We start from the raw sequence: 69,544 nt of genomic DNA on the forward strand, positions 1-69,544 counted from the left end.
CACAAAGAATTTCCTAATTAGATTGTAAATCAAAATAAGATAAATATAGAAAAGTAAGTAAATGAGGGATTTAAAACAAAATCATATTAAAAAAATAAATACAAAAATACAAAATACAAAATCATATTTAAAAAAAAATACAATTAGAACAGGATGCACAATTAATCACACTATAAAAGGTGTGAATTCATTTCACAACAAGAATAGAGTATAAAGCAAAGCTCATCAAATACATTCTTATAAGCAGTAACATGTTACATCCTTATGAGTACGCCAGAGATGTTCACAAGTCTTTTTTATTTTAAATGCGACTTTGCTTTAACACCAGTTGATCTCTACTCTCCAACATAACCTGCTCCTGACCAGGTTAGGTGTTCAGCGTAAGATCCCACGGCGACTGAACCCGGTAACAAGTGATCCACCGCCGTGATACACCAAACCCCTGGGTTGAACCTGAAGTTACCTCGTTGACGCCAAACCTTGCGCCGTAGTACAGGCCTCTGGTCACAGTGACGCGGTATACGCAGACCGCGAGTGTGCGTCGTTACAACAACAGAACCACAAAAAGCCAGTTTGAGTCGTGTATTTCACTCCCAGTTACCCCCAGCTGGTGGAGGAGAGCCCTCCGATACAGAGACAAACTCGTTGTCTTTGGTCTTCCATCGTGGGTCGGTTAAAGGTCCAGTTAAAGGTCCGGTGAAACACAGCGGCCGTCATCTCCCGACTGAACGTTGGCCCAGACCAAGTAGTGAAGGTAGTGCTGGTGCTTTCTCTTAAACGTCCAAGTCGTCCTGACTTACAGTTTGGTGTTGACCCCTTAGTTTGAGTGAATATGCGCTGACTCATGATGATCAGTAAGACGCAGCCAAACACACCGAAGATAGATACGCTCAGGAAGAGACGGCCACCTGATGGAAAAAAACAAACAAACATAAGCTACAGTAGCTGGAATACCACATACATACGTATATATATATATACACATATAAGCATATGTTAACAACTTTATTAAATAGATTTATTTCCCCCAGAATCGATAAGATTAACCTAAATATTTTCTATTTATACGGTAGCGCTGACGGCGACTTCATCGTATGGAATGGACCGGGGGGCAGCCGTGTTTCCAAATGTCTGCGTTTCAGCGGCTCGGAAAGGGCGGAGAAGCGCGGACGTTGTTAGTTTTACCTAAATATTTTCTGTTTCTACGGTAACATCGACAGCGACTACGTCATATCTGTTTCCAGCTAAACCGAGCAAAAGCAGAAAAAGCAGAAGATCCACGTTATGTTCTTCTTCACGAATGAAATAAATGTCAGACTGACTGCCTTGTGATGTTCATTCTTCTTAGAAGACTATGTAGAAATGTCTCGTGATAAATATATTTTAATGATCTAGGCGCACGGCGTGAAGTGCTTGGCGCTGGTGCATTTAGGGCGTGTCCAAATCCACTTTTGCTAGTTTGACGGCGGGAAAAAAGGCTCCGTGCGCCGGGCACATGGTTCAAAACGGTTGTACGTAGGCCAGTTACACACTGGATGCGTCACGCGAGCGTGGCGTTTCTGTTGCGTCTCAGAAGCGTGGCGGCTGCGTGGATTTTTCTGTGTCCTACACACCAGAAGCGTGTCTGACGCGGCGCTGCTCCTGCTGCTAGGTACAGGGAGGGCTGATCTCGGGACATAGCACCGACACATTCAAAGTCTGAAAAATGGGTAAGTGGGCTGTCTGTTTATAACAACTTAGTGTAGCTGTAAAGAGCCTATATAGCCTATCTGATGTTGGACCATCACTCAGAACACACACTACGTTGTTATTGTAGCCTATCCTACCCTTTATATATAGGCTTGTTCGACGTATGGGGAGAGAGTTGTTAAACATAAATATATAGCCTACTGATTTGATTGAAGCAAGACAACGTCGGCAGTACTGACTGCAAAATATGTTACAGAACATTTCGTTCTGTATGACAGGTGCTATATTTGAAAATCTTCTCTGAAATTTTTTATTACATTTATATCTACATTGATGTCAAAACCTCGAGACTTTCAAACAACAAGATGTCATTTATTAATATGCATTCGTGTCTAAATGACAAACATATTTTCCTATTCTATTTTGCCTGGAAACGCTTCCAACACGCTCGCGTCTTGTGTGAAAAATAGGCGTCGGTTCTATTTCTAGCAGGCACGCGTCTGACGTGCGTCTCATGCGGGAAGTGTGTAAGCTCTAACCTGTTAACATGGGAGCCGAAATATAAACGGACACGCCACGCGGCTGAAACGCTCGCGCGATGCATCCAGTGTGTAACCAGCCTTAGTGTCTTCATTAATCAGAGGTGTGTTTTGGGCGTAACATGCAATCAACCAATCAGAGATCATCTCCCGTTCCCTTTAAAAGCCAGGCGCGTTTGGACCTTGGAACATTGCTATTATGATGGAGGATTTGCACCGTAATATTTTTATTTGTAATCTTCTGCATGTTTGTGTGCTGCTGTGCGTCCCTGTGTGTGTAACGAGCATAGTGTGCGCGCTGTACACAAGCCTAGGAGCATTTTACTAATTTGCTGTTAAAATAACAATGAAATGCTGCGTTATTGACTTTAGACCAGGTTTTTGTTGGTCAATGGTGCCATCACTTCCTGCTGCCTCAAGATAGCAATACGCCCAGAATGCACCTGAACACACCACCCTGTAAGACCAGCACGCCCAGAATGCACCTGAACACACCTCCCTGTAAGACCAGCACGCCCGGAATGCACCTGAACACACCTCCCTGTAAGACCAGCACGCCCAGCATGCCCATGGGTGCACAGACGGGCGCAGGTGCACTTGCTAGTTAAACGACGCTGGATGGGAAATTGACAACTGCGCCGGTCTTAAAATAGCAAAGACACTTGAGTCGGGCTTTGCGCCCCGCTGCAAGACAGGGCCCTAGAAGTGTTTTATTCAAATTTGGTTTTTGTTAAAGAAGGAAAAGAAATACACAATACGTCTAGAATCGCAATAAATGAAAATCCAATCGCCGCCTGTGTATGGTGAAAGAATCGAATCGGGACAAAAGCATATGGTCTAGTAAGCATGACTCAGCGTCTTCTGATAATGTTTTCCTTCCGTCTTCCCGGAGTCGGTCCGTGTTCTCACCTTTAACAGCCGACTCACCGTTTGGATCTGGAGTCTGGAGGATTTTGGGATACCACGGCGTCTCCGTCGTCCAGGCTTTAAAAAAAAAAAAAAAAAGATTTGTGATGATTTAAAAACACATTATAGGACAAACAGTTGTTGACAAAACTATCCTTAAAGTTTTAAAGCTGTCGAATTCTGATCACAGGGCAGAAAAATCTACAAAAATGTTCTGTTATTGTCCGTTTAGACCGGCAGCGTCAGAACTCAACCTCACCGAGGGCACCAAATACCAACCATATCATACGTATAGTTTGTCGACGGCAAACACAACGGCAAATAGGAAAACACGACGGCAAATATGAAAACACGACGGCAAATAGGAAAACATGACGGCAAATATGAAAACATGACGGCAAATATGAAAACACGACGGCAAATATGAAAACACGACGGCAAATAGAATAACACGACGGCAAATAGGAAAACACGACGGCAAATAGAATAACACGACGGCAAATAGGAAAACACAACGGCAAATAGGAAAACACGACGGCAAATAGGAAAACACGACGGCAAATAGGAAAACACGACGGCAAATAGGAAAACACGACGGCAAATAGAAAAACACGACAGCAAATAGAAAAACACGACAGCAAATAGGAAAACATGACGGCAAATATGAAAACATGACGGCAAATATGAAAACACGACGGCAAATATGAAAACACGACGGCAAATAGAATAACACGACGGCAAATAGGAAAACACGACGGCAAATAGAATAACACGACGGCAAATAGGAAAACACAACGGCAAATAGGAAAACACGACGGCAAATAGGAAAACACGACGGCAAATAGGAAAACACGACGGCAAATAGGAAAACACGACGGCAAATAGAAAAACACGACAGCAAATAGAAAAACACGACAGCAAATAGGAAAACACTTCAACAAATCACAAAACACAACGGCATTAACTTCTATCAGAAAAGGTAGGGCCTATCTAGCAGTGGACGGACCCTCCTGATTGGACAGTCTTTTGACAGGAAGGAGAGGTAAAAAAATAAAAGTGCCTCACTGTCTATGCATTTAACAGACAGACTAGCCGTTTCTCATTTCAAAACACTGGACGAAATGGATGTGGAACTATGAACTGTGCTGTTGGTGAATAGGCGTCAGTCTACTTGCAGGAGGAGAATATTCTGTCAGGAACTTTGCTCGCAACGTGCAAAGGTAGGTAACGTTACCGACACCGATAGGCTTTAATGTAAGCAATAGTCATTTCGTCTTATTTATCCCATGTCAATAAATTAAAAACTCGTGGGAGTTCATGTTTGTACAGTAGTCATAACACTTACCGGTAAGGAGAATTGCAGTAGCTAACCGTTTACATTAGCTTGTAGTTTACTGCATGTATGCAACATTAGCTCATTGTTCAGTAGCTTCTAGCTTTCAGACAAATGCAGTGCAAAATATGATCAGCAACTACAAGGTAAACGCTACCAGCTAATGAGCTACCACAGGCAGTATGATATGCATTAAACTGCAAGTGAGAAAGGGTAAATAGTACTGTAAACACACAAGCTACAAGGCTACAACCAACATATGAAAAGTCATAATACCTCCATTGATAAACACCCACTAATATAGTAAAGGTAGGTGTAAGTGTGTTAAATGGTCAACAGTTGTCAGTTAAGACCATGATGAAGAAACTACACCACTACACAGTTACATGAAGTACCTTCATGTTTCAGTATGCTTAAATATACTTATGATACAATTCTAATCTTACCAGGACAGGTTGGATAACTACTGGACTAACCTAATCTTACCAGGACAGGTTGGATAACTACTGGACTAACCTAATCTTACCAGGACAGGTAGGATAACTACTGGACTAACCTAATCTTACCAGGACAGGTTGGATAACTACTGGACTAACCTAATCTTACCAGGACACGTTGGATAACTACTGGACTAACCTAATCCTACCAGGACAGGTTGGATAACTACTGGACTAACCTAAACTTACCAGGACAGGTTGGATAACTACTGGACTAACCTAATCTTACCAGGACACGTTGGATAACTACTGGACTAACCTAATCCTACCAGGACAGGTTGGATAACTACTGGACTAACCTAATCTTACCAGGACAGGTTGGATAACTACTGGACTAACCTAATCTTACCAGGACAGGTTGGATAACTACTGGACTAACCTAATCTTACCAGGACAGGTTGGATAACTACTGGACTAACCTAATCTTACCAGGACACGTTGGATAACTACTGGACTAACCTAATCCTACCAGGACAGGTTGGATAACTACTGGACTAACCTAAACTTACCAGGACAGGTTGGATAACTACTGGACTAACCTAATCTTACCAGGACAGGTTGGATAACTACTGGACTAACCTAATCTTACCAGGACAGGTTGGATAACTACTGGACTAACCTAATCTTACCAGGACAGGTTGGATAACTACTGGACTAACCTAATCCTACCAGGACAGGTTGGATAACTACTGGACTAACCTAATGTTACCAGGACAGGTTGGATAACTACTGGACTAACCTAATGTTACCAGGACAGGTTGGATAACTACTGGACTAACCTAATCTTACCAGGACAGGTTGGATAACTACTGGACTAACCTAATCTTACCAGGACAGGTTGGATAACTACTGGACTAACCTAATGTTACCAGGACAGGTTGGATAACTACTGGACTAACCTAATGTTACCAGGACAGGTTGGATAACTACTGGACTAACCTAATCTTACCAGGACAGGTAGGATAACTACTGGACTAACCTAATCTTACCAGGACAGGTTGGATAACTACTGGACTAACCTAATCTTACCAGGACAGGTTGGATAACTACTGGACTAACCTAATCTTACCAGGACAGGTTGGATAACTACTGGACTAACCTAATCTTACCAGGACAGGTAGGATAACTACTGGACTAACCTAATCTTACCAGGACAGGTAGGATAACTACTGGACTAACCTAATCTTACCAGGACAGGTAGGATAACTACTGGACTAACCTAATCTTACCAGGACAGGTAGGATAACTACTGGACTAACCTAATCTTACCAGGACAGGTAGGATAACTACTGGACTAACCTAATCTTTCTCCTTCTGTCTGCAGTCCGGAAGCAACACCATCATTGGGAGCTGAGTCTGATCGCCGCTTCATGTTGAATATACTTGTGTACAGTATATAGTAATGTTTGAATAAATGTTATAATAAAGATACACATTTCATTAATGTCTTTTTAGAACTTGTATACCTAACTAGTTATTAAAACAGGTAGCATCTGAATATAATTACTCAGAAGTTTCCTGTGTCCAGGTCATAATTTGATGGAAAAAATAAACATTGAAAAACAGTTTATATTATATACACACCCAAAAACTTAAAAAAACACAGACAAACTAGTTAATTTAATGCATTTATTTTTTGAATGGCAATCTCTAATATAGCAAATAATCTATTCAACATCTCTTTTTGGCCTCTGTCTCCCTGCTTGTCTTTTGCTTTCCCTCTCCTCCTCATCTCTCCCTTCTGGTGACGCTAGTGCAGCCACGACGCTGAAGTTGGCATCCGATTTGCAGCTTCTGATTTGGCAGTTAAGGGGAACTTAAAACTGTTTTTTTAACCTCTTACTGTATTGAATGAGTGTTAGTCATTAAGGTAAATTTATTTATGTCTAAAACACACTTTTAGATTTGTGAAAGCTTTATTGTCTTTATGAGAACACAATAAGTTTTTCACATATAAACCACATTAGACTAGGTCTAGATCCACCTAGACTTGTCAAATCTGGACTACGTTATCCCAGAGAGGCTAAGGAGTCTTAAAAACACAGTTTGGGATTTGTGAAAGCTTTATTCTATTTGTGAAAATGCCATAAAGGGAGATTTTACTGTTTTTTTTGCATATGTAGACCACATTGGACCAAGTCCACATCCAAAACCACAATACCTAGACTTGTCAAAACTGGACAAGAATTAACTCACTCTCTCCATGTCATTTATTATATCCATGAGCAGGTCTTCCCCTGTACTTGTGTAAACACGGTAACGCAAACTTGGTAATCTACAGTGGGCAATACAGCACCGTAAAGAAAAGACCTTTATGACAGCAGGTGTGGTGAAAATACTACCACTTTTGTCCAAAGTGGCCGCTAGAATCAACACAAACTGAAAGTTACATATAGCCACTTTAAGTCATAGAAAAAAATGTCTTCATGAATATAATGTGGAACTGCTGTGGACCTATCTCTGACAGCAACACATTTAGGATGTATTTGATCCTGTCAGAAGACACCATGGTGCACACTTTATCAGAGAGTGTGTCACAGCTGTCGAGGAAGTTTGACAGGTATTTCACAATCCTGTCCAGCTGGGTTTCATCATCAAAGAAGATTGGGACCCAGCGTTCCCCAGAAGTGGGGTTGCTCCTCACCTGAGACAATGGCCTATGAAGTATGAATTAAAAAAAATCTTAATAAATACTCAGTCCTGCCTCTTTTTCTGAGGAAAGGTGAGAAAACAACACTTATGTTGAAGGAGAAGGATTTGAAGAGTACATTAAACCACTGGCAAATCTATGACGATATTTGGATTGATTTCCAAAAGGTAAAAATAACTTTTTCTACTTTTCTTTTGAAGTGAGAAGGAAGACCTGCTCATGGATATAAGAAATGACATGGAGAGACGTGGACTTGTACATTGAATGTCAATTAGCAAAGGCCATGCTGTGGCAATAAAATAAAACAGTTTATTTAGCCTCTCTGGGATAATTTAGTCCTGATTTGACAAGTCTTAAGTATTGTGGTTTTGGATCTGGACCTGGTCCAATGTAGTCTATATGTGAAAAATACAGTAAAATCTCCCTTTATTGCATTTTCACAAATAGAATAAAGCTTTCACAAATCTCAAACTGTGTTTTTAAGACTCCTTAGCCTCTCTGGGATAATTTAGTCCTGATTTGACAAGTTTAGAAAAACGGTGAAATCTCCCTTTATTGTGTTCTCATAAAGACAATAAAGCTTTCACAAATCTAAAAGTGTGTTTTAGACATAATTAATAATTTACCTTAATGACTAACACTCATTCAATACAGTAAGAGGTTCAAAAAACGGAGGATCAGTCACTTAGCGATGTAAATTATGTTTCCCTGCTGAATCGGACAGTTTTAAGTTCCCCTTAAATTACCCCTTAACTGCCGAATCGGAAGCTGCGAATCGGATGCCAACTTCAGCGTTGTAGTGCAGCCTCCATTTGTTCCTTAGTCCCTGTTAAAAGACAGCAAACACAAGAAAAAGATCTTTACCATTATAAATGCTATAACGGAATGTTATACTTGTTACATGGGAAACTACTCATACATTTTAGCTTTCATTTAACGTTGCTAGTGAAGTTAACAAGGTGCAGCTTTACCTCCAATCCTGCAGCTACAACTGATAAACACACCAATTTCTAAATCTCTGCTAACATTACGCATATACAGTAACGGCTTACAAAAAGAGATGAAAATGCCACCGGACATTAAACTTTACGAACACAAATGGCATAAAAGACAGCAACACAGCTAGCTAGCTAACAGCCTAATGTTAAATGATAGGTTCAGTTAGCTTAACGTTAGCTCGGGGTGTATCTACCTAATTATAATAGCAATTTGTACCAGCATTAATGCGTAACACTTGACATTGATGTAACACATTAACGGTGATAACAAATGTACGGTAAACACTAAATATACTTACATTTAAATGTTAATTGTGCCATCAGCGATGCCGCTCCAACTCCCACTTAGGTCCGCCATTGTTGTTGTTTTTTTTAACAAGCCGGCAAAGCCGCGTGCATAGGATTGTGGGTGATTTGGGAGCGCGAAAGACAGACAGTGCGTCTGTCCAATCAGGAGGGTCCGTCCACTGCTAGATAGGCCCTACCTTTTCCGGTAGAAGTTAATGCCGTTGTGTTTTGTGATTTATTGAAGTGTTTTCCTATTTGCTGTCGTGTTTTCCTATTTGCTGTCGTGTTTTCCTATTTGCCGTCGTGTTTTTCTATTTGCCGTCGTGTTTTCATATTTGCCGTCGTGTTTTCATATTTGCTGTTGTGTTTTTCTATTTGCTGTCGTGTTTTCCTATTCGCCGTCGTGTTTTCATATTTGCCGTCGCGTTTTTCTTATTGCTGTTGTGATTTTCACTTCAGGGCCACCGTACAGATGTGCCAAATTGATATTTATAGGACTGTTGAGATAAAGCTGTCACTTGTCACCCGTACATTTTACGTCTTTGTGGGTTTTTGTGTCTCTTTGTAGTCGTGTTGTGTCTCTATTTGGTCATTTGTGTTTTCTTTGGGGTTGTTTCGGCTCTCTGTGATCATTTGGCGTCTCTTTGTAGTCGGTTTGTGTCTAGGGTGACCAGAGAGGGGGGGTCAGACGTCAGGCTGCATGTTAGCACCAAACTACATATAACTAACTGTACAGATCCATATGTCCGACACGACTGAAGCGCGGTGTCGCGACGTCATAGATCAGTGGTTGATGCTCCACCCCCCTGACCGTCAGCTGATTGGACGAACACATTTCGTGGGTTTGGCTGCTCGAGAAGAGTGTCGTGGCGGCTCGTTGAGAATACGATCTAGTAGTTTACACAAACAATTCACCGAAACGTGTTTCTGAAAACATTTTAAGCGTGAAATAGGCCGTGCAGTTGTTGAATCTGTCTTCATTTCAGATCGACAAAGGTCAGTTTGAAAGATTTTCGTCTACTTCTACTGGATAGTCACGTCCAACGGACTCATTTGCATAAAGACGGGGAGTGATACTTAATGTGCAAAGGAGTCCGATTATAGCCGTTGTATGTGGTTATAATGAATCAACTTACCAGTAACATTGAGCCAACATTTACCAGAGCTCCTCCCATAACTTGTGAGCACATCACATTTGTACAGTCCCGAGTCTTCAGTCCTGAGTCTGGACACATGAAGTCTGAGTCGTCCTTCTCTGAGGACGTCTTTGTCCCACTGGACTCGTCCTGCAAACTGGTCATGCTGAGACTCTGGGACCTCAACTCCTTCATGGAGATGAAACAGGCCTGGATTCTTGAGGACAGTTATCAGTTCACAGAAGATATTCAGAGAGTTGGAGGAACTGTGAGGGTTGGTTGTGAAGGTCCACTCCAGTGTGATGTTGTGGTTCTCCTCTGCCTGATAGGAGGTCTGGGTCACATTCACTACAAATCTTCCTGTTGAGGAGACAGAGAGGGAAAGTGAGGAGCAGCATAGGCGGCGCCAGGGAGGGGCTAGGGGGTGCTGTAGCTACCCCTAGGATTGTCATAGCACCCCCTTAGTACCCCCAAGAAATTGCTGTGGTTGATTTATAAATAAATAAAAAATCGTTAATGTGTAAATAGTATAATTTATATTTGAAAAATGAATAAATACATTAATAAAACAAACCGATTATTTAAATGCTAAAAAACTAAGGTGATCGTATTCGGCCTAAGGGTGCAGCACACATTGAGCTGTTGACCTTACTTCCGCAGTAACGTATTCATAAAGAAGAAGAAGAGCTCAATATTTAGAGCTGTTAGGATTAGAGAAGTCAGTCTAACGCTAGCAATGGATAGTTGTTTACTCCCTAAACGTCAAGGTGTGGAGACTTTATCAAAACCTGTAAATGAGACTGAGAGATATGGTGAACTTGTCACCAACTGGGACGAAGAAAAGCGGCCGGAGGAAGGTGATCTGACCACGGCTGTGATTGCTGCTGAGGATGCTTAACGTCACCCTGCTGTACATGACATTAGACCAGACGTCACCCTGCTGTACATGACATTAGACCAGGGGATCACACAGCCAGGCCACAGTGGGTGAGTCAGCTGATAGGGATCCATACAAGAACTTTACTCTTATCTCTGTCTCGTAGAAGAGCATTACAGTGAACATGTGTTTTACAGAAACGTGAATAAATAGATCACCGAAAAATATAAAGTTATACAGCCCATTGGACATTGGTTTATTTTTAGCCCTGAGAACATGTTCTCCCTCTGTGGCTTATTTAGATATATTATTATAGATATATGTCCTGGGTCTAGTCACCGCCACCCATGTGGCAGCGCACCCGACCCCAGCAGTTCCTCCCACAGGTGGTGGGCCCATGGGATGGAGAGAGAGGTGCCACGTAGCTTTTTCGGGCTGTGCCCGGCCGGGCTCCGTGGCAAACCCGGCCACCAGGCGCTCGCTGACGAGCCCTCCATATGGGCCTGGCTCCAGACGGGGGCCCCGGGCTTCCTCCGGGCAGGGTCACTCTCTCTTCCTTGTTTATTCATAGGGTTTTTGAACCATTCTTTGTCTGGCCCCTCCCCTGAGACCACTTTGCCTTGGGAGACCCTACCAGGAGCACAAAGCTCCAGACAACACAGCCCTCAGGTTCATAGGGACACACAAACCTCTCCACCACGATAAGGTGATGGTTCCCGGAGAGGTTTAGTGTTAGTGGATAATGACGTGAAGCTGTGAACTAACCAGAGACACAGGAGGTCAGGATGATGAGCAGCAGGATGATGAGCAGGATCATCTTCTCCCTGTGAGAGGAGACAGAGGTGAAGAGTCACAAACACATGAGCTCAGAGATCACTTATTACAGGACAGAGAGAGGACATATACAGTCTGTTTATACTTCTTCCTCTGTGTTACTTACACATGACTGATCAGAGGACTGACAATAAGCAGGTACAGTGATGTATTTCTGTCACAAGATGGCGCCAGTTAGTAGAGTTTTTCAACTGAGGAAGAACAAGGAAGTATGAGTCTACTACAGTATAATGATCTGAGATGGACTGTGAGATAAAGCAGAGGGCGGTGACTAAAAGCTGTAGTTAAACCAGTTTCCAACTTTCTTCAACAGGATCCTTGTTATCATTCCAAACTATAATGTGCTGGTTCTCCAAAGATTGTTGTTGTAATTAGGCCTTTACAGTGCAGCCTGTTAAAATGATGTATAGGCTATATATCTGTGATACATCTTTCAGTCGTCTTTTGAAAACTATTATACTAGTATAAGTCTAAATATATAATATGTAGGCTATAACAGCAGCAGATGAATCAGTGTCATAAATCAGTTATTATTATTATTATTATTATTATTATCTGATACAAGAATAACTCGTTTTGATGAAAAGGAGTTTGTAGCTCGTTGTTTACCTTACTACGGTAGGAAAGATGGGTCGTTTGTGATTTCATAACGTTTTGCTCAGAAGTTATTGATCCCGGAAGTGAATCTGTGAATGTCTTTCCAACTTTACCGAAGTTATATTTAAACAGAACTTTAAGCAGAACTTTCATGCATTTCTTTCACATCTACTGCAGTCAGATTCACTGTGTTCACTCGGAAGGAATCGCTGCACATTGGTAGGCTCTTTTAATGACATTTTGAACATGTTAAGAGGCTAAACACAAGTTTAAAACTTGCCCTGTGCTAACGCTAGCAGGAGTATAACTCGGTGTAGGCAGCACCGATTGTTTTCGTTTTTCTTGCTACTGACAGCACTCCAAATTTACAAACAACGGAGCTACGTGTTGAAATCCACCGGAATTCTCCTTTAACGTTATCGTTGAGCTCGGCCCGGTGAAATTTGAATTGAAAGAAGAAATAAGTTAGCTAACAGCCTGAAAGTATAGCTAGCGAAAACACATGAGCTTACCTTTAACGTCCGTCTGTACTGCCGTGCTAAAAGGCACAAAGACCGGCCAGAGTGTAAAGGTGAAGCAAAAAACGAAGACCTCGAAGCGAACCATGAAGTGACCCGGTAGAAAGACTATCTAAAAACTACCGGTTGTAGTGAGCTCAGCTGGCACTGAATGAATGAATGAATGACTGGCTGGATGGAGGTGGTTCCTTATGAAGCTGCGTCCGCGTGTTCTCTCTCCCACGTATCCATGGTTACATGACAAACGACAAAAGCGTCGAAAAAGACGACCAATAAACGTTGACCAAAAAGATTTAATTTTAAATGTTGACCCAGAAAAACTAAAAGTAGCTTGTTGGTCGACGGGAAGACAACACAAGGGCTAATTGAGAGCAAAAAACACTAAATAAATTCAAAAATGCATGCAGGCTGGTAAACTCAGATAGACCTATATCGTTCGCAGATAATTTTTTTTAGTTTAGATTAATGTAAGTGGACTTTAATCCAAAGCTAATATAGCTTTCCACTTCTTTTTCGCATGATCACTATCAAAATCATGATATTATTGTAGCGTATGACTCAGCATCTCTTTTAAAAACTCTAAAAATACATAATTAAATGGTTAACTGTGATTTTCTAAATGTTTTTATAAGTTGTAGTGATGCGGATTTACCTTAAAGGTACAATATGTAACATTTCTGCATTAAAATGTCTAAAAATGACCATACCTATGTTATATATTTTTTTTTGAGTTGTGTAGTTACACTATCCCAAATGTTTCCACCGTATGTATATTTAGGATGCATACACACTCGGACACTAAACAACAGGAAGCTAAAGAAACATTTGTAACACTAGAGCAGGGGTCTTCAACGTCTTTTAAGTCAGGGACCCCTTGACTGAGAGAGAGAGAGATGGAGCAGGGACCCCCTACTACATATACTGTATTTTATAAAATTAAGTTACATAAACTGGGCCTACAACAACGTGTAGGGCGGCCTAAAGCCTTTATACATAACATTCTTGCATAGAAAACTAAGCTATTAATGTTTTTATTGTTTATGAATCATGTTTTAATGTTAAACATACATGTGGCACAGTGAGTCTTTAGGATGAACTGTATCTGTGGATCTTATTGACTACCTTACCTATAGGCCAGTAACCTTACCAATCAATGGGGATTTATAATTGCTAATATGTTGGATTTATGTTAAGACTTTTACATTTTTGAAAAAAAATAAAATTAACAATAATTTGGAGGCCCCCCTGCAGTAACTCTGAGGACCCCCTGTTGAAGATCCCTGCTCTAGAGGAAGCCACACAAGAACTGGGACTTGAGGAAAGTGAGTTTTTGGGTCACACTTCAGACATTCAGAAACCGTGTTTTTTTTTGTTTTTTTTACAGTGTGTTCAGAGAACAGAGAGTTAGCAGATAGTGAGGAGATGTTTGCTGTATGTGACAAAAAAATGTTGTAGCCTAAAAAAAACGTGTGACATCACTTAAAGCACCTTTAACAAGAGGACGTCTGTTTATGCTATCTCATAACCGCCGGAGGCAAATGCAGGCAGACACGAGCAGAGTCTGAGAGAGGACATTGAACGCCACCTTTATGCAAAGAGACGGCAGATAAAAGTCAAACACGCTGCACTGTAGTCATCATCATCATCATCATCATCATCATCTTTATTGCCGGACTGAAGGTCCATTCAGAAGACACAGACATGACATACAACATAAATTAAAAAGAGAAATAATAACAAAAGACACAAACAGTACTGCATTTCTATAAAAGACACTTATACCAGCGTTTCCATAGCGATGATTGGTATCGTACGCTGTTCTGGGAGACGTTCAGGCGACAAATGAATTAGTAGATAAGTTAGTCATTTCAAAAACGTGATTTATTTAGCAGCTTCTTCTTGTAATCACAAGACCAACATTAGACCAACATTAGAAAAACAAGAACCAAGTGCAACAAACTAGAAATATTCGAAATATCTTGAATGTAGAGAGTAAATCCTATCATCCCTGAAACAGAATGGATCACAAACAGTCCCACCTTAGATGTGCAAGATGTATTTAGATCTTCAAGACACACACAGAGATCCTTCAGTGCATATAGTTCTTAAATAATAAATCCCAACAATGTAATATATAATATTAATAAGGTGAGGCTGGGGTCAGTTAGGGAGTGGAGAGAGAGAGAGCATTTAAACTTAAGAAATATCTCAGCTACGCGCCTGGGTAGCTCAGTTGGTAGAGCATGCGCCCATATATAGAGATTCACTCCTTGACGCAGCGGCCGCTGGTTCGACTCAGACCTGCGGCCCTTTGCTCTCTCTCCCTTTTCATTTCTTCAGCTGTCCTATAAAAATGAAAGGCCTAAAAATGCCCAAAAGATAATCTTATGTTATCTCAGCTAGTAAAGAGTTGAGGAATAAATCGGTTGTTGCGAAAAAAAAATGCAAAACGGATGACAAGTTGACCTAACGTCCAATATAAGTATTATAACGTAAAAGAGAAATATGTCCGTGTCAGATGTTATTAGCGTAACTTTGGAGGTTTTGATTGTGTGAAATGTAATTTTAAATCTTCCAAGATTGACATCGTGACTAAACCGCAATAATCCAGTTCAGATACGTGGACTCTCCGTGACGCCGCCTTCACACTGGCACTTGAAATCAGCTCCGTTATACGCAATGCGCCCCCCAGTGGACATCGTACTACACCGTTGAAAAGCGTCAGAAGCGAGTAGAAAAAAAAAGAAAATACCGGAGAGACTGGGACTCATTCTGTCAGTGTCCAAATGTCCAATTCTCTCTGACCTCTCATCTATCTATCTGAGTAAATATAAACAGGCTGCTGCTGTTATGGTTGTGTATTTGTTCTGTTTCCTGTTTTATTTTGGTAGTCCATTTTTCTCCCTTGTCATGTCTTGCTTTACTTCCTGCCTTGTGTTTTCCCGCCTTTTCTGATTGTCTGCCCCACCCTGACTTGTTTCACCGGTTACTGAGTGCTCGTGTCTCCTCGTTACCTCTTGTATTTAGTCTCTGCGTTTTCTTTGTCTGTTGTCAGGTCATTATTTCTGTTTTCGAGCGTCTGTGTGCGAGGCTACCCGTTTTGTCCCAGTGTTGCCGTTTCCTGCGACTCCTGTTTTTGTTTTTTTTTGACTGCTACCACGTTTTGGATTTCCTTGCCTGCTGTCTTGAGGACTCCTGGGTTGTATATCTTGTTTTTGATATTAACCCTCAGAACCCGACGCAAAACGGCACCTCTGATTAATATTTAGATAATTTGATAACGGTTTAATGTAGAAACTTACCGATTTTTGCTGCTAAAAGCTAACGAGTTAGCCATCACGGGGGTGTCTTTGGTGTCTTTGTAGCCTTTACAGAAGGTCTTCTATCCAGCCTGGAAGTTGTGCCTCTTTTTGGAGTTGTTCAGCAATAGATCCAAACGCTTATATCCAAGATTTATCCACTTGATGTCCATAATTTATCAATTTTCTGTCATTTTTGCCGCTAGCTCGATGCTAGCTGCCATTTTGAATATCCCACGATGCTTTGCGAGATTGTGTTGACGTCTTTCAACCAATGGGAAGGCAGGTCCGTCATACAAAGAGTATATCGAGTGGAAAGATGGATCACTCCAGCGAATCCGAGCGAGAACAAAGACTATAGAGTGAAAGATGGATCACTCCAGTCTAATTACCGTTCTACAGAGACGATTGTTTTGAGATTTGGCATAAATTTGGGCCTTTTTTGAAGAAATGTAAATAGTTTGTCCTTTTAAATGAGTTATAACGTTCATTATGTTTATTTTTGCACTGCATGACTCCAAATATATAGGAGAACTGTTTTAGAACATTGCCGTGTGTGTGATTTCAATAAATATGACATTAATATTAGGGATGTCCCGATTAGGTTTTTTTGCCCTCGAGTCCGAGTCATTTGATTTTGAGTATCTACCGATACCGAGTCCCGATCCGATACTTCTATAATAATTCAACTTTATAATACCTCCAGACCGCAGACATACTCGCGCTTTCCGCTTCAAGCTGCTTCCGTGTTCTACTTTGCCGGCATTTAACCAATAGCGTCTCTGCAACAAAGTGATGTCATGCCGCACGCGTTGCTGTTTCTGTGTGGAGTCAAAAGGGTCTAACTCTGGGCCACCGCATAACTATAGATGTGTTAAAAAATAATGAGAATATATATACACATATATATCCGAGTCCTGATCGGGAGGTAACGTCCGATTCCGATCGAGTCTGAAACCACGTGATCGGGCCCGATTTCCGATCACGTGATCGGATCTGGACATCCCTAATTATTATTTGATTACTGGCATAAGTGAATGTCATGAGGGCAAAAGCGTCTGGACTTTTTTTTGAAAAAATGTACATATTTAGTCAACTGTATAAGTTATAATGTTTATTTCTTTGCAGTGTGACTCCTAATACATACGGGAACTGATTTAGACAGATTGGCTTAGCTTTTATTAACGGTTTTAACTGCTCTTCAATGTTTAATTTCTTATACTGCACTGTAACTTTTATTCTCGTATTTTATCTGTTTTAAATTTTTTAATCTGTTTTCATGTAAAGCACTTTGAATTGCCCTGTTGCTGAAATGTGCTCTACAAATCCAGCTGCCTTGCCTTGATTGTTCTGTCTGTGATATCAATATTATTTACAACCTATATTTTTACATTCAAGTGACCTCACTGCAGCACAAATATTCTAAGAGCCCAGTTGTTATGTTCATAAATTGACTGTAGACCACAGGGTTGATGTTTTACAAGACGGACAATGAACTGTAAAAATGACCTTAGGGCTGGTAGGGTTAAATCCTCGAGCTTACTACTTTTTCCTGCTGTCTCTGCATTTGGGTCCTACAACGTTCTCTGATTCCTACGACTGCTGCGTGGAGAAAAGTTGCCCAGGATGTTGATATGTCAGGTTGGTTAAATGTGATATAGCGGTATAATGTCAATAGTTCGATGTCTGTTGCTAACCAACATGGCAACGTGTCGTTACGAAATCATTATTTATTTTATTAAAAAGTTAAGAATTCAGATTTGTTTATCAGTAACCATTATAGCAACGCTAACTTCCGCTCGGATTGTGGGACAAGGGTAAGAGTTCAAGAGTTGTTTTTTTAACGCCTCCGGATGACCAACGGACCCGATTTATTTGCCGCACCGCACTCGTTCGCATCGGTTTCGGACCCATTCGAATCTCCGTAGGAAATGAATGACTTCCGGTCGTTTCGCAGCTGTGTCTACGGTGCCAATGTGAAGGTCGCCGTTAACCCGGCAACAAGTGATCCACCGCCGTGAAACGCCAAACCCTGAAGTCACCTTGTTGATGCCAAGTCTTGCTCGGTAGTGCAGGCCTCCAGAGCTGTATAGTAACGAAGTAGAACTACTTCACTACTCTACTTAAGTACTAAAAGGCTGTATCTGTACTCTACTGGAGTATTATTTTTTTCCTCCTACTTCCACTTTTACTTGAGTACATATTTTCGATGAGTTTAATACTTTTACTCCGATACATTTTTTATGTGCTGCATCGTTACTCGTTACTGTTGTGAATTCCACACGCTACGGAGACTGTGTAGGTTACAGTGTGTGCAGTTACGGCTACGTTAGTTACATACGCTAATAACTAATAAGTTACGTAAAAAAAAATCCAGCCATTGTTGCAGCAGTATTAAGCTATTCCTGAGTTGTTTCAGTCTGAAATGAGTATTGAATGTTTTCACCCTGTGATGTGAAGCTGCTAGTTTATCTGTGTTTTGCTAGCTTGCTAACTCTCCACTACAGCACACATTTTATTTCAGTATTTGTTAATAAGTGATTAATAACCCACTGTTGTATCAGATAATAGTAGTTATAAACAGTGGCGGTTTCTCTAGGAGGCCAAAGGAAGCCTGGCCTCCCCATAAAATTCTAAAACATAAATTTAAAATATAAAATACATTTTTATTTTTAAATAAAATTAAAAAAAAAAATTAATTTTACGATAAATGTAAAATAAATAAAAAATATAAAACATAATTTAAAATATATAAATATATTTTAAATTATGTTTTATATTTTTAACTGTAGGAATTATACATTTACGGTTGTGTCTTTTACTGATTTTGTAGTTTCCCTTATCAAAACATTCCATTATCATTTTCTTCTATAGCTGGTAGAGCGAAACAGCGCCCCTCTGTCACTGCGTGCGTGGTGCAGTCCTGTCTGGGCTCTGTCTAGTGGCCAGTAAAACGCTACGAACGCTCAAAGGAGGCCAGCTTTTCCTGGCATCCCTTAGAGAAAAAAAATAATATTTTCAGCTAATTAGATTGAGGCTAGGTTTGACCGAGCTCGACATTGAATGGTCAAAAAAAAACAAAACAGGGAAGCCAGGTTGAACCTGGCTTCTCACCAATCACATGCCTCAGACAGATGCGTAACTATGGTAACAGTACGCTACTACGCAGCGGTGCCGGCCGGCGTCAGCTGAGCTAACAGTCAGTTAACAGCAAGTTTACACAATGGATGGCGATCTTGAGTTTCTTGTTAAAATGACTTCACTAAACTTGCTTTTGAGCTACAACTGAAAGTTAGACAAACCGGTAGGCCTACACCGAAGCTGGATCTAACTCAGGGGAGAGCAAAGGGAAACGTGGGATCTTTTTGTGATGGGAACTATGCCAAAACTGAAGGGCTAACGGGAAGCGCTAAATTAAACCGGCTTTCTGCTGGCGTCCGTCATAGTGTGATTGGTTATGTCGGTGGCACTGATTCTTAATTTCCCACGAAGCTGATCGTGGTTACGCGTCAGTTAAACTTTTCATCTCCAATCCTATCTGTATTTGCGAGGAGTGGCGCTGTCCTGAGTTGAAAGATAGCCTACTTTACGGCTTTATTATCGAGTCAATAGGCGTGTGTGTTCGTGTTGGTCGCTGTCCATTTCCTAAGGTTCTGAAATTAAAGGGCGTGAGCACCCACGAAGGAAAACATAAATCGGCGCCTATGTAAGGCAATATGATCTCCATACTAAGCTCACTGGCTTCCTCGGTAAAATTTGCCACGCACCGCCACTGGTTATAACAGCTGTGACATTTTTTTGGTTTATTTCAGAAACGTCCTTCATATATCCAGCGATGTACAGCTTGTGACTGCCTGTAATGCACCGTCTTAACACCAAGTAAAAAGTTGAAATCCAAAAATATGATATTCAAAATTTGACTGCTTTCTTTAACAACTACATAACAAAATACTTGTACTTTTACTTTTAGTACTTGAGTAGTACATTTTAAAATAAACTACTTGCAATACTTCAGTACAAAAAAATGCTGAATACTTTAGTACTTCCGCTTAAGTGGGGTGCTTAAAGAGCACTTCAACTTCTACTCAAGTCACTTTTTTGATAGAGCACTTGTACTTTTACTCAAGTATGGGTCTCTAGTACTTTATACACCTCTGCGGACCTCTGGTCACACAGCGTCGTTACAACAACAGAACCACAAAAAGCCAGTTTGTGAATCGTGTATTTCACTCCCAGTTACCCCCAGCTGGTGGAGGAGAGCCCTCCGATACAGAGACAAACACGTTGTCCTTTTCTTCCATCGTGGGTCGGTTAAAGGTCCAGTTAAAGGTCCAGTTAAAGGTCCAGTTAAAGGTCCGGTGAAACACCGCGGCCGTCCTCTCCCGACTGAACGTTGGCCCAGACCAAGTAGTGAAGGTAGTGCTGGTGCTTTCTCTTAAACGACCAAGTCGTCCTGACTTACAGTTTGGGGTCGATACTTTAGTTTGACTGAAGGTGCACAGACTCCAAAACTCAGGATCAGTAAGACGCAGCCAAACACACCGAGGATCGGTACGCCCAGGAAGAGACGGCCACCTGACGGAAGAAAACAAACAAATATAAGCTACAATAGCTGGAATATCACACACACACACACATATATATACACATAAGCATAAGGGAGGGGGGGAGAGAGAGATGTGATTGACGTATGACCCATTTTTAAATCAGAATTATGGGATTCTTTGAACCAAATTGCCCCAAAATAACATGAATGTGTGGATGTACGTTGTGTGGAAGCTCTGTAACATTCTCGGCAGGTAGAATTAATGATTACTTTCATTGAATTGTGGGTGGGGTTTTTTTCTTCAATTTTATAGCATTTGAAATAAACTGTGATCCACTCAACATCCTCTGATCTTAACTGTCAGTCAAAGTAAGCATGACTCAGCGTTTTCCTTCCGTCTTCCCGGAGTCGGTCCGTGTTCTCACCTTTAACAGCCGACTCATCGTTTGGACCTGGAGTCTGGAGGATTTTGGGATGCAGCGGCGTCTCCGTCGTCCAGGTTTCAACAGAACTCGGCTCTATGAAAATTAATAACACAATTAAACACACATTAAAAACACATTATGGGACAAACAGTTGTTGACAAAACGATGGTTAAGGTTTTAAAAGCTGTCGAATTCTTTCCTCAAAACAATGTGATGCTTTTCAATAATAAAAAAAAAATGCAATTTGACTTGTTCTCATCACCATGTCTGTGTCTGAAACGTCCAAAAGCTCAGATTAAAGATAGCACTCAAGAAGCTTAAGACAAAAGTTTGCTGTAGAAGTCCAACGACAGTCATTAGATCTGAGAAATCTTTTAGTTAACCCGTGTGTGTGTGTGTGTGTGTGTGTGTGTGTGTGTGTGTGTGTGTGTGTGTGTGTGTGTTTGTCAGCTGCATAAAATTAAATAAAAAACACCCAAAATTCAATGAAAGTAGTAGATCGTTACATTTTACTTGCGAAGAGCGTCACTGGGAACCACCCATGTTATTTTTGGTTAATTTGGTTGAAAGAGACCCATATTTCTGACAAAGAAACTTAGAAAACGGGTCAAAATGTGACCCAAAGACAACACAAGGGTTACGTTAGATGCTTTTTGGGGTTTGTTTTTTTTGCCACATGTGCGTTTATTCGGTTTAGGTGCAGCCCAAAACGGCTGGGGTGCTGCACCTGAGAGTGAAACCTGTTTCACACCCTCAGTAGTAAAACTACTCTGGTTTGGAGTCAACGAGTCATCAGTTTGAAAAACAAGAAAAAAAGGTTTCCCGCCTTTTTTAGTTTGGTGCACAACTAGATGGACAAAATGTATTGTGAACCTAAATTGATACGCGAACAATTATATTATTACACAATTGTCTAATAGCTATTTATCTTCAGGTAACTTACCGTTCCTTTGGGGTGCGACTGTTGATGGTAATTGTTGATTTTGTTGCCAAATTGTTAATTATAGGACTGTTGAGGTAAAGCGGTCACTTGTTGCCGTAGCAAGTCCAAACATCCTGGGCCGTGGCTGACTCATTTTTTGCCACTTCAAATAATTTGGGCAAAAAAAACGTTACAATATCTGGGTCACGTGACAAGATATGTGTCCTGGGATTCATTCTAAGCTTTATTAGTTTGTTTTAAAGTGCCGGACCTTCCTCCGCAGCTCTGTGGAGGGAGGGAGGTCCGGCAAAGCGAGACTAAGACAACAACAACAACAACAACAACAACAACAACAACAACAACAACAACAACAACAACAACCTCCAGCGTTGTGTCGGGACCTTAAACGCCCGAAGCAAAAGTTACTCACCGACGACGAGCTCGACGATCGAGTAGCAGTCTAGCTTGGGGACGTAGCATCGGTATCTGCCCGTGTCTGCGAGCGTCACGTTGACGATCTTGAGCGAGATGTTCCCCTCCTTCAGGGCGTCCGTGAACAGCGCCGTCCTCTGGGCGTACGCCGGGATCTTCATGTCCGGGACTTCCTGTTTGTCCCGGTAGAGGTGCACGTAGCCGACGCGGCTCAGCCGGTCCGACGGGTCCGGCTTCAGGTCGGGCTTGGACCACTCCACCGTCTTGTCCCGCACGTCCTCTCTGGGCTCTAACTGGCACGGCAGGATGACGTCGTCGCCCGGGGCGGCCATGATTGGCTGAAGGGACCCATTCACCTGAACTGGAAAAAAGCACAAAGGGGACAATTTAATTTCTGAAAAAGGAGGAAGACTGGAACGTACAGCGCCAATAACCTCATCTGAACTTCCAAAACGTTTCTGTAAATTCATACCAAATTTCCCAGACGAATAACTTCTCTCTAACTAACTCTCATAACTTCGAAAAAAAAAAGTGTGTAACTTTGTTAGTTTCAGGAAAACACTGAGCCCATTTATGTGAAACGACCCCATCTCTACTAGATATGAGATGCGACCTGAAAATCGCCAGTAATAAGTGTGATTGTGTGACGAATCTGGTGAAAGAGGCAACAACTGCTGCCGTTAGGTAGCTAGCTGAACACAACAACGGCGCTTGGATGCAGTTTACACGTAGCTATGGTAACGTTGCGTTAGGTACGTTAAGGTTAAAAGTGTAACGGTTTTTTAAACTTCACAGTTCTAGTAAACATAACGCTAGCTAGCTAGCTAGCTACATATCGTAACTGTATCCATGGTCTGACACAGTTCGCAGCTATTATATATTTAAACAGATATTCCGAACATTAGCCAAACAGTATCCGCGTGTTAGCTATATTATATCTAACGTTAACGTCAGTAACAACGGAAGAGATGGGCGGATGATAGCGGACTGTTTAAATACATTTAAATAGCAGTTACATACCGATAACAATTACAGCGAAGGCACACCGAAAATAACGTCTAATATTAATTCAAATTACGGGTTTATGGATAAAACTATCAGTAGAACATGTTCAGACACAGTCTCTACTCCAGCTAACATTAACTGACGTTAACGTTGACGTTATATCGTTGAGCTCGGCCCGGTGAAATTTGAATTGAAAGAAGAAATAAGTTAGCTAACAGCCTTAAAGTATAGCTAGCGAAAACACATGAGCTTACCTTTAACGTCCGTCTGTACTGCCGTGCTAAAAGGCACAAAGACCGGCCAGAGTGTAAAGGTGAAGCAAAAAACGAAGACCTCGAAGCGAACCATGAAATGACCCGGTAGAAAGACTATCTAAAAACTATCGGTTGTAGTGAGCTCCGCTGGCACTGAATGAATAAATGAATGCCTGGTTGGCTGGAGGTGGTTCCTTATGAAGCTGCGTCCGCGTGTTCTCTCTCCCACGTATCCATGGTTACATAACAAACGACAAAAGCGTCGAAAAAGACGACCAATAAACGTTGACCAAAAAGATTTAATTTTAAATGTTGACCCAGAAAAACTAAAAGTAGCTTGTTGGTCGACGGGAAGACAACACAAGGGCTAATTGAGAGCAAAAAACACTAAATAAATTCAAAAATGCATGCAGGCTGGTAAACTCAGATAGACCTATATCGTTCGCAGATAATTTTTTTTAGTTTAGATTAATGTAAGTGGACTTTAATCCAAAGCTAATTTAGCTTCCCACTTCTTTTTCGCATGATCACTATCAAAATCATGATATTGTTGTGTGGCGTATGACTCAGCATCTCTTTTAAAAACTGTAAAAATACATAATTAAATGGTTAACTGTAATTTTCTAAATGTATTTATAAGTTGTAGTGATGCGGATTTACCTTAAAGCTACAATATGTAACATTTCTGCATTAAAATGTCTAAAAATGACCATACTTATGTTATAAATGTTTTTGAGTTGTGTAGTTACACTATCCCAAATGTTTCCACCGAAAGTTACAAAATAATGTCTTGGTGTATATTTAGGATGCATACACACTCGGACACTAAACAACAGGAAGCTAAAGAAACATTTGTAACACTAGAGCAGGGGTCTTCAACGTCTTTTAAGTCAGGGACCCCTTGACTGAGAGAGAGAGAAATGGAGCAGGGACCCCCTACTACATATACTGTATTTTATAAAATTAAGTTACATAAACCGGCCTACAATAAGGTGTAGGGCGGCCTAAAGCCTTTATACATAACATGCATAGAAAACTAAGCTATTAATGTTTTTGTTTATGAATCATGTTTTAATGTTAAACACACATGTGGCACAGTGAGTCTTTAGGATGAACTGTATCTGTGGATCTTATTGACTACCTTACCTATAGGCCAGTAACCTTACCAATCAATGGGGATTTATAATTGCTAATATGTTGGATTTATGTTAAGACTTTTACATTTTTGAAAAAAAAATAAAATTAACAATAATGTGGAGGCCCCCCTGCAGTAACTCTGAGGACCCCCTAGGGGGTCCCGGACCCCCTGTTGAAGATCCCTGCACTAGAGAAGCCACACAACAAGAACTGGGACTTGAGGAAAGTGAGTTTAACTTCTTGTTTTTGGGTCACACTTCAGACATTCACAAACCGTGTTTTTTTTTTACAGTGTGTTCAGAGGACAGGCAGTTAGCAGATAGTGAGGAGATGTTTGCTGTATGTGACAAAAAATGTTGTACCTAAAAAACGTGTGACATCGCTTAGAGCACCTTTAACAAGAGGACGTCTGTTTATGCTATCTCATAACCGCCGGAGGCAAATGCAGGCAGACACGAGCAGAGTCTGAGAGAGGACATTGAACGCCACCTTTATGCAAAGAGACGGCAGATAAAAGTCAAACACGCTGCACTGTAGTCATCATCATCATCATCTTTATTGCCAGACTGAAGGTCCATTCAGAAGACACAGACATGACATACAACATACATTAAAAAGAGAAATAAAAACAAAAGAAACAAACAATACTGCATTTCTTATACCAGCATTTCCATAGCGATGATTGGTATGGTATGGCACTAAAGCTAGGATTGGCCAGCAGCACAACAAAACGCTGTTCTGGGAGAAGTTCAGGCGACAAATTAATTTCATTTAGCAGCTTCTCCTTGTAACCACGAGAGCAACATTAGATAACAAGAACCAAGTGCAACAAACTAGAAAATACTATACTGGATCACAAACAGTCCCACCTTAGATGTGCAAGATGTATTTAGATCTTCAAGACACACAGAGATCCTTCAGTGCATATAGTTCTTAAATAATAAAACCCATCAATGTAATATAGAGTATAATATAAATAAGGTGAGGCTGGGGTCAGTTATGGAGTGGAGAGAGAGAGAGAGCACCATTTAAACTTAAATATCTCAGCTGGGCGTCTGGGTAGCTCAGTATGTATGTATGTATGTATGTATGTATGTATGTATGTAGAAACACATTGGAGACGAGACAGCAGGTCTCATATTTCAGACACTGCAAAGTTATACATTGTTTGTCTACTATTTCGTTATTAAATTCACTTCTGAGACTTTTTTAAGGGCAAAATCAACTATATAAAGCTCAAATATGGGCCGTTTTACGAAAACTGATGGCTAATTGCAAATTTGGTAAGACGTGTCGGACTTTAGCTAGGAGCTCCACACAGTCTGATGAGAAAGCGGCAACCTCCGTACCCAGTGAAAGTCACCGTTTCTCGGTTACTGGACGACCGGGGCTCGGTGGAGCTGGCTGGCTGCCAGCTGCCGGCATAACTTTGATATATTTACAGTTTGAATTTCGTCACGCCACTTATATAACATCTACCCCAAGGTCTTATAAAGCTAACAATAGTGTCCGATTTCAATTTAATGCATTTTTGTGAACATTAGGGATTTCGTTAGCTGCTACTGTTCCTTCAATCCTATGGGTAAAGATCGCGGCTAGCTGCAGGCCCTGGAGCTCCATCAGGGCCTCGGCATTTTGTAGTCCAGTAACCCAGAAACGGTGACTTTGCGACTAGCTCACAGCGAGTCTATGAAGTAGGACACGGCGGGCGGCGAGGCAGCACCGCCAGCTGTCACGTAGCCTGCTGAGCTCCTGCTGAACTGCGACACACAGTCGGACAAAATTTGCAATTAGCATAAAAAAGTCTCCGAAGTGAATTTAGTAATTATAGCGGACCTCTGGAGATCTGCGTGACCTAGCTAGATTCAGACTAAGCTGACCTCAGGTCAGTGGTGTAGCCTATGCAAATGTTGGGGCGTGACAAAGACTAGGAGTTGGGATGCTTACGTCAACTTTTAGCTTTGTTCAGATTCGCCCGTTTTCAGCGGCAGTTTCAAAATGTGAGATTTGCATAGTAAAGGGGTATCATAGGGATTTTTGAGCTTTTATGTATGTCCTGTTTACCCACCGAACTGTCGTTATTCAACTACGACAAGGTAAAATCGGTTTTGCATTCTATCATCCCCTTTAAATTCAAATGTGTGACTAGATTAAATACATAATAAACAAATACAAATCTTAAAATCAAGTTCATAAAGTCACTTTCTTTGCATTCATTTGATTCCCAATCAAGATCCACTGGTAAGAATGGCTTTCCATTGTTAATATGGACTTAAAAACAGTTCTGAAATGCAAAATAATAGAATTTTAATCATGTGATAAAACACGCGATTAACTATAGAAATTCAACGACTAATCGCGATTAAGAAAATGTAATCGTTTGACAGCCCTAATAAAAACATATCTATTGTTAGTGTACGTATTACTTTGCATGCAGTAAATACACAGTGCGTTGAAGACTTGGGGTCAATTCGTACGTTTTAAATATCTGCCCAACATCTTCTTCCTCGTTGTCAGTGTTTGGAGTCATTTTGTAAACAGATAATAAATAAAGTTTGATGAGATCTTAAGAACGGAGGTAAAAAAATAAATAACAATGAAGCACCGTGGTGCCTTTATCATCTCAAGTCTTCCATTGTAAAGAGAAATATGTCCGTGTCGGAGGTTATTAGCGTTACTTTGAGGTTCCGTTTGTGTGAAATCTAATTTTAAATCTTCCAAGATTGACATCGTGACTAAACCGCAGTAATCCAGTTCAGATACGTGGACTCTCCGTGACGCCGCCTTCACACTAGCACTTGAAATCAGCTCCGTAATAAAAATTCTCTATGACCTCCTCCCATCCATCCATCCATCCATCCGAGTAAATATAAACAGGCTGCTGCTGTTATGATTGTGTATATGTTGCTGCGACTCGTTTTTTTTTTGACTGCTACCACGTTTTGGATTTCCTTGCCTGCTGTCTTGAGGACTCCTGGGTTGTATATCTTGTGTTTAATATTAAATCCTCGAGCTTACTACTTTTTCCTGCTGTCTCTGCATTTGGGTCCTACAACGTTCTGATTCCTACGACTGCTGCGTGGAGAAAAGTTGCACAGGATGTTGATATGCCGGATCGGTTAAATGCGATATAATGTCAATAGATCCCCCAAACCCTGGAGTCCCCTCGTTGACGCCAAATCTTGCTCGGTAGTGCGGACCTCTGGTCACACAGCGTCGTTACAACAACAGAACCACAAAAAGCCAGTTTGTGAATCGTGAGGAGAGCCCTACGATACAGAGACAAACTCGTTGTCTTTGGTCTTCTATCGTGGGTCGGTTAAAGGTCCGGTTAAAGGTCCAGTTAAAGGTCCAGTTAAAGGTCCAGTTAAAGGTCCGGTGAAATACCGCAGCCGTCCTCTCCCGACTGAACGTTGGCCCAGACCAAGTAGTGAAGGTAGTGCTGGTGCTTTCTCTTAAACGTCCAAGTCGTCCTGACTTACAGTTCGGTGTTGACCCCTTAGTTTGAGTGAATATACGCTGACTCCAAAACCCAGGATCAGTAAGACACAGCCAAACACACCGAGGACCGGTACGCTCAGGAAGAGACGGCCACCTGATGGAAAAAAACAAACATAAGCTACAGTAGCTGGAATATCACACACACATACATATTTACATATAAGCATAATATAATCAGATTTTATATCAGAATTATGAGTTTCTTTTATTGCCCCAAAATAACATGAATGCGTGGATGTATGTTGTGTGGAAGCTCTGTAACATTCTCTTTTTTCAATTTTATAGCATTTGAAATAAACTGTGATCCACTCAACATCCTCTGATCTTAACTATCAGTCAAAGTAAGCATGACTCAGCGTTTTGCTTCCGTCTTCCCGGAGTCGGTCCGTGTTCTCACCTGTAACAGCCGTCTCATCGTTTGGACCTGGAGTCTGGAGGATTTTGGGATGCAGCGGCGTCTCCGTCGTCCAGGTTTCAACAGAGCGTGGCTCTATGAAAAAAACAAAAAAAAAAAAACATTATAGGACAAACAGTTGTTGACAAAATGATCCTTAAAAAGTTTTAAAGCTGTCGGATTCTGATCATAGGGCAGAAAAATCTACAAAAAGATCTCATTTACATATTCTGTTATTGTCCGTTTAGACCAGCGGTGTCACAACTCAACCTCACCGAGGGCACCAAATATTAACCATATCATACGTATAGTTTGTCGACATGCTTTGAATGAACATATAAAAATCATAAAATGTTAAATATCTTGGACTTCCTGTCTCATAAAGTCTCCTCACTTACAGTTTGGTCGACATAAAGACCCCAAAAGAAGTTCCTCAGCCATCGTAGAGTTCAGCAAATCAAGCCCAAACAGTGTTTCCCCTCGGTTTGTGGAAGACATATTTTGGCGTATTGTGTAATGTTTTTCAATAAAAAATAAAAATAAAAAAAAATATCCATAATTTTGGACCGTTCTCATCACCATGTCTGTGTCTAAAACGTCCAAAAGCTCAGATTAAAGATAGCACTCAAGAAGCTTAAGACAAAAGTTTGCTGAAGAAGTCCAACGACAGTCATTAGATCTGAGAAATCTTTTAGTTAACACGTACGTGTGTGTGTGTGTGTGTGTGTGTGTGTGTGTGTGTGTGTGTGTCCCACTGCATGAAATTAAATTTAAAAAAATTCAATGAAAGTAGTAGATCGTTAAATTTGACTTGCGAAGAGCGTCACTGGGAACCACTCATGTTATTTTTGGTTAATTTGGTTGAAAGAGACCCATATTTCTGACAAAGAAACGGGTCAAAATGTGACCCAAAGACAACACAAGGGTTACGTTAGATGCTTTTTGGGGTTTGTTTTTTTGCCACATTTGCGTTTAGTCGGTTTAGGTGCAGCCCAAAACGGCTGGGGTGCTGCACCTGAGAGTGAAACCTGTTTCACACCCTCAGTAGTAAAACTACTCTGGTTTGGAGTCAACGAGTCATCAGTTTGAAAAACAAGAAAAAAAGGTTTCCCGCCTTTTTTAGTTTGGTGCACAACTAGATGGACAAAATGTATTGTGAACCTAAATTGATACGCAAACAATTATATTATTACACAATTGTCTAATAGCTATTTATCTTCAGGTAATTTACCGTTCCTTTGGGGTGCGACTGTTGATGGTAATTGTTGATTTTGTTGCCAAATTGTTAATTATAGGACTGTTGAGGTAAAGCGGTCACTTGTTGCCGTAGCAAGTCCAAACATCCTGGGCCGTGGCTGACTCATTTTTTGCCACTTCAAATAATTTGGGCAAAAAAAACGTTACAATATCTGGGTCACGTGACAAGATATGTGTCCTGGGATTCATTCTAAGCTTTATTAGTTTGTTTTAAAGTGCCGGACCTTCCTCCGCAGCTCTGTGGAGGGAGGGAGGTCCGGCAAAGCGAGACTAAGACAACAACAACAACAACAACAACAACAACAACCTCCAGCGTTGTGTCGGGACCTTAAACGCCCGAAGCAAAAGTTACTCACCGACGACGAGCTCGACGATCGAGTAGCAGTCTAGCTTGGGGACGTAGCATCGGTATCTGCCCGTGTCTGCGAGCGTCACGTTGACGATCTTGAGCGACATGTTCCCCTCCTTCAGGGCGTCCGTGAACAGCGCCGTCCTCTGGGCGTACGCCGGGATCTTCATGTCCGGGACTTCCCGTTTGTCCCGGTAGAGGTGCACGTAGCCGACGCGGCTCAGCCGGTCCGACGGGTCCGGCTTCAGGTCGGGCTTGGACCACTCCACCGTCTTGTCCCGCACGTCCTCTCTGGGCTCTAACTGGCACGGCAGGATGACGTCGTCGCCCGGGGCGGCCATGATTGGCTGAAGGGACCCATTCACCTGAACTGGAAAAAAGCACAAAGGGGACAATTTAATTTCTGAAAAAGGAGGAAGACTGGAACGTACAGCGCCAATAACCTCATCTGAACTTATGTTTTACTTCCAAAACTTTTCTGTAAATTCATACCAAATTTCACGGACCAAAAACTTTATTTTTAAGGTCAGCGGTGTGAATAAGGAAGCTGGGATTTTGGGAACTAGGGCAACTAAGGGAGATTTTCATCATTAAATTGTAGAAAATGGTAAAAGAGAAAAGGCCAATTACAGTCTTCTGAAAGCCAAGGAGAAGTCTTGGGATTGTTTGGAATGACCAGCAGTCCAAAACCCAAAGATAAACACTGGAACGTACCAAATTTCCAGGACAGAATAACTTTATTTTACGTCAGCGGTGCGAATTAGGAAGCTGGGATTTTGCCAACTAGGGCAAGTAAGAATTATTTCCATCACTTATTCTAGAAAATTAAAAGAAAAGTCAACAATAGTTTACTTTTCTTGCCAAGTTGAAGTCTATTAACTAGGGAATTTTTTTGAATGACCAAACAGTCCAAAACCCCAAAAGATAGATTTGGTTTATTAAATCACATAATGAGACAAAGAAAAGCAGCAAAATAATCGACTGAAGAGCTGCAGCTAGGAAATGTTTATGCGTCTGTGCTTGAACGTATTAAATAGATGATGAAAAATAGTTAAGAATATTCTCCGTCTGTTCCAGCTCGTTTTTTCCCCGAGCTGACAGAGATTAGGATTTTGTCGAGTCATGATGATGATGCTCAGTTACCCAAAATAAAAAAGGCTGCTGACTAATTGTTTGGAACAATAACAACATTGTGACATAACGATAATCATCTAACCATGAGGAACAAGAACACGAGCAACATGACAAACGTTACGCGTCTGCTATCGCAAGGTTGATTTTTTGGGTCACAAAACTCAGTTGGTATTGGACAGAATTTAATTTACTTCTTTTTTTTTTTTTATGTGAAAAAGCAAGATTTTAACCCTCCTGTTGTCCTCGGGTCAAATCTGATTCTTTTTCAAAGTTTCTATAACTTTCTTTAATCAGAAATATGAGTTTCTTTTAACCAAATGACCCCAAAATAACATGGATGGTTCCATACATCCAACGCTCTTCGCAGGTCAAATTAATGATCACTTGGATTCAATTTTGGCCGTTTTATTCAATTTGATATAGCATTTGAAAAAAACTAAAAGAGACTGAAATGGTTTCAAAACAGTATATCCTGACTAAACATTGACATATACCAGTGATGATCCACTCGGCATCCTCTGATCTTAACTATTTGTAGTCGTAATTTCAATTCTTTAACTCAAAATTTAGACATATTATATAAATGAGGTTTATTGACCATGAATTTCAAAAATAAGTGTAAAACTAGTGGTCATAACTTGGTGTTAGTGCACACACACGTTTGTTTCACTATCTCTGTGGGGACCCGTCATTGACATAATGCATTCCCTAGCCCCTTACCCTAACCTTAACCATCACAACTAAATGCCTAACCTTAACCCTTACCCTCACCCTAACCATAACCTAATTCTAACCCTAAAACCAAGTCTTAACCCTCAAACAGACCTTTAAACTTGTGGGGTCCAGCATTTTGGGCCCCACAAGGCTGTGCAGACCCCACAAGTATACTGGATTCCCCGGTTTTTGGACCCCACGAATATAGTAAAACACACACACACACACGTAGCTAGCGTTAGCTAGCTCCGGGGAGACCCCACGTCGGCTCAACTGCAACAAATAGTCCCTAGAAGTCCTCCTGGGGCCTGTTTCACAAAACCAAGATAAGGGATTAAGCCGGGATTTCCCCGTTATCCTGGATGAATTTAGCCTCGACTCGGTTTCACGAAAGCGGAAGCACATAAATCACCATGGAGATTTATTCTGTGCAGCTAGCCTGCTCCCGACCAGGCTAACAGCCAGGCTAACAGCTAGCCTGCTCCCGACCAGGCTAACAGCCAGGCTAACAGCTAGCCTGCTCCCGACCAGGCTAACAGCCAGGCTAACAGCTAGCCTGCTCCCGACCAGGCTAACAGCCAGGATTTATTAATCCTGGAGCCTTTTCTGATCACCCAGCAGTGGTTTTACCCTATTGTTATCAGCCTGGATTAAAATACAACGGGTGCATATTGCTGTTCATTTAAGTACTGTTATTATTTAAAGTTGGGACCATTATTTTTTTTTAATAATTATTCATGTGACAGTCATTGTTACTGTTATATTGCTGTATGAAGACTGCTGTTCATATTGTTGTTAGAAGTTTGATGAATATATTATGACGTTTGTTTCACTATCTCTGTGGGGACCCGTCATTGACATAATGCATTCCCTAGCCCCTTACCCTAACCTTAACCATCACAACTAAATGCCTAACCTTAACCCTTACCCTCACCCTAACCATAACCTAATTCTAACCCTAAAACCAAGTCTTAACCCTCAAACAGACCTTTAAACTTATGGGGTCCAGCATTTTGGGCCCCACAAGGCTGTGCAGACCCCACAAGTATACTGGATTCCCCGGTTTTTGGACCCCACGAATATAGTAAAACACACACACACACACACACACACACACACACGTAGCTAGCGTTAGCTAACATGTTAACTAATGTTGGCTAAACCTAAAGGGCTCGTTAAACTTAGCTTAGAGAGTAGGTTAACATTCTGGCAATGATATCCATGGTAATCATAACTTTGGTCCAATTTGTGTTCTTGCCTCTAGGTAGGAGATCTAGACAACACGGTAACTAGTTAGCTGTTAGCCTTACCTTTGAGCAGACGTATTTATGCTTCGTAATGTTCGATACATTTAACTGGGAGTGGGACCGTCCACACTGTTTTATCCATTGTAGGCACCGCTCACGTTGCGTTTTCGGCTTTGGGAATGGAAAGAACACAACTCCTCCCGACAATCTCTCGGGGTATCTAGTGTCCGATTTACAAACGAAAACTCGCCGGTTTATGATTGGTGTAAAGCCCGTCTCAGCGGTTTGAATCTCGCGGTTCGTCAGGGTTTACCCAGGCTAGGCAACAACTGCTGCCGTTAGGTAGCTAGCTAAACACAATAAACAGTACAATACAGTTCTAGCTAGCTAGCTATATATCATAACTGTATCCATGGTCTGACAGTTCTCAACTATTATATATTTAAACAGATATTCCGAACATTAGCCCAACAGTGTCCGCGTGTTAGCTAGCTATATATCTATATCTAACGTTAACGTTAGTAACAACGTAGCTAGAGATGGGCGGACTCTCGTGAAGCGGACTGTTTAAATACATTGAAATAGCTAAACAGTTACAGCGAAGCCACACCGAAAATAAAACTATCAGTAGAACATGTTCAGACACAGTCTCTACTCCAGCTAACATTAACTGACGTAACGTTGACGTTATATCGTTGAGCTCGGCCCGGTGAAATTTGAATTGAAAGAAGAAATAAGTTAGCTAACAGCCTGAAAGTATAGCTAGCGAAAACACATGAGCTTACCTTTAACGTCCGTCTGTACTGCCGTGCTAAAAGGCACAAAGACCGGCCAGAGTGTAAAGGTGAAGCAAAAAACGAAGACCTCGAAGCGAACCATGAAATGACCCGGTAGAAAGACAGAAAACTACCGGTTGTAGTGAGCTGAGCTGGCACTGAATGAATGAATGAATGACTGGCTGGATGGAGGTGGTTCCTTATGAAGCTGCGTCTTACGTCACCATGCACGTGTATGAACTGACGTTATTGTCATTGTTTGTTTTTCCATGGTGACTCTGACTGCGTATCAGTCAGCTCTGCTGTGACACAGCAAGTCTAGTGACTAAAAATACATAATCAAATAAGATAAAATAAGATAAGACAGACTTTATTAATCCCACACTGGGGAAATTCCTGATCATGGTTAACTGTAATTTTTTTAATGTATTTATAAGTTGTAGTAGAATGCGAATTTACCTTAAAATCCCCCCCCCCCCCCGAAACTCCGGGGAGACCCCACGTCGGCTCAACTGCAACAAATAGTCCCTAGAAGTCCTCCTGGGGCCTGTTTCACAAAACCAAGATAAGGGATTAAGCCGGGATTTCCCCGTTATCCTGGATGAATTTAGCCTCGACTCGGTTTCACGAAAGCGGAAGCACATAAATCACCATGGAGATTTATTCTGTGCAGCTAGCCTGCTCCCGACCAGGCTAACAGCCAGGCTAACAGCTAGCCTGCTCCCGACCAGGCTAACAGCCAGGCTAACAGCTAGCCTGCTCCCGACCAGGCTAACAGCCAGGCTAACAGCTAGCCTGCTCCCGACCAGGCTAACAGCCAGGATTTATTAATCCTGGAGCCTTTTCTGATCACCCAGCAGTGGTTTTACCCTATTGTTATCAGCCTGGATTAAAATACAACGGGTGCATATTGCTGTTCATTTAAGTACTGTTATTATTTAAAGTTGGGACCATTATTTTTTTTAATAATTATTCATGTGACAGTCATTGTTACTGTTATATTGCTGTATGAAGACTGCTGTTCATATTGTTGTTAGAAGTTTGATGAATATATTATGACAGTTGTTGAGATAATTAGAAAAGGCTGATAACATTTCAAATGTGTTTTAAATGAAGTCTGTTACTAAGGGCAATACATAGCAGTGGCGAAAGTACCATTTTTCAGAAAAACATATTTTTAAAAGATATTGTTTTAGACAGAGATATATTTTTGCTGTGGTCAATAACTCACAAGTGTGGTCTATCAATACCAGGTGGTATTTTGTACAAATGTCGAATGACTTCAGTATAATTTCACTTTGAACATAAGTTGCACATTGTTACTTTCGACCCCGTCAGTAGGGACGAAAGTAACACACAGGTGGGTCAAAAGTAACACAACAATACAAGCTAGATTTTTTTTGTGTTACTCTTGTTTTCATTAAATATATCTGACTATAACTTTGTTAATATGTAACTGCAAACATATTCTGTCCTTTATCTTTGCAAAAAAAAAATATGAAATTACATTTTCATTTAAAATTTCAGTTTCATCAAATGTTTCAAATATAACAGAGTAAAAACTTGATTTGTTTAGAATATTTTTTTATTGGCAATGTCAATCCATTTTATAAAACATTCAACAATATGAAGAATATGAAAATTAAACTAAATTAGCATAAAATCTCAAAATAATCTAACAGTAGTCATGTTTTTATGCGTAAATTCAAAATGTGCATAAAAACATCTGGATGGAAACACTAAAAATAAATAAAATAAAATAAATAAAAATTCATAGGTGGAGGTGGAAAAGCTAAGGTATGGCTAACCTAAATGTGAGGGATAAAATGTGAGGGAGACATACCGAAATCAGCTGTTCCTCAATGTTCCTCCAGTGAAACCTAGAAACAAAAACAGCAAAGGAATGCCACCATAACTTTGATGGATACCTGACTTATGTAAACAAACAAAAAGGAACATAAAAAAGGCATCAGCCTACTCATTGTCACAGTGGTGACAGATATAATGTTCTGCACCCTCATTGCATGGCTCATGTGACCAGAGCTGGCATATGCCATGCGACTTTGCAGCTGCCCTAAGACTAATGTGTCTTACAGATATGTCCAGAAACGCCCTCTCATACACATCTGGCTGAATCAGACCTCTGTCTGTCTTTCTGACCCTCACTCTTGGCATATTCTGTTGGTATAATATGACATAAACATGTTTTAATAAACTCTGCAACACAGAGAAAATCACCTCATTAGCAGTCGGGACGACTGGAGCTCCTGACATTTAAACCCGAATTACATGTATACTGAAAAACTCTGACAAGGCAAACTTGATCATATGTGTTACAGCGCTAAATAACCTGTAGATTGATAATTACTGTGACACATGAAACGAGAAACACAACTTGTAAATAGAAAAAAAAGTACCGCTTCAGTAATTTACTTACCGTACTCAAAAACAGCTTTCAGGACATAACAGCGGGAAACAATGATGAAATCACGTGATATTTTGCGGCTCCGTCACTGGCTGCGTGCTGAAAGCGCTGTCATAGCTTGAAATGCAAATGTAGTCAGGGCTCAGAGAAAATCGCTTTGTTACTTTTCGCCCCGGTTCTCCCCTACATTTCTATAGTTGACCAATGTACCTTGAATTATTTTAGTTGATTCATTTTTTTTTTTAATTCTTTAACAATAAAGGATCATGTTTGTTCCGCTTCCATGTGCATTGTATTTGGCATTCTTAGCACACAGTTTGTGTTGTTATTGCTGGGACTATAATTTGGGAGGATTGTACAATTTAAAGAACATATCCTAATTGTACAATCCTCCCAAATTACAGTCTTAGTTCACTGGACCAGTAACTATCTAGTGATGTAGGCTACTGGACATTCATGTAACAACAGGGGGAGGACACCTCAATGGTTTTTGACCTTATGTGTTGCTGAGGGGGAAATAACTGATGAATATACTCTGTTTACAGCATGGAATTTATCACTTAATTATCTTTATAGTTTCTAGATTTTAGTCCAATTTCTTCAGTGTCTTTATTTTCTATGTCCATATATACAAGGGAGCAAGGCATATAATATGTAGAGAAGGAAACTCGTCCTCTATAAAAAAAAAAATGCGTTGTGTGGATTCTCCTGTTGTGCAGGGTGATAGCCAGGCGTAAGTTCCCATCCTTCACGGAGTGAACTGGAGCTAATTGACGTTTACCACTGATGTGACTAATGAGCTGCAGAGGCTGTAGAGCTCCGGAAAATAGTGCTTTGGAAATTCCTCCTCCTGCATTAACTGTGCTATAGGAGTTTGTGTTCTTGCAAAGGGGACCAGTCCAGTCACTGTTTTCTACGGTTATTTTACCATTTTGTTTCTTTGGGTTATTTGCCTTGGTTGATTCATTTTTTTTGTGATTGCATTTACAAGTGGTCTGTGGATATATTTTTGATGGAAGTTTTGACATAGGTTTCTCTCCTCGATTTGTGTATATTCACAGCTTGATCCTGTACAAGGCTGGGTCCGTGTCGACACACTGCCTCCTCGGGGTGAGCCTTAAGTTCATGACATATTCACATTTAACAAGCTGACATCAGAGACGGTTTTTCTTTTCATAAAAACATGACTCAAACCGATTATCAAAATAGTTGGCGATTAATCGAACTAGTGCAGTGCCCGTTGAAGCTGTGCCTGTTTGGAACGGGCCGATTGCTTGGCCTGTGGTATTGCTGCTTGTAGAATTGTACCCCAAAAAAATAATGACTTACAGAAGGACCCCGAACCACTTCATATGCAACTCCACTGTAACCTGAGACAGCTAGTGCAACATGTTTTGATTTTTTGTAGAAATTATAACCACTAAAGACAAGATCTACTCTGAGAATTGCAAGAAATTGGCTTTGGAAGAAGTATCTCTGAAAAGTATTTTAGACGTATAGGGTCAAGCGGGAGGGGAACACACTGGACCATATAACAGAATATAGTGCACTAAGGTGCTAGGTCCAGGTGCCAGTAGATGGCAGTAATGCAACTTTTTGGATGCCGGCTGCCGTAAAACCCCAAAGAAGAAGAAGAAGGAGGAAGAGGAGGAGGAAAGAGTTTCAATGAGCACGCGTTGACTGCAGAGAGTGAACTTTAAATTGCGAGTTTGCTGAGTTATTTAGCGTTGGTCGACTTTTGCGAAGTTCTGTGAACATGTCCGTGGGGGAGAACATGTTTACAGTGCAGCAGGCGGCTGCTTTATTGCTCGAACTAGCCGAGGAAGAGGAGTTGTCCATGTTGTCCTCTTCATCAAGCGACTTCTCTGGGGACTCTGAAGCTGAGGAGGATTTTCTCAAAGGAAGGGACTCTGATCTTGATCTGTGAGTACACAGCCTCCGTTACATGTCGATTATTTGATCAGAAAGTATTTATTGCAGAAATTATTGGAGTAGTTGTTATGTGTGAAGACCGATGTCGATCTGAGTTTGTAAACAAGGGGGAGGGGTGCTGCTGCCGCAGCGCACGTGTGTGTGTGTGTGTGTGTGTGTGTGTGTGTGTGTGTGTGTGTGTGTGTGTGTGTGTGTGTGTGTGTGTGTGTGTGTGTGTTTTGCTTCCCGATACCGATTCTGATACCTGAACTTGCGTATCGGCTGATACCAGTGTGTCATATATTTTATTATGTTTTAACAACTGTATACTACTATCTCTGTATAGATGATATGATGTATAACAGCTGTATACTACTATCCCTGTATGGATGATATGATGTATAACAGCTGTATACTACTATCTCTGTATGATGATATGATGTATAACAGCTGTATACTACTATCTCTGTATGGATGATATGATGTATAACAGCTGTATACTACTATCCCTGTATGATGATATGATGTATAACGGCTGTATACTACTATCTCTGTATGATGATATGATGTATAACAGCTGTATACTACTATCTCTGTATGATGATATGATGTATAACAGCTGTATACTACTATCTCTGTATAGATGATATGATGTATAACAGCTGTATACTACTATCTCTGTATGATGATATGATGTATAACAGCTGTATACTACTATCTCTGTATGGATGTGATATTATTTCTATGTTTGTTGTCGGTCTGGCTCAGGTTAAACTCTTTGTGAAACATGAACAAACACAAACAGTGAACGCCCCAGAACTTTCTTTCTATTATCCGTCAGTTATAACAGAAAAAGAACATAAATAAACTACTTTAACGTAGATTTTCTTTAGGGCTTTATTACGTGGTATCATATCGGTGCATTAACTCCAGTACTTCTCGATACCGATACCAGCGTTTTAGGCAGTATTGGAGACGATACCGATATCGGTATCGGAACATCTCTATATCTGTGTGTGTCTGTCTGTCTGTCTGTCTGTCTGTCTTTGTCTGTGTCTATCTGTGTGTCACTGTGTGTGTATCTGTGTCTATATATATGTGTGTGTGTGTGTGTGTGTGTGTGTGTGGAGGATGAGCTAATCATTGCATTTCTGTGTTTCAGAGAGTCAGAGAAGTCTGACCCAGATTGGCAGCCGGAGGCAAAGAAGCCCAGGAGGACCCCAAGGTCTCTTGTTGAGGAGGAGGAGGAGGAAGAGGAAGAGGAGGAGGAAGAAGAAGAAGAAGAAGAAGAAGAGGAGCTGGAATCCCAACCTTCTACCTCCACACCGCCTGCAAAACAGGGGAAGAGGAGAGCAGGAGGAAGAAGCCTTGCAGAGCAGAGTTCTGCACCCGAAGGTGCGTGGCAAGGCACTGATGTGGATGACATCACTCCTGAACAGCCGTCCTTCCGCCCAGCACGCACACCCGGTGTCCAGCTCGTGGGTACTTCACAATACACAGTGTTACAATTATTTCAGTTATTTATGTCGAATAAAATACTCCAGACCGTTTTGAATAATTCAAACAAGTTTGGAGAAGCTGACCATCCAGAAACCTTTCAGAGGATCACTATGCCAGACATGATGTCGTACTTGGCCATGATTATTTACATGGGAATAATCGATACGCCGAACATCACCGACTATTGGAGGAGGTCTGAGCTGTACACCTTTTCTTTCCCATCGAGTGTGATGTCAGGGCGCAGGTTCAAAGCCATCTCGCGCGCCATCCACATCAGTGACCCCGACGACGACGCTGCCAACGACCTAAAGAGAGGCACCGCCGGCTACGACAGGCTTTGCAAAATTAAGCCAATGTACAATGAGGTTAAGCAGGTGTGCATGGCAAATTACCACCCCCGCCAGTGTATCGCCATTGACGAGAGAATGGTCGCATCCAAAGCCCGCAATGGACTCCGCCAGTACATGAAAAATAAGCCTGTGAAGTGGGGTTATAAGCTGTTTGTGCTGGCGGACTCCACCAACGGTTACACCTGGGACTTCTTTGTGTACGAAGGAAAAGGGTCACCGATTGTGAAGGGGCTCGCTTACGACATCGTAATGCGGCTCGTGAATACACCGGTGTTGGGTACCGGGTATAAGTTATTTGTGGATAACTTTTACACCAACCCAGGTCTCTTTCGCGACCTGCTGGCAAAGAAGATCTGGGCCTGTGGTACCATTCGCCAACATCAAATTGGGTTCCCCAAAGACAGGCCAGGCGGGCTTGAGAGGCGGGCTCCCCGGGGCACCATCCGCTGGATCCGCAAGGGGCCCGTGGTGTTCGTTCAGTGGAGGGACACCAGAGATGTGCTGATGTGCTCCACAATCCACGCAGCCCACGGAGAGGACACAACCCAGAGAAGGGTCAAGGGGGCAGATGGGCAGTGGTCTGTGCAGGACGTCCCAATCCCACCAGCCATCAAGGACTACAACAAGTATGTACACTGTTTTCATCATTTTAACTCTTTGAATTGAATTTTGACATCATGTCAATGCAGGGGCGTTGGACTAGGAGGGGAAAAAGGGACTGAGTACCCAGGAGGGCCCAAAAAAATGAATATGAATAGCTGCGGATGCGGGGAGGGGCCCATAGAAAATGCCTTTCTCAGTCCCTCCAGAAAAACGCGATTATGCGATCGCATAATTCAATGCATATTCAGCCAAAGTCCGCATATTTATGCGGGGGCCGCTTTTTATCAAATACGCCGCACTTTTGCTACATAAATTGCCGATTTCCGCACAAAATATGCGGGGCTTGCATGATTTCATAATCCCTGTATTTTCGTTGCAAAAAAGTCTCATATATCTTAGCAGAAAGTTGCGTTTACTTCACACAAGAGCAGCCATTTCCCCCTGTTGCCATGGGAACGTTATGAAGTGACGTAATTACGCGACGTGAACATCATCGAAAAGCTGCAAACCCCGCAATGAAGCCACGATGAAACCGCAATTTTTGCAAGTTCCCGCAATTTTTGCAAGTTCCTGCAATTTCATCGCATAAAATTGCATAAATATCCCGCATATTCCATCGCATTTTTTAAGAAAACGTGCCGCATAATCAAGGATTTTTGCCCACAACAATCACAAAAAAACTCCGAATTTTTCTGGAAGGACTGCTTTCTGCAGGGCCTAGAACTTTGTGCTACGCCCCCGTGTCAACGCATCAATATCAGTGTATAGTAATGGCCATGTTCCTTTTCCTATATTTGTTTCTCTACCCAGGAACATGGGTGGCGTGGACCTGTCCGATGCCCTGATTGGCTACTACACCATCCTACACAAGACCAAGAAGTGGTACCGGTCTTTCCTGTTCCACTTCATAGACATCGCCATCGTCAACGCCTTCATCCTGTAAAAGGAGATGGCCATTGCAAGGAAGGAGAAGGTGATGTCACAGAAGGCCTTTCGCGAGACCCTGGTGACGGAGCTGAAAGCGGTTGGGTCTACCACCACTGCCCCTCCACAGGCACCCCCTCCCGCTCCCCCTGGCGCCTCGCACAAACCTGTACATTTTTCCCAGGATGGCAGCGCAGGTCGGAGGAGGTGTGTCCACTGCCACCAGAGGACCACGGTGAAATGCTCCTCCTGTGATAAGTGTCTGTGTTTCACCATAAACAGGGACTGTTACAATGCATGGCACAACCTGAAAAAGTTATAATGACTCATTTCTACATATTTACGTAAATAGTTTTTTCAAGTTTTTCATGTAAATAGTTTTTGTGTCATTCATCCGTGTGTTTCCATCATTTGGACCATCAGCTGTTGGGTTTCTCAACAAACTATAGGCCATCTGCCATCCCTGCCCATGTCATAGCACATACTCTTTCATTTTTTAACGATTTAGCATTAAGCTTTGTATCAGCAGAAACACAAGTACTTTCGAATGATTGTGCTTCCCTCCCTCATGTCCCCCTGAGACGAGAGATCTCTGTAATGTGGATCTGGAAAAAATCTTCCGATGACGGAAAACGATTTTTTTGCGTCATTGGAAGATATTCTTTGCCCAGAGTCTGTGGACTACAGCCAGCTAGTTGTCCGCATGTTTTCAACCCACCCATAGAGGGTGGGACTGTCTTTACACGAAGCTTGCCGAAGTAAACCGAACGTCAGCCATCTTGAAGCTTCGCTAAACAGCCTCTGTCTTTTCAGTAGCAAACTTTTACAACAATTATGTGCATTCAAACTACCGCACGTGTATACCACCGGGATACATTGGTACCAATCGGAGAATATACTACTACTAATATTCAACACACTACACGAGCTTCGCCCGCTACGGAGACCAGCACCTCAGCCTGCGGTCTCGCTCGATGCCGCTAGCCGGGGAAAGGGACCTCGACAGCGGTGTGCAGGAGCTGGTGGAAAGCTAACGCTAGCCGGCCACCTGTTCCATCAATCCTGCTTGCAAGTGTCCGCTCATTAGACAACAAACTGGATTACATCCAACTTCAACGAAACTCCCAACACGAGTTCAGAGACTGCTGTGTTTTTGTTGTTGTGGAAACATTGCTGAACAACAGTGTACCGGACTATCCAGCTACCAGGCCGGCTGCTCTGTCGTCGGGTAAGACTAGCTAGTGGAGGTGAGCTGTGTTAACACGGACTGGTGCAGAAATGGGGTGCTTGTATCCAACTAACTGCTAACTGCTGGTGGAGTTTGTGACTGTTAAATGCCGACCATTCTACATTACAGGCAAATTTACAGCTGTGTTTTATACTCTGCGTTTACAGCCCACCAAGCGCTAATGCTAGTATGCGTTAGCTGAACTTTATGGAGACTAAATGTAGCCCGTTTCGAATGTCGTTTTTATATAATGTCGTTTTTATATATTTTAAATGTGTAACGCCACTTGAGCCACGGTGAAACTGTATTTCGTGTATATGGTTGAAATGACAATAAAAAACACTGGAGGTGAGTTGAATGTCTCACTGTCTGTCTGTCTGTAAACGGTAGGGATGGCTTGGCGTGGACTCTAAAGCAGCGAAGAAAAAGTGCATTCTGGGATTTGGTGTCTTTCATCCACATGAGCCAAAAACACATTTTCTGGCTCTTCTCGGCCTGGAAGGCACCAATTTCTGAAAAAAAAATCACATTTCTACTACATAAGTGACCCAATTTAAAGATATATTCATCTTTCCAACGGTGAAATATCCCTTTAAGTATAGTGTACATGCGTATTGGGGACATTAAAGACATTTCAAGTTCAAGTTTGTGTGTGTTTTTGTATTTTGCATAGTTCAGTTTCGCACTTTTCTAATATTTATATATAAAAAAAGTTTGCCAGTGCACTTTCTTTGCCCATTTTTTCTATCAAATCTCTTGGGCGGAATAGAAGAAAATATGGGTTTTGTGTGGTTATGCTTATGTAATGCTGTGCCTAAATTACTGATAAATCCAAATACCTTGCAAGATACCGCAGAGTGTTAGCTTTCAATAGAGACCAAAAATGATGTGTCTAGACAAAGGGGTTCTCAAGTTATAAGCCTTTGAAACTAAGTATGCAGTCTTGGTAACCAAAGTCCCTTTTGGAGTCTCCAAATGGACCTAAGACAAACGCACAGACATAACTGTAGAAAAAAAGTTATAAAAAAAAAATATATATATATATATTTTTTTTTCTGTCTAATCTTACTGTGTGCTACGTCTACATCAGAGGAAGACATTGTACTTTTATATTTACCTGACAGAGAATGCTGCAGATTTAGAATGTAATCACAAAATATCACAATGGCAATGTGGAGTAATCAGTGTGTGTGTGTGTGTGTGTGTGTCTCAACAATGAAAATAATCTTGTTATATATATATGTGTATGTATATGTGTGTATTTGTGTGATCTTACACCATAAAACACTCAGTGTGATTATCAGCTGCCCGTGAGTCATTTCTACCACTGTGTATTATGATTGTTTTATGTAATGTCTCTCTGAGCCATGGGTGTTTGTTGTTGTAAAGCGAGTCCTGTCCTCTCACCTAGTTCACATAGTGATCTAGCGCCGTCATAACTCACCATGGTTACAGTAACAACTAAACGGTTGGCACGAGATCACAGCTCCACCTAGACTTTAACTCTCCACATACTGCTGTTATTAGACTGACCCAGTTTCTATTTTTAGTAATCTGATACAACACATGGAAACAGACAGACAAACATCGACACAGGAGAATAAATATTAAGGCTTCAAAGCTAACAGATAATCTTTAAATCTCTCTTCACCGTGTGTAGATTGTTTACAGCAATTACTTTTTGACAGTCCTTTTCAGTTCTTCCGTAAGTGCTTTTAGGTCCAATTGTATATACTTTGTTGTATTTGATTGATTAGAGTATTTCCATTGTCTGCTTCTTTATACTTCTGCTCCGCTGCATCTGTCTGGCCAACACGTTCTCATACTTAAACGTCACGACAGGTCGATTGCAAATCCTCCCCCAAAACGACATATATGAGCGTTCTATTTAACGCCGCGATGCGTACCTACGTCACGGATTTAACTCTAAAGTCTTAGAGCTTAAGAAATTGACTGTTGGCTTCACACGGGACACAAACCGAGGTCTGCTGAGTCAAAGTTGTGTTTTTGTTTGACCCATTAATGCACAGATTACAGGTTAGTTTCTTGACATTATAAGTAATGGACAAATCTGTTATTTCCTTCTTTTTTTTTAAAACAAACCCTTATACTGCTCTTCTTCTCTACGTTCTCTCGGCTAAAAGGTCACAACTAAAGGGGAAACCCTCCTTTGTTCTTTGTTTTCTGTTAGTATGATCACATCTATAGTATCTAGGGATGCAATCCTGGATTCGGTGCATCCCTGGTAGTACCGTTCTTTGGCAGTATTGTACATTCATGCTTCTGAAAAGGCCTCCAGGGAACAGTGACATAATGTTATACTGTGTCTATTATTCTAATAATGTGATTGTATGCTCCTGGACAGATGTGGACGCTGCAGGGACCTTCTACACTACTGTACTCTACAACCGCTTAAACACCTGACAGGAAACATCAACAGTCTCACTCCCAGCATGTCAAAAAACGACTTTTAGTCAGAAGCTTTTGGCGTTTGTTACTGACGCACAAAGTCTCCTTTAGCGTCTCGGTCCGACGCAGGAGGATTTCAACATGTGGAAATGTATATTTTATGATTTTATGTCCAGTGTGCTTTTACAGAATTACAAAGTTTATTAAAGGGTTTGTCTTCTGAGCAGCCTGGCTGAAACTTTTTCACAAAGCTGAGCCACTTCATCAACGAGGGAATGAAGACTTAACGGTCGACCAAAAACACTGACGTCTCAGTTTTATCGTTTCAACAAAGTTGGTTCAAGTTGTGAGTGCCAGACCCTCCTCCAAAGCGCGCTGAAGGAGGGTCTGGCTACTCCACACAGCATTCGGGGATGGGAGGAAAATGTGCTCTGGTTTATTGGCATTTCTTTAAACCAATCACAATCGTCATAGTAGACCCTAAGGATACAAACATGATGCTGAAAAGGGAGGATAAAAGGGGCTCTTTAAAAATACTGTAATCAGTGATGTCACACACTGTCAGTTAGCGTCCACTAAAAGTGCTGTTTCTGACACTGACAGGCTCGGATTGTTATTGATTATATGTCTAACATCATTATGAAAGGTCCCTTCAGTGCTGTAATGAGTCTAATGACTAATGGTTATTTACATGGTGGGGTTTGGTGGTTGTGGTTTCTAATTTTTATTCAAATGTTGAGCATGAAAAGGTCTGCTTAAAGGGTCTGGGAGGGAATAAGTGACGCAATAATAAGATGTGTGAGTTGTACTTTAAGCAGAAGTTTAGATGCAGATGTTTTCACATCTGGACCCCACTGATTTGAAGCGTTTAAAAGAGTCCGGACGGTGACATCTGCTGGTCAAGCCTTGGTAATGCATTTGTTTGGAAAGAATCAAAATATAAATGAACCTGCCGAAAATCATCCTTATTATTTAGTTCCCTGAAGGCTCGGGAGAGTAAGTGATTATTTTAAACATGACGCATGGTTATTTTACGGAATAGATCGATCCTTATTAGACCTGTACTCACACAGAGTTGCTGCGTGATATCTCTGCGCCTGAGTAGCAGTGCTTCGGCTGTGCTTCCACCCAATATAGTCCCAAGTCAATGTCTGCATAGGAAATCGTCTAGTCTTAATCTGCATTGTTATGTGTACTCGTTGTGAATACGCAGGCCACAAGAAGTAATTAGGTTTTGTTTTTGTTGTTGTTGGGTCACTTTTACTCACGACATGCTAACGGCAACAAGCGATTCCGTTCATTACGCTATGCTAAGCTAGCGGCGGTGCTGCCGGTGTTCTGTCGATGTAGCATACTTTGTCAGAATAGCATACCGGAAGTTGAGTTTTATAGCAGGGTCTGTCAATTTAGCCTACTTTGTCAAAACAGCATACCAGTGTTTGTGAAGGGTATGCTGTTTTGATAGCCCCTGGTTTAATAAAAAATACAGTTTCTACAGGGGTATGCTGTTTTGATAGCCCCTGTTTCGATAGCTCTTGCTTCATAGAAAATTAAGTGTTGGGGTATCCTTTTTTGTTAGTTTTCACACTTACCAGCATACCCCTTCATATCCTATTTCTGTGTATCTTCCTAAAAGAAAATAATTTATAAAAACATTCATTGTTTATAGACTGGTTGGTTGAAAAATATTTTAATACAAATTTCAAATAGGTACATATTGTACAATATGTACAACATAGAACTTTTCAACAGTTTGAGGCAAACATTATGCATTTAACACACACTTTTTACACTTGAAATGCTCTGAGGCATGGGTTGCAGGGGTACACTCCTTGTGCGTCCATCTTGAGCATATGTCACACTGCACCTTTAAAGACAAAATTTAAAAAATTCACTTTAGAAGTGCAATATATAATCAATGATTCTTCTTACTGCTACAAGAAAATATGCGATGTAATACACCAACACTTACCGCTTGTAATCTTAGGTATGCTGAAATGATGGTTTAAATTTAACGCATGCGCAATTCCACAAATTTCACTGCTGCGCATGCGCATTAACCGAAGGTATCCCATTCTGATGGGTATGGTGTTCCGTCAGAACACTGGACTAAGACAATGCATGCACTGAGACAAAAATACGTTTGCCACCTATATAAATATAGAGGAGACGGTGAATAACCCTATTTCAACAAACGGTGGCGTATTCCTTTAAAAGGAGAATTCAAGAAGATATGTAAAAATGCTCTTAGACCTCAAAGCGTTAATATTTCACATTCACAGCATGTAATCGGTTAACACTGCAGTTACCTTATCATCTTTAAGTTTGTTGATGATACTGTCAGGTACGTCTCGTTGTGTTTTCAGGAAGATGAATACCTCCTCCTCCTCGGCAGCCACTCTGACTGCTACTCAGATCGGTTTCTCATGAGAACGAGATACATTTGTGTGCTCACGAAAAAAAAGGGTTTCTTTCACACAAGAAACCCCTTTAGGGTCTCCGTAGAGACCGGCCTTTATTGGCCTTTATAAGTTTACAGCTAGAATAGAATTAGATCAACAGCCATGAACTTTTTCTCGTAACATATATATGGTATATGTTAAGTTAGGGTTAAAAGCAGGAAGATACTATCAGGAAAACAGAGATTAGCTTTCTTTCAAGTAAGATTGCTCACTTCACCATCAACGGAAATGTTCAGTGTAATGTGAATTAGAGCAGCCGATTGCCCGCTAGCTCACTTAACAACGCCTCAGCCAAAGTTTGTGTCAACCTGATTAAAACAGAAGCTGGGTTAATGAATTTATCCACCTATAGCTAGCGATAGCACAGCGGCACCGCATACCAACCCAACTCGGCTACTACCACAGCCCGTAAAGGGGGGTAAAATGTGGCCTGTATTTTAAATGTGTTTGCCCATTATAGCCTATCTCAATAAGTAAGTTAACTCACCTAAGGACTTCTTCGGCTAATCTCCTCTGAATCGTGCTGGATGACACACCAAACAGAGTCCCGATTTCTCGGGTCGATAACACAAAGTTAGCCAGCATGTCGCCTGGACTATCCAGAGGCGGGCGTCCAGCACCTGTGCTTGTAGTACCAGCGGTAACGTTGACTTCTTGACTACTTTATTTTATTTATTTATTTTTTTGTGTGTGTTTTGTTGCTGTTTTATTTTCTGTCAGTCTGTTTTTTTTTTGTTTTTTTATTTCTATTTTTTATTTTATAATTTTTTTTTTCACTCTTCCCTGTTGTGTGATGTGTTCCCCCTTGGGTTTTCTATTGAATGTTAATATGGTTAAAAAAAAAAACATTGTAGTTGGTAAAGAATGTAATGCTTTTTGCACTTGACACTAAGAAAAGTACTACTACTAATAATAATAATAAAAAAATTAAAACTTCGTTGTCTATGTATATTTCTTGAAGAGCACTTATGCGCCCTAGTATTTCCAAAAATTATTTAATATGTCCCAAAATAGTATCTGCTGATAAACCATGTTGATCAATTTGATCTGCTGATGATAGCACGCTATCTCGGAGCCCACCGATGGCTTCCATTATGTCCGCACTCTCTTTTTTAATTTTTCTCTGTTCTGAATGTGAGTGATAGCCACGCCCCCTGATTTGCATATAAGAACTGGAAATAAATAGAGAGGGAAATCAATAAATGTGGCATTAGGAAATAAAATTCTCTTGAAATAAATAAACGTGGAGTTATGAAATAAAAGTACCATGAAATAAGTAAAAGTAAAACCTTTTAACATATTTATTTAACTAATTGATTCATTTATAGATTAATATTTACATTTATTTAATTTATGTAGGTAGGTATTTATTGCCTCATTTATTTATTTCATGATGTATTTCAATGGCATATTTATTTATTTATTTATTTATTTATTCATGTATTTATGTATCTATTCATTTATTTAATATTGAATAAAACGAAATTCCATATGTTTGATGTAAATATTCGCCCATACATTAAAAGACAGAAATATATCTTTAAAAAAATATAAGCACAAATATTAAATTCACTCACACACACACTGTAATTAACCAAAAGCCTGAGAGAAAAGTAAAGTTTTGCTTTTGAATGTGGACACAGTTGTGATGGACCTAAAACTTTGTCTGAAAACTTTCTTGCATCGTCTGCTCCAACAACCAACAGATCATCCAACCAAAAACATCTTTATGGTCACCCAACAACAATATAACACCTTTCCATCACACACACACACCACGCACGTCCACACGCCCACACACACACTAAGGCGAGTGGATTGTGCCACGGATATCCTACTGAAGGAGACTATCGTGTGACTCTAACAGGTGGATTGACTACACCATCGGCAGTGTACATCGTAGTTGATAAATACGCCGCCACACCTAGGCGTCATCGCCAGACGTGCCCCAAAAAGTGTATTGAGTGAATTCAAGTCAGTCAATATACAGTAGGCCTATGTTATAGCTATAGGTTAAAATGTCTTTCAATTCATTCAACATATACATGTTCCAGGGCCTTTATCCATTATAAAAGTTGCTCTAAAAGTACTGACAGTATAAAAATAATACGATAAATTAAATTGTAGTACCTCATCAGCTGATGTGACCTCACTATTGGAAGAATGCATTGTAACTCTAGCTAACATTGATTGAACATTGGCGCCATCTACTGGATCTTTTGCACTAATTGCCTTACCGTTTATAAGCTTCATAGATCTGTTTACATGTAACTTTATGTACGTATGTGTATATGCATTATGCATGTATACACTTTATTATATACAACTTATAGAGACAAACTTCATATGAGAAAACGGCTTAACTTTGAGTTACATTATGGTTTCAGTCATTGTTTTTTTTCATGTCAAAATCTTCATTTAGTTTTCTCTCTCTCTCTCTCTTCACTTCATGTTATGGTTCGGTGCCTCTTTTTGAAGCCTAAAGTATGTGCTTTAATGCAACTAAACTCAGATATCCTCATTGCATGTGAAAGGAAACCACAACACTGTCAGCCACGGTCACAGAGGAAGGAGGAGGATGTGACCATGAACTGATCAGAGTCTACCAACACGTAGGTATGATTTCACCATTGTTAGGATGGAGAAAACGTCTCTACTGTGGCTGCTCTGTAAGTATCATCTGGGTGGGTTTCTGTCTGGGCTACAATCTAGCAATAATGACTAGAATACTGTCATTTATTTCAATTATTTGCAGTTTGGTTTTTACGTGACTTTCGAGGCTGTATGCATGGACACAGTCTGCAGTTTCTAGTTTCCAGAACACATTCAATGACATTAGTTCTTTAGAATGTTACTTTAAGACGATCGGATAATGTTCTGGCCGCATTTTTAAACGTCCAATGTGTTGATTCCTTAAGGGGTAATTCCACCATCATCAGGTTCAGTTTACTGGTCCTAAATAGTCATCATTAGCATGTGAAAACAGTGGTAAAATGCTGTATAGGAAACATAGTAAACAGTGTTTTGGGAGTATGACTGAAAGGTGACTCCACCTTATTCATTTTGACTCTCTTGTGTTTTGTGAGTGACTTCATGAATATGACAGAATGGATCACTGGAGTCTCGTAGCACTTTGGACAAAATAATAATGTCCTATAAATAACAGCATGTCTCTGTGCTTTAGACATTTTCAAAACATGGTGTACACAACACTGCGCACTTTTATTTAGCATCCGTTCCCAGCAGAACAAGAACTAACATCCGCTTGTGTTCACTACACTGTAGTGTTTTTTTTTTTTAGCTTTCTCTGATGTCTTGTTGCAGGTAAAACCTCAAACTAACCTGAGTGTCATTTCTCTTTAGTTCTCACCTCGATGCTATGCTGCACAACAAACCAAGGTTAGTTCAATTCTTCTATCACATCTTTCACACATGGTTCCCGGTATAATACTGGGATAGCCTCGCATTATCACAGCGCTGTGCTGCAGTCAGGCCTGGCTACACCACAGATACATTCTGGGTAGGGGTGTCATGATTCTCCAAATCCTCGAGTCGATTACATTTTCAATTCTAAGGTCACGGTTCGATTCGATTCTCAATTTTTTTTCAATGCCATTGTTATTATTATTGTTGCTGTTACACGTTCTGTCCACTAGAGGGACTTCTAACATCAGCCTGGCCTTGAAGGGGACCTACGTCACGGCGCATTGCATTTCCGACACGCTACTCTCTCTTATATTCCACCACGAGCACACAGCGACACAAATCAGCAGAGAACTCTGTAATGAAACATGATCTAACAAGTGTAGTGAAGTTCTAAAGGCTAGCAGTGCTCGGTTAGCACAATGACATTATGTTAGAAAGCACAGCCGGAATGATTTGTGTTAGCCACGATGCTAACGGCATTGATAACAAAGCCAAACGGTGCTGTCACTGCTATCGAACGTACTGGAAATCAAAAATACTTCCATACCGGCGACTTCAGTGAAAGAGGAAGGGGTTCAAGTTCTGTCAATGGGTCTCCTGCACCTGTAGTTGCCGTGCTATCTTTTGACTGGCAGCTAAGTTACAGGAGGCTGACTCGCAGCACTTCAACACATGTGTGTTTTTTTCCACTTGACAAGCCGACCGGACGTGACATGGGGGGCGTGGCAGCATCGACGAGTCCATTTTTTTATTTGAAGTTCGAGATTGTGACTTAATTTCGGTCGATTTCGAATTAAAATCGAAATCGTGACACCCTTAATTCTGGGATAGGAGAGAAAAAGAAACGCTCTGGGTTGTTTGCATTTCTTTAAACCAATTACAATCGTCTCGGGCGGCGCTATAAGCTCCGGACGCAGCGACGGTGGCTAGCTCCTTGAATCAGAAACATGCATTCAATCAGCAGAGTCTTGTGATTGGTTCGCTCGCTCCATGTGAAAGTGTCTTTCGTCAGACCGACGTAACCTTTTTACTGCAATGTTACTGCTTGCATTCCCAAAACAGCCTTACAGGCATTTTCCCTGGAATGTTGCCAGGCCTTGAGTTGGGAAATTGATGACAGATATTTCCCAGAATATTGTTTCCTGCTCCCATTTACACATGACCCCATGCAGGAAATGTTCCCGAACACTTCAGGGATAGACTTCTTACTTCTACGTATACTACGAGTGTTCAAATTTAGATTTGTTGATTTTGCCAGAGGCCTCATTTACCAAAAGCATGTGTAGAACAAGTTGGTGAATGTGTGAAAAATATTTATCAAACCTGCACACACGACAATCTCGTCTGTTCTACATCCTGCTGCTCGTACCCAATCATTCAAGGGGATGTTAAGTTCAATTTTTAAAAAAACGTGAAAACTCATCAATTTATTTTTTAACCACCGCATCATGTCGACCCCTTCCCCGCCTAGCCTCTCTGACTGTAACTCCCAGCAGCTCTCAGTTCTTCAGCTGGACGTTTGTGTCTCTGAGCTGCGAGGAGGAGGACGACGACAGCTCTGCCGGATGGACTCTGAGGAGGAACACCACCAAAGAACCCATGACTCAGTGCGACCACTGGGGAAGATCTGCTGGTTCTTCCTGTGTCATCAGCCACATCTTCCCATTGGACAGCGGAGCTTACTGGTGCGAGTCCAGAGAGGGAGCAACCAGTAACATCATCAACATCACTGTCACTGGTAAGATCAGACAATTAATCCATCAATCTATGAGTCTGTCGTTTTATTTCTAAACGCAAGCACTCACTGTGTAGGCTGAAATGTTCACCGCACAGCAGGGAACTAAACAGTAACACTATTCTTCTATTCTAAGGGCTCTTTCACACCTATAGTTCGGTGGACTTGGTGCGATTCGGGGCTGAAGTTGCAGCATTTTTCATTTGGTTCGGTTTGCTCTTAAACTGTAGCCTGGTTGACACCAGACCCTTCTCAGTTGTAACTGAGAAGGGTCTGGGGAAGGTTCATTCACAGCCCATTTCCAACGTCGCTCAAATGCCTCTGGGCGCAATTGGATAGTCCTTCAACCAATCAGACCAACGATCCGGGTGACGTAGCAGCGACAGCGGCATCAACGGGTTGCTACGCTTCGCTGGCCGTCATGTTGAATGTAAACAAAAAGCTGCTTGCCGTCGCTTTGCTATCGTCATCGTGTAAAGCCCGCCTCAACGGTTGTGATTGGTGCCTCGATTTGGAAAAATTGGAAACGGGCTTGAATGGGCTATTGGCCAGACTGACTTGCAGAGCAAATCTCAAATTTGCCGGAAGTTCGTCAGGGTTTCCCCAGGCTACTCAAACTGCGCTTTGTCAAACGCACCAAACACTGTAAACACATGTCATGCGGTTGCTTGTTTATGGGACAGAATTTCCGCAATTCACCGACACTTATGGTCCCACAAATAATGGAGCAACATCAAATTCATAACCTCTCGCGTTTCCTGGTTCTGCTTTAGGGTTTCTAATATTTTAGAAGAAGGCGAACAATGTGAGCAGCTGACAGACAGCGAGGGAAAGAGAGAGAGAGATGATGATGTCACACAGACGACCAGCGATGTGTGCTCAGAACAGCTTATGGATCTGAAAGTTATCGTCCCTTAAATCATATAGAAGTCCGTAAATTGTGTGTAAGGTTGAAACTGCAAGCTAGTAAATGCTCTGTTTTGGGTTCACTTCCTGTATTTGGGACGGATCGCGTTCTCACCTTAAGTGAACCGAACTCTAGTTCCCTTGGAACGCTGCTGATGTTGATAATTGTGTTGTGATGGCAAAGATGTTGATCATGTCTTCAACATGTCTGGTCACTATGAGGTCGCTTACTAATGACGTTGAAGTTAATCAAGAATTGGCATCACAGAGCTCAATCCAAGGCTTTTTTCTTCTGTGTTGAGGTGGACCAGTGATCCTGGAGAGTCCTGTCCTCCCTGTGATGGAGGGACATGATGTCACCCTGCACTGTAAAACAAAGACGTCCTCCAACCTCCCAGCTACTTTCTATAAAGATGGCTCCTCCATCTGGACTGAGCCTGCAAGTCACATGAACATCCGCGGTGCTTCCAGGTCTGATGAAGGCCTCTACAAGTGCACCATCAGCGGTGTTGGAGAGTCTCCACCCAGCTGGGTCTCCGTCACAGGTGAGGAGGTTACCTTTGTACGGTGGCCGACAGGGGCCAACGCACCGTAACTTAATGAAACACACGCAAATAGACAAAACGCAAACATATTAAGAAAACGTCTTCATAAATTTGACAACACATGCGCAGCATTTAGCAAACGCGCTGCAAATACACACAACACAACCAAATAGATAAACGCGCTGCAAATACAGAAACGATGCAAAAACAAAAGCACATGAACCCCGAAAACAAATGCAACACAAAAAATGTTTTCTTAATTTGCTTGTGTTTTGTCTATTTGCGTGTGTTTCATTAAGTTGCGGTGCGTTGGCCCCACCTGGTTTCAGGAGTTCATTCATCCAGATTTTCACCAAGTGCGATTCTCTCTACAGGTAAACCCACGACCACGGCCTCTCCCCCTGGCACAGACCTGCCCCCGCCCCCGACCTCAGGGCCCCCGACCTCAGAGCCCCCGACCTCAGAGCCCCCGACCTCAGACCACCACTACCTTATGTTCAGACTGGTCTGCCACCTGGTGGTGTTCTGTCCATATTGCATCTCCACTTTCATCATGGTGTCTTTATATCGACACAGGCCCACAGGTAAATTTCGCTTCTTTTACCTTGTGTTGACTTCGGGACACATTGGCCCGTTTTGAATTTTTGTTTTGTATCAGAAAATATTGGACGTAGAAATAAGCGCTGAAAATGTGTAGAAGAAAAATTTAAAAATGTAAAACGTTGGAAAAAGCAAAAACAAATTGTGAAAAAAAAGGCGTCACAAATGTCAGAAAAAATGTTTTTTTCAAGGTTGAAGGGAAGATAACACAAGGGTTAATACTGTTTATAACATGTTAGTCTGAATCAAAAAAAAGTAACTTTCCAGGATAAGGCCGGATGTCAAGCTTTATTTTTCTTTGCGTGTTGCCGTTCTCAAAATCGCTTCAATACAGGAAACAACCATAAACTTCAAGCTAGCAAGCTACACGCTGAAAATATCAAGTTTTTAAGAAAATTTGTATGGTGCAACGAGGCAGGCCTGCTTGGTTCTTTCAGGGAATGATTGGAAAGATTTACAACGAATATGTTTAGGACATTTCCTCTCTAACTGGGACATTTGGGACCGATTGGTGGGATTGTGGACGAAGTACACACGGTGAGACACTGGTAAGAGCCAATGAGGTTTAACCATGTATCAGCTAATTTAAATAGCTCACGTTACTGTATTGTGTCAACAGTTAACTTCATTTAATATTGTATGTGGCGTTTTCTTTTGCGGGATGCAAATGTTCCAACAAAACAAGTTCCTTCCCGAAACTATCTAGCAGAGCCACCGTCGCTGTGTCCGGAACTTACCGCCGCCCAAGAAAATTATGATTGGTTTAAAGAAATGGAAACAACCCAGAGCGTTTGTGGTGTGGTTTGTGGTTTCCTCCCACGGCGCTGTGTAGATAGAGCTGGCAATGTGAAACTAATAAAATGTATATTGACTGTTCTGACAGGAAATTACCTACCTGTCTCCATGGCAACAGCCCCATCCAACCGAGCTGAAGAGAGCTTGACTGAGGACTGTGATGACATTGTGGCGGTGAGCACCGTGCATCACATCTGACCTGAACAGATCGGAGACAGAGTCTAACGTTACATCAGTTGGATGAAATAATCTGTAATTTGAATCGCTCCTTTACTGCAAAACCACATCCGTCTTTGTAAATGTGAACATTTTCAATAAAGCTTTGTTTGTTTCAGTAGTTTTTCCTGATGTCCTTCCTGTTCAAGAGTCACTGCAGATTAATATGTTGATACTTGTACTTGTTGTATTGTTTTGGCTCTCAGAGTGAGACATCCTCTGCCTATCTTTGAGGAAAACGTTAGAGCAGTGTGGCAGAGGCAGTGGGAAAATGAAAAGAGGGGTCGTCATTACTTTTAATTACAAAAATAGGGTAAAGGCAGAAGAGTGTTGATTGGGCAGAGACAGAAGACATATTAATTATGACAAAGCTGAGACTAGGACACTGTGGACTTGCCAGGGATCTAGCAAAGATGGGCAAGCATGAGGATGAACTCTGTAGAACCTGCAACAAACTGTTAAACATATCACCAATACAAGAAGCAAAGAGATGCGGTATCATGCATAGGAATACAGAACATGACGTTGATATCCTTACTAAATCCCCCTTAATATCAATTTCAGATAGTGGAAGCCATCATGGATTATATAGCTGCAACAGGACTACTCCACTGAATTTGACAATATACTTTCGAGTGTTACCTAAACTGTCCTGTGAGAGGCAGCAAATAGCCGCCAGACTTCTAGTCTGCCGGAAGGCAAGAAGAAGAAGGAAGCAGGAAGCAGGAAGCATTCAAGCATCCACCACGTGAAGCCGGCACACGTGTCATCGAAACATAGAGTAAGACGTTTAAAGAATCATATCATATACTACTAGCACACCTGAATCAAATTAACAACTGCACGAGAGCATACGGTAGCGGTAGGTAGTAGTATGGCATTATAAACGTGTATTATCAGAGCCAGGGCCCGGCTAACGTTAGCTTCAACCCAGTTCTGTGCTGTAATAATGGCTATATGGCTGTAATTCTTAATTTGTATTATCTTATAATACATCCGATGGTTGTATGCTTTAATTTAAAGCCTGTAAGCATGTCAGTTGTGTTAAAGCCTTAACGGCTGCCCATATTGACGCTTGCGTTATGCGTGATGACGTCGGTACGTCTAGCGGATCCGATCTAGCATCTACCACATGATTTGTGTATTATCTGAGTCTGTTTTGATGATTGAGTACAGTAAATGTGGCCTCCGTTTTGTAGACTTTAACACCTTTAAATAACGCTTTCAAAATGAATTGGATTAAACGTTACTTAAAGGGTCCAACCTCCTTATTTTCCTCAGTTGGTGGACTTGGTATGCACCTATAATATTGATAAAATTCATCTTAAACTTTCTTCATTTCATAAACAAATGCTGCTGGCTTGGTCTTTGATTTACAAGCATAATTTCACTCCTCATAGGTTTTTATATTTGGAACAACCGATATATTTTGTAAAAAAAAAAAAGTATTTTCTTTCAGCAGTGATTTGACAAAAACATATTGCTTCTAAGTAAATAACTCAACCGGCGTGGTCAGCTTTATAACTATGTTGAGTTTATTCATCACTACGGCATCCCTGTCTCTCTGAAGGACTCCTGTATTGTTTTTGATGCAATACCTTTAGCTGTTTAAAGGTTTCAACCCTCCTGTTGTCCTCTGGTCAAATCTGACCCATTTTCAAAACGTTTCTATATCAGAACTTTGGGTTTCCTTCAACCAAATTGTCAAAAAAAAAATTAATTTCATTGAACTTGGGTGTTTTCAATCTGTATTCAATCCTATAGCATTTGAAGAAAAATGGATGAATGAACGTTGAAAAATGTGACAAAAATGTCAGAAAAAGCGCATAAAAAGGGGGGAAAAATTGACAAAAACATCGAGAGGAAAGCGACAAAAGTGTCGAAATAGACGACCAAAATTAGTTTTTTTAATTTTGACCCAGAAAAACAGAAAGTTGCATGGTCGACGGCAAGATAACACAAGGGTTAATGGAGTTGGTGATCTCCCTATACCAGGGGTGGCGAACCTGTGGCTCTTGAGCCGTATGCGGCTCTTTGCCTGCTCCTGTGAGGCTCTTACTGTGTTGCTGGGGGCTGTCTAATTGGTTGATTGTTGTTTTTAACTTTTCTGAAACATACAGTATTTCAGATAAGTAAAAAAAAACACATTTGAATGCATCTGCCAATACTGCCAATACATTTGCCAATTATTTTAAAATGGAAAATAATGCAGCAGAGTTGTGAGGACAGATTCTGCAACCTGAGGAAAAACAGCGGCCACAGATCACCTTCCTCGTTAACCCTTTCACCGCTGAATCCGACTGTTTGAAAGCCCCTTTAGTGACAAATGAGTGAGAGAGTTGCTTCGAGTGGCCACAACCGAGTTCAAGCAAGACCTGAAAAGGATTGTGGATAACAAAGACTGTCAGGTTTCCCACTGAGTCAATCTAAGTGAGAAAAAAAAACTATGAAAACTGCTATGTATTATGGCTGTCATCAGATCTGGAAGTCGCTGTTGTAGTGTGGACGTGCATGTGTTGTGTGGCTTTTTGCTATGGTGCGTTTTTTTTTTTGTGGCTCTTTATACCTAACTGGTTGGCCACCCCTGCCCTATACTGTTAAATGTGAAAGAAACAACTGTTGGGAATATTTGTTTTTCACTAAAGTAAGAATAAGGCAACTCGTCAACTCTTTAAACAAGACGTTAAGAGTACACCTGCTGCTTTATCGTACTGGTCTTCATATTTTGAAGACATTTGTTGGGAAAAGGTTTGGCATATTGGCACGCATGTTTTTGTTAGCCAACAAAGTTAAAGAGATATCTTTCAAAATGCTCCACAGATTTTACCCAACTAAACCATTACCTGCAGAAAATGAAAAAAAAGACAAAGCTGTACTTTTTGTGGAGAACTAAATCAAACGCTGGTACATTTATTTTGGTCTTGCCAATATACCAAGAAACTTTGGAGAAGATTGTCACATTTTATTGCTGTTCATATCTACCCTCAGTTCACATTACTTTGGGAAAATGTATTGTTTGGATTCACTCAATATGATAGAAAGTTTTATTCAGAGTATTATGTGATAAATGTACTAAATTATTTTAATTATTTTGGACTGTCTTCAATGCAAAAATGAAAGAGAGCAGTTGTTCACCGCGCTATGTCACATGGGAGTACAGAACATGACATTGATATCTTTACTAAATCCCCCTGAATATCAATTAGAGATAGTGGAAGCCATCATGGATTATATATCTGCAACAGGACTACTCCACTGAATTTGACAATACTTTCCAATGTTACTTAAACTGTCTTGTGAGAGGCAGCAATTTGCCACCAGGCTTCTAGTCTGCCGAAAAGCAAGAAAAAGAAGAAGGAAAAAAATAAAATAAATGAAGAGTAAGACGTTTAAAGAATCGTAACGTGGATGTAACGTTATTAACTAGGGCTGAACGATACAATGAATTTTCATCGTCATCGCGATATGAACTAGCGCGATGAACACATCGCAACAGACAGCCTGACACGATGAATAAGGGAAAACAGTTTACACACTGAGACTGTCGGTGCACGATCCGTTCTGCCTGCACGATCCGTTCTGCACATGCGCAAGATAATACTGTTTTACGTATCCATACGACCTGCACGATCTGTTCCACGCTAGCCTATGGCTAGCCTCCACCGGGAAGCTAACGTTAGTTTAGCTAACAGCTAATTCGGCTAACCGCTAGCTGACAGCTAGATTCAGTCTAAAATAACGTTAACTCAAACGTAATGGGAAAAGCAGGCTACAGCTAAATTAAGACTTCACAGTAATAACAATAAAGACAAGTATTGAGTGATTGTATTTTAAATGAGCACAAGTAAAGTAGAACTGACGTAACAGCTGTTATATATGTTAGGTGTTTGTTATATATGTCAACGTTTATTTTCAAGTTTTATTTTGAGGGTATTTTAAAGTTATTACATGCTGTCTCAGCTAGCGGTTAGCCGAATTAGCTGTTAGCTAAACTAACGTTAGCTTGGCTGTCGACTGGAAGCGTGGAACAGATCGTGCAGTGTCGTAAATCCTCGTACAACCGCGCATGCGCAAACATTTTGCGCATGTGCAGAACGGATCGTGCAGGCAGAACGGATCGTGTACCGACAGAGACGACGCGAAGCGTAATACGTCTCCATAGCAGCAGGCGGCGCTGCTCTGTATTGTTTCCATTAACAGTCTGATTATTTCACAGAAAATGAAAACCGGCAGCTGATTGGACGAACGCGTCACGTGGGTCTTTTTTCTCCGGAAATTCCCAGCCAGACTGTCATGGCGGCTCGTTCAGAATACGATCTCATATTGGACTAAAATAGTTCACCGAAACATGTTTCTGAAAACTTTTTAAGAGAGAAATAGGCCGTGCAGTTGCTGAACCTGTCTTCATTTCAGATCGACAAAGGTCAGTTTAAAAGATTTTCGTCGAAAGTTAATTTCTTATAGTTATAATGCCTCATTTATGTGTAATTTGTTCAATAAAAGCATGTCAAAAATGATCTATTTGATTTCTTTATTCAGTGGGAATAGGCTATTCAATGTTTAGGTTCGCAAAGAACCTATTAAAGCACTAAGACATGGGAACAGTATAGCTAACATTCACATTTGAATATTTATCGCAAGTCATATCGTCATCGCAATATTAAACAATGTTATCGCACATCGCAGCTTTTCCTCATATCGTGCAGCCCTATTATTAACATCTCTTTACACAAACAGCCGGGGCTATCAGCTAACGTTAGCAACGTTAGCTAGCTAACGTTAGCCGATAGCTAGTTGCACAACATAATGATGACACCTCTGGTTCTCTTTATACATCTATCGTTTATTTAGATAATCAAACGGTGAAAACACAATGTTTAACGTTATAATATTTTAGACTATGAACGGCGAGTTCTCCGCGTATACTAGTTTCTATATCCAGAAAAATCAAGCTCATGGACACGCTGAGTTGCTACGACAACTCTTAACAAACTAGTAGCTAGTGCGCATGTCCATCAGGATGTCATGGGCCAGTCAAAGATCCTGCCAGCCTGTCTAACCCTTTCTCCTCTGTCTTTTTCTCCCTCTCTTTCAGCACTAGAACCGCAGAAACCACTGATTCTCAACTCTCTTTTTTTTGCGAGCCACCAACAACAAACTCCTCTCAACCATTGAAATGCGCAGGGCCTTACTTCAGCTGGTCACCGTATGGATAACGTCTACTGACGTTTGGAACACAGGTGAGCTCAGCAGGAGAATAATCTTGAAATATGTTGTCCTTCAAATGTTTCACTATGTAAAATGGTAGCTCTTCCAGCATGTATGTAGCCTTATGACGCGGTGAGTCGGTTCATAATTTGGTCATTAACAACAGGGTGTCTTGCCGTTCCTTAAATCTGTCTGACGATTTTGGCGTCGGCCCCTACCGACAGAAGTTCCCGAATCTCGTCGTCTCTCCAGTTCCAGACATTTTCGTTATGTTGTTGTGTAAATCACCCTTCTTCGTCTTCACCCTCGGTTCGCCATCAACACGCCTACTCGCTCGCTGTTAATTCTCCGGACAGTGAGCGGCTCTGTTGACAGGTGGGCTCAATCGGACATTACACAGACGTTGTGTTTGGGAGCTGGCAGGATAAAGACCATTTAATGTCTGATCCAAAACGAAATTTGTGTTCTCACATACAGTTCCTCTGGGTGATATTAGAGAAGTTCAGGGCTGCGGTGCATGTGTGAAAGGAGCAGACAGCTGAGACCTGAGCTCAGCCACTGCTTTAATAACGTCAATCTTTCAAACTGACCTTTTGTCGATCTGAAATGAAGACAGATTCAGCAGCTGCGTGGCCTATTTCTCGCTTAAAATGTTTTCAGAAACACGTTTTCGTTGAACAGTTTTCATTTAATAAGAGATCGTATTCCAAGCGAGCCGCCATTAGGGTCGGTTTTGAAATCCGGGAGCAGCCAGTCTCCACGTGAGGCGATCGTCCAATCAGCTGCAGCCATCGCGGTTGTAGGAGGGTGCTGATTGTTTTCTTGCTTCTCATTGGTCAGTGAAGAGAAACTGGAGGCGAGCCCACTAGCGTGCAACGCTGGGAAGCGGGGCGACCCCCATCCGTGAGAACAACGCGTATGTATGGACACGTACCATGAGAGGAGCAAAACAAGTGGTACAGGTACTCTGCAACACGTCAAGGCCGCGCCCCCTTTTAGGTGGATAAAAATATCAATCCGTATGTGTTTGATATATTGCATTGTCTCTGTGTTTGCTACTGAGGATTTATTAATAACTGAACGTTCTAGGTTGCTTTCTTCATTTGTTTATCTCTGTTGCCTGTATTCCTAACTCCTGTTTCCTGAGTGGAGGCCTACGTGCTTGTTGATCTACAGTTCTTTTTGCATGATTTAAATCAAAATTGATCACAAAAATGGTAAAATGCTTCCAAGATTTTAGCTGTTATTGGAAATCATTGGCGGGTAAAATGAACTTCATGTCCAAACAAATGTGAACAGTTGCACCTTCTCACTGTGGAGCTGCTTCCATCTCAACTGCTCACACAAACTTATAGGCTCATAGAACTGTTTTCTGCTTTTTCTTGTTCAGACATACAGGAGATCACATTTAAGGCTGGAGACAACGTTACTTTAGAGTGTATCAGCAACGATGCCGTGGAATCGTGTGAGTGGCGCAAATCTGGAAAGGAGCGAAACGAGTGTCTCTTACAGTGGAGAGGAGCGAGCGCATGGGAATGCAACCGGGATCCGTCTCTTCGTGGTCGAGTGGTGCGGAGCGAGCGAAGGACGGACAGAAGCGCTTCTGTTGTTCTGAAGACAACCGACGCCAGGGACGCCGGAACGTACGAGTGTGAAGCTGCGAGTGAAGGAAGCAGACCGGAACTCATCTGCATCTTTGAGCTGAAGTTTGAAGGTGAGTTTGCGGAGCTCAGAAGGTGAGATGGCAGAACTGAGACTCGCTGATACCTCGTACCTATTTCTGTCCTGCAGATAGTAGTCTGGGCTTCCCAGAGGTGCGGAGCGGGTATAAAGCCCGACTCCCAGCACGTGATGCCCAGGACGATTGGGATTGGTCTAGAGAAATACAAACAAGACCGTAGCAGATAAACTGATGGCTTAACACATGTAGCCGACCTGGAAACTAGAGACAGAGCTCTGTTTCTCAAAGTCTTCAGTGTTACTGTTTATACTTGTACTCATCAGCTTGGGGGTGGCAGTAGCTCAGTCCATAGGGGAGTTGGGTTGGGAACCGCAGGGTCGCTGGTTCAAGTCCCTGGTCCCTAGCCCCCCCACAGAGCGTCGGGTCCAGCACTCGCAGTCCATTTGTGCATTCATAGGACCTGAGCATGTGTGTGTATTTCAGGTATAAATGGTATAAAATTATTTATTTTACCGATGGCTTCCAATCCTCCTTTTCTTCTTCTTTTCCTGTTGCTGCCTCACATTCAAAGTCAGTTACTGAGCTGGCCAGAGGCCTTTATTGTCTTAGTTTTTGTCACTGATTAAGCATTCTTCAGTGAAAATACATGCTCATAATGGCACTATTTGGTCAATGGATCCGTTAAACAAATTTCAAGGAGGAATATTGCAAGCAGAAGCAGCCACAGTGAGCTGTTAGTTGAAGAAACACTCCGTAACACACCCTCAAAGCCTTTTAAAAAGGCATCCCGTCTGAACAACAGTAATGACCTTTTGAACCGTTCTATCAGCTGGAGTACGCTCCCCCTTTATAAAAAACTGCCTCTCACCAAAAGCCTGCATGGAAGGTCTGCAGAACCCTGTAACTCTGAACAGCTGGTAGAGAAAACAGCTGGATGAACAGATGGGTGTAATGTTGAATTCTGCAGTGGCCCTAACCTTAACATCTCTCCTACATTCTTTCAGGTGGTGGAAACAACACTGGCAAGCGTGTGATCACTTGTTCTACTGGTTGTGCAGCCGCAATAGCTGTCCCAGTCGTCACCGTCATCGCCTCGCTGATCTGTAAGTCATACATGTTTCATTCATTTTGCTTTTTTATTTTTGATGCTTAACAGGGCTGTAACGATATGCGATATGAAACCGAAAGCACGACACTCAGATCCACGAACCGGAATCGCGACACACCCCTTCCAACTCAGAGTTATCCTTCCCGTCCACATCACAAGATCACATCGCAGTAAGTTGCGTTTTAAGCTCCTCTTTTTTTTCTGCTCGTGGAGAGCTACGTGACACATGAAACTATATTGATGAGGACCGGTGAGTTGAATCGGCCGTCTGAGAGTATACCAGGCGGACACACAGCTGACAACCTGCAGGCGGAGGCGCTGGAGACAGGCTCGGACATACACGCCGCGGGCCGCTGTGGACTTGTGTCAGTCCCGCAAGCGGTTTCAGGTAGGGATGCACCGATCCGACTTTTTCAGTCCCGATGCCGATGCCAGGGCTTGGTGTATCTGTCGATACCCGATACCGATCCAATACCGTTGTTGAATTAATAATAAACTGTATGAAGGAACATTATATTATTAACTATTATTATATTAACATTGTATAACGTTATATGAAGGAGAAGCCATCAAACAGTTACAGAATCTAAACTATTTTTTTTTCTGCAAACTGCAAAGTAGTAAAATAAACTCAAATCGAATGAATACACATACAAACAACTTTAACATTGTTTCCCTTTCAAAACAAAATAGTTGTAAGCTAGTTGTATAAACACTAGCTTGGCCACAGGTAAGTTAGGTTGTAGTGTGGTTGTAGTGGGCGACTGAACGGAGCTCCGCTGTCAGCCACCTTCGCTGTTTGAATAATGTTTGTAGGTTGGCGGACGTATTTCAGCGAGGCAAGGCATCTTAAATCCAGTGTTTTAATCATTGCTCTGAACCCGTCTTTCTCAACGGTCTGTAGCGGGACCGTAGTTGGATTGCGTTCATAATGTTGCTCTGCTGCATGCTTGAAGTGACATGTCTTTAACGTTAGCACTGTAACGTTAGCACGGCCGAGTAACGTTAGAGCGACGGGCAACAACAGTGGCTAAATTATGTCCGATTTTTTTAGAAACAAAAAACCTTGCAACAACAGACGGCTCCTCTCTTGAGCATACGTTGTTCTAGTGTATCTCCGGTCTTTCTTCATCCTCTAGCTAACTTTCTTCTCTGTTCTTGAATGTGCAGTAGCGACCGGAGCCTCTCCCAGCTTAACAGACTGTTATGCTACCTGGCTAGCTAGCAGCTGTAATGTTACCCAACATGCCGTTCGGCGGTGTAGCTACATTTGTAAATGTAAAATTATTAGTGTTAGAAACTGTTTAAGTCACAAATTGTTATGTGCTATGGTGTTGTATCCTTTTAAAGAAAGTTAGTTGTGGGTTATTAATTGTTGTGTTATAAAGTTACTACCACGAGTGAGAAGGGTACGCAGTTAACAGGAGGAGGAAAAAAAAAAAAAAAAACTGGATCGGACCGTGGATCTGTTAATTTTTCCGATCTCCGATCTCCAGCTAATTTGTCAATATTGGGGCCGATATCCGATCTTAATATCGGATCGGTGCACCCCTAGTTTCAGGAAAGTGGCTGCATGTGTCCGACAATGTACAAAGCATCAACACCGGTACAGTGGAGTGCGGAAAGTATGTCAGAGCCTCCTGGACGGGTGAACTGAGACTCTGTTTCCTGTGCTTTCTTTTGGAAGGCTGGCTGCCAAAAATCGCTCCTTACTAGCTAATTAATTAGCCTGAGTATCAGTAAACAGAAGGTAGTGGCTGGTGGCTGGTGTGTGCGCCAGCGTTTATGCGTTTGTGTCGTCGGCCCGCCCCCGCATTTGGCGACTGGCGAGTGTTAATTTCGGAACCTGCACAGTACTGTGAAACAGCAGCCATTTATATTTACTTTGTAAATGTAAGAGACGTTGATTGAAGAAGAATTTTCAACATGCTCGAATCATCTCCACAATGGAGTTTAATTCTGTTTGTTTTTCAACAGTATTTTTGTTACAAAGAAAACAGAAGTGTCATAGCTTTGGCTATTTATTTATTTTACTTTGTGTTAATAGTTTGCATAGTTAATATTGTTCTTTGGTGTTTAGTTTATACAGGTTTTTCAAATGTTATTTAATAAAAATAATAGAAACAAGTCTCTGTACTTCTGTTCTTACTTTCAACTTTTTTGTCGCCGGATATCATTTGTAGCGTCTTAAATTATGAACGAGGATAGAGATGATGAGATACTTCTTACAGGTGCGTTTCTGTGCAGGGTGTCTCCCTCCCCCTCCTCATCCTTCCATACTCTTCTTCTTTCAGTTGAGTTGTGTTATGGAAGGGGTCCCTGCTTCTCTTTTCCACGCAGGAAGTCCTCCCCAGGGAACGATGCTCAGCTCAAAGGTAGGCCAGATGATGATGTAGTCAGGGGGAAAAATGTTTCTTTATAGTGTCACATTTACAGATAATAATTTACTGAGCAAGCATTTGGTGCAGCAGCAATGAGAAAAAACGTCCTCTTTAACAGCTAGTCAACTACTTCCCAGTGCCCAATAGTATTTGGGCAAAACTAGGTACATTGCTCTGTCTTCTTTAGTATAAAATGTGAAAGCTCAGAGTAGCACTAAAACTTACTTCTTGCAGCGTGTGTGTTAGCGCCATCCTGTGGTGTTCAGAGGACGAGTTGGAAATAACAGATCCACATTTCCTTTTTGTTTTAATGTAGCGCATTCACTTAGAACCGCAGTCAGTTTCACCGGAACTCCTTTAGTAGGTGTCCTATGACACCTTTTTATGGACACCCTGCAGCCAATCAGAATCGAGTATTCACCAGACCATGGTATAATAAAATGAACTGTGAGCTGGGAGGAAAAGTGAAGTCATGGATGAGATGTAATACAGCTGGACCCATCCTGGGGGTCAAAAAGATTATTCTAAGGACTTTCCTACTGGGGGAGGAAATGAGGGGAAGAACTCAGTTCTGCGGCACCGTGGACGCTCACCTGGTTGAGCGTGTGAATATGTACCAAGGCTCAGTCCTTACTGCAGCGGCCCGGGTTCAAGTCCAACCTGTCTTCATCTGTCCTATCAAAACAACCAAAAAACTAGGACACATGTTTGATGGATGATATGCTTACTTTTTTGGAGGTCTTTATTATCTGCCTTGTAAACTTCTCTCACCTTCTCTTCTCACAATAGAACCACACAACCCAAACGCGGGAGAGGAAGGCACTGCACTGAAGGTGATCGGGGACCAGAACCCTCCATGAAAAAACCAGTGAAGCAGGGACATCTTTAATCTTTATGGCCAGTCTTTCGCCAGTCTTTCGCCATTTTTAAGCTGCTCTTTATCTGCAAAAAGTACTTTATTACATTCCAGTAAAACAAGCTCAGGTAAATAGTCTTACACTGCCCGGCTAAAACCATCCTCACAATCAGAAACGGGCTTATTTGTTATTCTGCAGTGTTACAAAAAACAAGCAATATTCTGGCTCCGCCCTACTCTGGGAAATATCTTCCAGTGATACAGTTCAGAGTGTTTTTACTAGAGATGCACCGATTGACCGGCCGGTGACCGGAATTGGCCGATTTTCACGTCAGCGGCCGTGACCGGCGACCTGCCGGGTCAGTCTGACATATGCCGATTTTATGCAGGTCAAATGCACTCGGTCGCCGCGTGATTTACATCGCGCAACAGCAACATCACACGTGCACATCCAGGGTTTCCGCTGTATGCATGTAGCAGCGTGTTTATGAAATGTCATAAAGTCGTAATTATACACGGCCCGAACCGTCAGCCGCTCTCTCTCCCCTCTGAGGCTGAAAAACTGGAACATGAAAAACACACTCACGCGGGTCCCGTGAAATATGACAGCTACAGTTTATCGGAAAATAGCGTTGGGAACACTGACTTTGATGAATTTACTGTTTATCACACCCCAGATGAGACAAGAAGCTAACGTTAGCAAACGCTGTGGTCCCTCTTACGCCCCGCTGGCCGCTGTAGGAGACAAAAAACAAAAAAGACAAAAATAGAGACTCTGTATTTCTCCGACACGCTGTATTAACGTTACTGTAAAACGTAGTAATCTTTAAAGAGTTTAGTTTTGTTGTTAAACTGTGTGTAAAATGAGCGGTGACGGTAAATCATCTGTTTCAGGTAACGGCACTCTAGGGTACCGTCTATTTGCTGGATTGTTCCGAGGTAACCGTCGGTAGCTAACGTTAGCAGATAAGCCCGTTGACAACAACGGTAGTGTTCATATTTATGCACAATGACACATAAAGCCGACTTGCTAAAGAAGGAACTACACGCTGTTTTCAGATAACGTTACTATTGACGTTCAAACAGGCCTGTGTGTGTGTTTTGAGAAATATCTTTATGCTGCATTAAGGCTATATTTATTTAATTTTTGTTATTTATATATTATTTTATTGCCATTACCTGCTTTCCCTGTTTTCATACAGAAGTTTAGTTTGCTAAATATGTCACATTTGTTTAGTTGGATATTGGATGTGAAAAGAAGGAAACGGTTCTTCCATAACATTGCACTTTAGATGTGAATTTCCCACAGAAGAGTAATTTATATAGTTGTATTTTATAGCGATCAGTTATCTATTTAAAAAAATTCTCTATGTTCTGTGCAAAATGTAACATTTTCTATTAAAGAAAAGATAGAAAATAAATATTTGTGTGTGCTGTAAAGTGGTTAGAAGAAATGAAATCGGTATCGGCTGGCCTAATCGAAGAAAATCGGAATCGGCCTAGAAAGTTGTAATCGGTGCATCTCTAGTTTTTAACCTTCAGAAGCATTTATTTTGAGAATTGTGAGAGAAAAAAAACGAAGTAGTATATACTAAATTTTTTTTAGACCAAGGACCCCTTTACTGAGAGAGAAACGTAGCATTTTGTGTTCACATATAAGGAATTTTTTCCTGATAATTGTTGAGTTAAGCTGCCTACGCACTGACTGTGCCTTAGTTTCAATACTGAAGAGAGCCGTGGAGAAACTAAACTATGCCAAAGTCATTTTAAATGTACAATTGAAAATGATGTAGTGGATGAAATATGCCAAATGTTTACTTAATTTGAAAACTGTATAGAAAATGCCACTTTATAATGACATGCTCCAAATATATAAAAGGGGCACTCTCCCCTTTTTTTGTTGGTCGTGCGATTCGGAGTGAGGTAGGGCGTCAAATTTAGCTTGAGACAAGGACCCCCGTGGAGCTGCTAACTTAATACACACCAGCATTAGAAAACTGTGAGTAGGTTAATGTGATGTC

General features: G+C 41.4%; 5 protein-coding genes across 5 annotated transcripts; 2 read left to right on the forward strand and 3 right to left on the reverse strand.

Annotated features, from left to right (window-relative positions):
- Positions 1-2,988: 2,988 nt before the first annotated feature.
- LOC116063673 (programmed cell death 1 ligand 1-like) lies at positions 2,989-23,975 on the reverse strand. The gene is made up of 6 exons (XM_035994253.1): positions 23,900-23,975; positions 12,857-13,029; positions 11,854-11,938; positions 11,679-11,737; positions 10,037-10,396; positions 2,989-3,212 (listed from the first exon to the last, which is right to left on the reverse strand). The coding sequence occupies exons 4-6, from the start codon at positions 11,728-11,730 to the stop codon at positions 2,989-2,991; spliced, it is 636 nt and encodes a 211-aa protein (XP_035850146.1). The 5' UTR covers positions 11,731-11,737; positions 11,854-11,938; positions 12,857-13,029; positions 23,900-23,975.
- On the reverse strand, positions 20,366-23,939 carry LOC116063692 (butyrophilin-like protein 2). The gene is made up of 4 exons (XM_031318609.2): positions 23,746-23,939; positions 22,485-22,847; positions 21,133-21,225; positions 20,366-20,736 (listed from the first exon to the last, which is right to left on the reverse strand). Exons 1-4 carry the CDS (start codon positions 23,837-23,839, stop codon positions 20,597-20,599), a joined length of 690 nt encoding a protein of 229 aa, XP_031174469.1. The 5' UTR covers positions 23,840-23,939; the 3' UTR covers positions 20,366-20,596.
- A 4,268-nt stretch (positions 23,976-28,243) lies between the features above and the next one.
- On the reverse strand, positions 28,244-34,423 carry LOC116036429 (butyrophilin-like protein 2). Its single transcript, XM_031279956.2, has 4 exons — positions 34,264-34,423; positions 30,391-30,753; positions 28,781-28,873; positions 28,244-28,477 (listed from the first exon to the last, which is right to left on the reverse strand). Exons 1-4 carry the CDS (start codon positions 34,355-34,357, stop codon positions 28,338-28,340), a joined length of 690 nt encoding a protein of 229 aa, XP_031135816.2. The 5' UTR covers positions 34,358-34,423; the 3' UTR covers positions 28,244-28,337.
- A 3,908-nt stretch (positions 34,424-38,331) lies between these two features.
- On the forward strand, positions 38,332-42,836 carry LOC116037664 (piggyBac transposable element-derived protein 4-like). The gene is made up of 3 exons (XM_031281638.2): positions 38,332-38,602; positions 39,753-41,066; positions 41,854-42,836. Exons 1-3 carry the CDS (start codon positions 38,436-38,438, stop codon positions 41,984-41,986), a joined length of 1,614 nt encoding a protein of 537 aa, XP_031137498.1. The 5' UTR covers positions 38,332-38,435; the 3' UTR covers positions 41,987-42,836.
- Positions 42,837-50,526: 7,690 nt separating this feature from the next.
- Positions 50,527-56,405, forward strand: LOC116037663 (Fc receptor-like protein 5). Its single transcript, XM_031281636.2, has 6 exons — positions 50,527-50,735; positions 51,430-51,465; positions 52,964-53,230; positions 54,436-54,678; positions 55,053-55,262; positions 56,162-56,405. The coding sequence occupies exons 1-6, from the start codon at positions 50,705-50,707 to the stop codon at positions 56,269-56,271; spliced, it is 897 nt and encodes a 298-aa protein (XP_031137496.1). The 5' UTR covers positions 50,527-50,704; the 3' UTR covers positions 56,272-56,405.
- The last annotated feature ends 13,139 nt before the right edge of the window (positions 56,406-69,544 follow it).

The sequence above is a fragment of the Sander lucioperca genome, chromosome 17, assembly GCF_008315115.2.
Source record: "Sander lucioperca isolate FBNREF2018 chromosome 17, SLUC_FBN_1.2, whole genome shotgun sequence".
NCBI classification, from domain to species: domain Eukaryota; kingdom Metazoa; phylum Chordata; class Actinopteri; order Perciformes; family Percidae; genus Sander; species Sander lucioperca.

Excerpts from the sequence above, each read along its gene's own strand:
- LOC116037664 (XM_031281638.2), top strand. The coding sequence starts at position 38,436 with ATGTCCGTGGGGGAGAACATGTTTACAGTGCAGCAGGCGGCTGCTTTA. Across the intron at positions 38,603-39,752 it reads AGGGACTCTGATCTTGATCT|AGAGTCAGAGAAGTCTGACC; the intron begins GTGAGTACACAG and ends TCTGTGTTTCAG. Across the intron at positions 41,067-41,853 it reads GCCATCAAGGACTACAACAA|GAACATGGGTGGCGTGGACC; the intron begins GTATGTACACTG and ends TTCTCTACCCAG.
- LOC116063673 (XM_035994253.1), bottom strand. The coding sequence starts at position 11,730 with ATGATCCTGCTCATCATCCTGCTGCTCATCATCCTGACCTCCTGTGTC. Across the intron at positions 10,397-11,678 it reads CCTGACCTCCTGTGTCTCTG|GAAGATTTGTAGTGAATGTG; the intron begins GTTAGTTCACAG and ends TCTCCTCAACAG. Across the intron at positions 3,213-10,036 it reads ATGTTGGCTCAATGTTACTG|CCTGGACGACGGAGACGCCG; the intron begins GTAAGTTGATTC and ends TTTTTTTTAAAG.
- LOC116036429 (XM_031279956.2), bottom strand. The coding sequence starts at position 34,357 with ATGGTTCGCTTCGAGGTCTTCGTTTTTTGCTTCACCTTTACACTCTGG. Across the intron at positions 28,874-30,390 it reads GATCGTCGAGCTCGTCGTCG|AGCCACGCTCTGTTGAAACC; the intron begins GTGAGTAACTTT and ends TTTTTTTCATAG. Across the intron at positions 28,478-28,780 it reads CGATGAGACGGCTGTTACAG|GTGGCCGTCTCTTCCTGAGC; the intron begins GTGAGAACACGG and ends TTTTTCCATCAG.
- LOC116037663 (XM_031281636.2), top strand. The coding sequence starts at position 50,705 with ATGGAGAAAACGTCTCTACTGTGGCTGCTCT. Across the intron at positions 51,466-52,963 it reads ATGCTGCACAACAAACCAAG|CCTCTCTGACTGTAACTCCC; the intron begins GTTAGTTCAATT and ends TTCCCCGCCTAG. Across the intron at positions 55,263-56,161 it reads ATATCGACACAGGCCCACAG|GAAATTACCTACCTGTCTCC; the intron begins GTAAATTTCGCT and ends CTGTTCTGACAG.
- LOC116063692 (XM_031318609.2), bottom strand. The coding sequence starts at position 23,839 with ATGGTTCGCTTCGAGGTCTTCGTTTTTTGCTTCACCTTTACACTCTGG. Across the intron at positions 21,226-22,484 it reads GATCGTCGAGCTCGTCGTCG|AGCCGAGTTCTGTTGAAACC; the intron begins GTGAGTAACTTT and ends TAATTTTCATAG. Across the intron at positions 20,737-21,132 it reads CGATGAGTCGGCTGTTAAAG|GTGGCCGTCTCTTCCTGGGC; the intron begins GTGAGAACACGG and ends TTCTTCCGTCAG.